Below are 72,089 nucleotides of genomic sequence, written 5' to 3'. Positions count from 1 at the left end.
ACTAGGAATGTCATTTTGTGCCATTTTTTAAACTTTTCTGAGTATTTCTTTTAAAAATGCATTCCTGGCTTCCCCCTTACACACATGTTAGATAAAGGGAGAGTAACACAGGTGGCTCCAGTCCAGCACGCTCAGAGGCTAAAAGTGACTGTGATTCCTGGGTTCTCTCCACTGGGATCGTCAGTGGTGAAGCGCACAGCAAATAGCCCTCCCCATGGGGCAGACCTGGCTCTATTAAAGGCTTCAAGCCACAGCAGTCACTCTCTCTGGAGAGGAAGAACGTGGAGGTGAAAGCGAGGCAAGAGCCACCTACTTGGTCCAGTTGCTCCACCCAAATTGCCAAAAGTCAGGCTCGATATCCCTTATTCTCAAATTAAATATGGCAGAGAGAACCTGTGGTTCATTTCTATTGTTTTCATTCCGTATTTACTGAAAGTCTGCTCTGTGCCCAGCTCGTGGGTAACTCACTGAATTTTGAACATTTCTGCTTTTTGACTGTGCCTGACTCTGGGTGCTTTGTAAGATTTTTGAGGAGTAGAACTGAGCCTTTCCGTGTTTGTAGCCTTGGCCTCCAGCCCAGGGCCTGGCAAAGAGTGTGCAATCAATCAATGTTGGTTGAATGGATGGATGGGTGAATGGGATAGAAATGGACGGACGGGTGGGTAGGTAGGTGGGTGGGTAGGTGGATGGATAGATGGGTTGATGGATGGATGGATGGATGAACAGACAGACCAATCAGTCAATAAATTTCCCCACTTTCAAGGTCCTATACATCAAGCTGCCCCCGTATTTCAACTGCTAAATAAATGCACGGTATTATCATTAAAGTCCAGACATTCATCTGTTTTGATGATAAGCGTGGTGGGAATAGACAGAAAAAGAGTTCCATGCTTCACTGATGCCACATGCGGCAAGCTCTTTGCCAAATGCACTATTTATCACCTGAAGACTACTCTTTCTGATATCTTATTCCATTTATAGATTCTGACTCTAGAGTGTAAGATTTTATTTTTTGAGTTAAAATGTGATAAGCGACCTTTCAGTTCCCAGAGTCTCTTCTCTGTAGGTCAGAAGTTATTGGCTGGAGTCCCGGCATCTCCCTGGAGTTTTGCATACTCCTGTCGACCAAACCTCCTTAACCGTCAGACCAAATGATGTCATATTCTTTATTGTGCATTTTTCTAACAGTTGACTTACGTCTACGTATGCACACATTATCTTTGATTTCCCACTATTTACAGAAATTGTAATCAGGTAAGCAAGTTTTAATTCTACATGGTGACTGCTTCATGGAGGGTTTTGATGATAAAGTTAATGAAAAATGTGTTGGTATTTGTTCAATGCACTGTCGGTGATGGTATGGTTTTGTGGCATATTATATAATATGTCATTTAATCACTGATGAAAAGATGTCTCTCTTAGAGACCCTGTATTTCTAACACAAAAATTATGAAAACAAATAATAAATACTATTTATTAAGCACGCACTACGTAGGGCTCTTACACATATTAGCTTAGTCATTTCACACTAGAGTCCTAGGAAATAGGGAATATTATTCTGATTATTCTGCTGGTGAAATACTTGAACCTCAAAAACTACGAAAGGTACTGCTCAAAGACATATAATTAGTGGTGAAATAAGACTTAAACCTAGATCAGCCTGTGTTCTTTCTACTCCACCACCTGGGTTAGATACTGTAGTTCTAAGAAAAACACATTTCTTTTGCTTATTACACAGGACATCGTGGAACTGCTCATGTACTAAAAACCATGTTCAGGGTTATTGTGGTTTGGTTATTAAAAAAAAAACCCACAAGATCAGATGTGTAGATTTCCTTTGACTTCAGTATAGTGTGACCTCAAAAAAAAAAAAGAAAACCGCTTAATCTTTCAAATACGGACTTCCACAATATGCATATTCATGCGTACTCTGAAATGGATTGGGTAGAATGAGTCTGGCTGATTACCTCCAGAGCGATAAGGCTTGTCCCAAATTACAAGGCTGGAGGGACAGTGGGAGAGGACATTGCAACCTTTGATAATCTTCGCCTATACATGAGTGCCCATACTGAGAATTCAGGACGCATTTACAGCACCTCCGCTTGGTTTTTGCTTTACGGAGTTTTTAAACACAGTAGCAAATAGGAGGTGACTGCCAGCTGGCTGAAATCTACAGTTAATCTGAAAGGTCAGAAAGCCCCCTTTGGGGCTTCCCTGGTGGCGCAGTGGTTGAGAGTCCTCCTGCCGATGCAGGGGACGAGGGTTCGTGCCCCGGTCCGGGAAGATCCCACATGTCGCGGAGCGGCTGGGCCCGTGAGGCATGGACGCTGAGCCTGCGCGCCCGGAGCCTGTGCTCCGCAACGGGAGAGTCCACAACAGTGAGAGGCCCGTGCACCGCAAAAAAAAAAAAAAAAAAGCAAGCCTCCTTTGTTTCACATGTGCCACCGCCACCCCACCTCATTCCGTTATAGGCTAGGCAGCAGTGGTGACCCTGCAGGGACCACGTCCACTCTTGTCCCCGGCATGTTGTGGTGACGCGGAGGTGCTGAGATGGCTTTGGGGCTCAGTCTAAGGTCAGCCTTTTCCGTGTTTCACTTCATGGCCCAATAGGCACCAAGTTTGTGGTTCACCCTCTATCTCTGGGAGTTCAAGGCCCGGGCAGACGGCCCAAGACTGAGAACAAAAGAACACCCGGCTGCCCAAGAGTTCAAGACACCGTAGCTAGCCACCTCTGCCCCAGCATTCCTGTGTCCCCCAAGCACTCCACACACAGACATACAAACCCTTCCCGTGCCCTTCTGCTCCTCCAATCACAGACCGCATTCCCTCAGTCCCACACTTCTTCAGCCATGTCAACAATTTCCATCTTTTTTTTTTGTATTTTTTAAATTAATTTTTATGGGAGTATAGTTGCTTTACAATGTTGTTAGTTTCTGCTGTACAGTAAAATGGATCAGCTGCTGAAGAGGAGGAGGGAGAAATTTTCATCTTAAGATACGGCAAGTAACTTCTTCCTTGATTAATTGCTCCTTCTCTCCCCTGCCCTGTAAGCTCGCTCTGAGGTAACTTCCTAATTCTCTTTGACAAGACAGTTTACTCTTGATGAGGATTAAAGGTTATGTTCAACCTGAACGGCACACAAGGAAATGAGGCAATAATTTCTCTGAGCTGGCTGAATGGTTCCTGTTTTTTGGTCTTTGAATTAGTACGATTCTGAGCTTTAAGTTGTTTCTGGCTTTCGTGAGTTAATTTCGTAATCCCAGGATAAAGTCCACGTCTTCCAATTTAAAGGGTTGACTGGTAGTGATTGTTTCCTAAATGACTGGCATTTTTCTCCGATGTAGACCTCAGTGTTAATACCGAGAATGATTTCAAGTCATCACACACTCTCACGAAGATCTCTCGGCTCCCCAAAGATCTCCTGCGCCCTCTTTATTCCTTTCCCAAAGTCTCTACAATAGAACAGTAGTTAACTCTGCCACCTGGGGCTATTTCAGTAGGCATCAAGTTGTCTGCTGCCCCTCCAGTCTCTTGCCTACACCTCCCGTATAGCACGCAGACATTTTTCTTTTTTTTTAATTTTTGGCTGCGTGGGGTCTTCATTGCTGCACGCGGGCTTTCTCTAGTTGCATCGAGAGGGGCGCTACTCTTTGTTGCGGTGCGCGGGCTTCTCATTGCAGTGGCTTCTCTTGTTGCGGAGCATGGGCTGTAGACGCGTGGGCTTCAGTAGTTGCGGCGTGTGGGCTCAGTAGTTGTGGCGCACAGGGTTAGTTGCTCCGCAGCATGTGGTATCTTCCCGGACCAGGGTTCGAACCCGTGTCCCCTGCATTGGCAGGCGGATTCTTAACCACTGTGCCACCAGGGAAGTCTGCACATAGACATTTCTTAATCCATCACTATTTTTAAATTATTTGTGCATTTAAGTCCATATGTTTATATCAGGGTTTCTGAACCTCAGCACTATTGAAATTTTGGGCCAGATCACTCTTTGTTGCGGGGCTATTTATACACAAAAGGATGGTTAACAACATCCCTGGCCAACCCACTAGATGCCAGTAGCACCCCCTCCAAAGTTACAACACCCAAAACTATCTCTATACATCGCCACATATCCTCCAGGAAGGCAAAATTTTCCCTGGTTGAGAAACACTTGGCTTTACGCTGTTCTAGATTACAAGTTCCTTTAGGATTGGAAACTAACCTAATTTGTACAGACTTCACAACAGGAAGGTGCTCAGAGAGGCTGTTTAATGATGATCACTATCACTAAAAATGTAACAAGAATTTTTGGCTCACATCTAAAGAAAACGGAACATTTAAACAGATAATCGAGTAAACAGTGGATGATTTGTCTTATTCAGTTTTCCGTTCAAATCTGTAAGATTAAAACAACAATTCTTAGCTCTCATGTATTAACCACACAGAGGAATTGAAAATCTGTAAGAAAAGGGTCCATCACCTCCTGATGAAACTGCTCCCACAAAATAAGGTAAGAGGCAGGAAAACTGAAATCCCCCATAGCAGTGAATGACTGCAACCCTCAGAGTGAAGAGTGTGACGCGGGATAAACATCTCTTTGCAATTACTGTCCTGCAAAGGCAGGGAATGAAGGTGACACCCGTTCCCTCGTGGGACACCCTCGGGGCGGGGGGAAGGCAAAAGATAGATACGAACTGATATATCATTGTAACAGCTGCTGTTAGTCATGCATTCAAGTGGCATGAAACTGCTGGATTCAGAAAAGAAAAGCTTCTCTCAACAGCCCTCTCTCTAGGCAAAAGAACAAAACCTCCTATCAGTTAATCTGATGAATTACATCAGTTATTTTTATTCTATTCATAAGAGACAAGGCATGTAGGTCCTGCTTGTTCTTACATGCATTAGTTAACAATTCCATTAAACAAATATTTATTGAAACCATGGACAAGACAATCTGATAGTCACCGGTCACTGCAGTGGAAATACCCAATGAGTAAAAAAATAAGGATCTGCCCTCAGAGTATTTACGATTTTGATTTCTATAACAATTTGCTGTATATTTGTATAATATCCCCATACATACTTCACTTTGTATACTTTAAAGCCTCAATACTATGAACTCTAGGAAAGGTTTAAAAAATCCGGTGGTGATTCAAAGGCCCGAGCAACCACAGATGATGGGCAATCAAGAAAAAGTTTATGGAGACGTGGGTTTTGAAATAAGGGTGGATGTTCAAAAGAATATTAATAGTGAAGTTTTGCTCCTGATTATAAAATTAATGAATCTTTTTGTTTTTTAAAAAAATACAGAAAACAAAGAAAACCCCAAGGAAAAAATGACCTTGCATAAGCAGTGGAAGTCTTGAGCAGAGGCGCAGGACCTGACATGGGGGGCTGGACAGCAGGACTTGTGGGGGAGCCTGATAAACTAGGGAGGAACGTGGGGTGGAGGCCTGAATGCCAGACCTAATTAGGAGGGTAATGGGGAGCCATTGATGGTGGAATGTTCTGGGCATGGCCTCCTTCCATCCTCACAACAATCCTGTGGGACGGCAGTGGCTCTGCTCAATTTTCAGATGCAGAGCAGGAGGATTTAAGCTGTGCAGTTAACTTGCACAAGTTCACGCAGCTAGTACGTGGCTGAGGTGGGCAACCCAAAACCCCACGCTCCTCATACCCAGGGGGAATTGAGTGGGACAAGACAGGACTGTGATTTAGAACATGAAGAGTCTATGTGGAGGCCTTTCCCGGTGGCGCAGTGGTTGAGAGTCCACCTGCCGATGCAGGGGACACGGGTTCCAGTCCTGGTCTGGGAGGATCCCACATGCCGCGGAGCAACTAGGCCTGTGAGCCACAACTACTGAGCCTGTGCGTCTGGAGCCTGTGCTCCGCAACAAGAGAGGCCGCGACAGTGAGGGGCCCGCGTACCACCATGAAGAGTGGCCCCCGCTTGCCGCAACTAGAGAAAGCCCTCACGCAGAAACGAAGACCCAACACAGCCAAAATAAATTAATTAATTAATAAACTCCTACCCCCAACATCTTCTTTAAAAAAAAAAAAAGAATCCTCCTGCCAATGCAGGGGACATGGGTTCGAGCCCTGGGCCAGGAAGATCCCACATGCTGCAGGGCAACTAAGCCCATGCGCCACAACTACTGAGCCTGTGCTCTAGAGCCCGCGAGCCACAGCTGCTGAGCCCGTGTGCAGCAACAAATACCCAAAGCAGCCAAAAATCGATAAATAATTTCTTTTTAAAAAAGAGTCTACATGGACATAGGGAACAGACTGGTGGTTGCTAAGGGGGTGGGGGTTGGAGGAGGGCTGGAGTGGGAGGTTGGGTTAGCGGGTGTAAGCTGTTACACATAGAATGGATAACAACAAGGTCCTACAGTGCAGCACAGGGACTATATTCAATATTCTATGATAAACCATAATGGAAAAGAATATGAAAAAAGAATGTATATATATAGACACAGCGGAAATTAACACAACACTGTAAATCCACTATACTTCAATTAAAAAAAAAAAGAACATCAAGAGTGTAGCTTCAGGACTTCCCTGGTGGCGCAGTGGTTAAGAATCCACCTGTCAATGCAGGGGACGCGGGTTCGAGCCCTTCTCTGGGAAGATCCCACGGAGCAACTAAGCCCGTGTGCCACAGCTACTGAGCCCACATGCCACAATTATGGAAGCCTGTGCACCTAGAGCCCATGTTCCACCACAAGAGAAGCCACCGCAATGAGAAGCCCGCGCACCGCAATGAAGAGCAGCCCCCACTCGCCGCCCCTAGAGAAAGCCCACGCACAGCAATGAAGACCCAACGCAGCCAAAAATAAATTTTTAAAACATTTAAAAAAAAAAAGAGAGAGAGAGTCTAGCTGCAGCAGGTGTGACTTTGACCCAACGGAGTGGATCAAAAGATTCTATAGGCTCAGGACAATGATCCAACTCACTTTATTGATAAAAGACCAACCTGCAGCCCAGAGACGGCCACACAGAGCAGGTATAGCTTCCCTTGCCCTAGGGAATGCAGCATGGCACGATTCTGCCAAGGTACCACCCGAATGAGTTCAGGATCACTTCAGGGGCTTTGAGCATCTGCCTTCGCACTTTTCATTAGGAGTCTGTGCCACTGACCCATTCCTACAGATGGTCTGGACCATCCACCTAGGAGCCAACCTGCTCACCTGGTGTGAGTGGAAGGAACCCCCAGCACATTCCTGAGACTCTAGGATGTATTCCCAGGATTCCCATGCCCCTGGTAGATCCAGGCCTCATGCCAAGAAAGGACAACATTTCAAAGGAAGATTCATGAGTGTGAATAGAGTTAATAGTGTCAGATGCTACAGAAGGGGCACAGTGCACAGGGCAACTGGTTCTAACTTTCATGGAGTTACCGGGAATCTCTGAGGAAGCACTTTTGAATGGTAGTGGCAGCAAAACTGGATTGCTCAGAATTACAGAGGGAGGGAACAATAACGAAATAAATACATTAGGTATGATCTACTCCTTCTAGAAATATGTTGACAAGAGGAGGAGAGAGATGAGAAGTGGTGGTGGGATGGGAAGGATTTGTTTAAGGCCAGATGAGACATGAACCTTTCTTTTTCAACAGCATTCAAACATGTTTCTGTGCCTTGTATTGTGCCAGGCACTGTCCTAGACCCCAGAGACACAGCCATGATTACAAGCAACAAAATTCCTGTCCTCAGCAACTTATGTTTGGAGGAGGGAATAGGAAGGGGGCAGGGTAGATAGACTCACCAAGTATAAAAATAAACACAATAAATATAAATAAGGTAATTTTATATAACGATGTGAAAATGTCAATGATATAGCAATGACACAAGAGATGGGTGTAATAAGATAGAAGTTGGCTGAGTCTGGGGGAAGGGGTAGTCAGACAGGTCTTCTCTAAGGAGGTGACATTTGAGTGAACACCTCAGTAGTGAGAAGGAACTGGCCATGCAGCTCAGGGGACAGAGAGTTCAGAGGCCCTGTGGCAGGTACCAGTTTAAGGGACAAAAGGGCCAGTGTGGTAAAACACAGGAAGCAGGGGAGGGGGAAAGAGGGGAGGCAGCAAACAGATCACCGTACACTTGAGGCCACAGAAGTGAATCTGGGTTTAATTCTAATTGCAGTGTGAAACCACTGGGAGGGTTGAAGCAGGAAGGCTAAGTGATCATGTATGTATTTTTAAAAGATGACCTTGGGTACAGAGTGGAAAATGAACTCTAGGGGGAGGAGTGGAAGTCACGGGCATCTGTGCAGGGGTCCAGATGGGAGATGTTGCCACCAAGGTAGCAGCAGTGGAGAAGGTGAGAAGCTGGTGTGTGCAGAGTTGATAGCATTTGCTGACGGACTGGCTGTGGGGAGAGCTGGACAGAGAGGAACTGAGGATGAGTCCTAGGACCTTGGCCCGAGAACCCTAGCTGAATGGTGGTGCTATTTCCTGAGATGGGAAGACTGAGGGAGGAGTTTGGGGGGAGTTGAGAGTACTGGACAAGTTAACTTTGAGATGCCAGATGAGATCTGAAGTAGACAGCTGGGAGAAGTCAGGCCAGCACTACAGATTGCAGTTATCAGCATATTGATTTAAGAAAAAAAAAAAGGTCAGATTAGTTCAACATAAAATTACCATATGACCCAGCAATTCCACTTGGGGTATAGACCCCAAAGAATTGAAAACAGGTGTTCAAACAAAACCTCGTACACAAATATTCATAGCAGCACTATTTAAAATAGCCAAATGGTAGAAAATGATGGACTCAAATGTCCATCAACAGAGGAACAGATAAACTAACTGTGGAATAACCACACCGTGGAATATTATTCAGCCATAAAAAGGAGTGAAGTACTGATATGTGCTACATGGATGAACCTTGAAAACATTGTGCTAAGTGAACGATTCCGTTTCTTTGGAACATCCAGAATAAGCAGATACACAGAGACATAAAGCAGATCTGTGGTTGCCAGGGGCTGGGGGGAGGGGGAAATGGGGAGTGACTGCTTGCTGGGTATGGAGTTTTCTTTTGGGGTGACGGAAATGTTCTGGAACTAGAGAGAGGTGGTGGTTGCACAACAATGTGAATGTACTAAACGCCACCAAATTGTATACTTTGAAATGGTAAAGTGTGTATTCGCGGTATTTTAGCACACTCAGAAAAACAAAACAAAACAGGCAATGGGATTGGACGAGACAATCTAAGGAGAGGGTTTCGATAGAGACGAGGATTCCCGAGTGAGCCCTGGAGCACACCAATATTTAGAAGCCAAGCAGGGGAGGATGGCCAATAACGAAGATTCAAAGGGAGCAAACTGTGATATAGGAGGAAAACTATGGGAGCTGCTGTCTAGAACCCAAAAGAGAAAATGTTTCCAGAGCGCATAGTGGCCATCTGTATCCAGGAATGCGCTTTGGGAAGAGGTTGCCAGATTCGCCTACACCGGAGTGGAGCCATTTTGCACCGTGATCAGCACGGCATCGATGTGCTCTTTTCCCCAGCCTTGCCAACACAGCGTGTTGTCAAAATGTTTGCCAATCTGGAAGGTGAGAATTGGATCTCGGGGTAGTTTTCACTTGCGAATCCCTTACTGAGAGTGAGGTTGAGCATTTTGCCAAATGTTCAAGGGCCATTTGTCTTTCTTTCTGGAGAGCTATCTGTTCAAGGTCTCTGCCCATTTTTCTGTTGAGCTGTGAGTCTTTTATTCTTGATTTCTAGGAGCTCTTTAAATATCACAGAGTTTGGTCCTTTATAGTATTCCCTTTCTTGAAACTCTCTTCTCTTCGTTTCCACAACAGTACTCTCTCCTAGGTCTTCTCTCGCCTCCCAGGATCTCGTCTCAGCGTTTTGGGACTTTTTCCTTCTGTGCGTGGGTTACTTTTCCCCTTGGTACCTTTTTAAAAATGGTAGCACCCCCCATATTCGGCAGCCTCCCTCCTCTGCATATCCTTCTAAGGCAGCCCTTCCCTTCTATCTCTTCCTCCATCAGAATTCTAATTACAACTGGATGCTGAAAACTCCCAAATATACATGGAACCAGATATTAAAATAGGACTTTTCTGATGCCCCCATCTGGGCTGAGACCCCAAAGCCGAGAGTAAGGATTGTAAGGCACCCATGCCTTCTAAAGAGAAGGGCTAGACCCTCCACGCAGACCCTGGGAGGGCGACCCAAACCACCACACAGGGACCACGCCTCAAGGTTAGGGTCTTCAGTGGAGGCTTGAGTGTTGCTCCTGGGTTTTCTGCAGAGTCGAGGGGGTACTGTGGCTCCTTCCCAACACCCTCAAACCAAGCAGGGGAATTTCAGAGAAACTTTCAGAGACTCTGGCCTGTGCCTTATGGAACTGGGGAGACACAGGATTCATACCTGACTCATGCCTGAAAAACTCTAAAGGTGAGAGGTTGGCTTCCTGCCTGGGCCCCAAGTGAGGAAAGGGAGGTTCCCGGGGACCAAGGTCAACTCTCACCAATGCTGTTCCTGATGGTGTGACACGCCCCCCCCCCCCGCCCCCAGTTAGTGGTCATTCTCTCCCTATTGGTCACAGAAAGTTGGAACAAGATCTTGAAGGCATTAAAAGGATGTAATTGTTGATTTGTGTGGGATGTTGGGAGGCAGACTTGACACGGTAACAGCAGAAGAGAAGAAAGTCCTAACAGGCAGAATTCAATAAGTCATGGAGGACCAGCCGTGAGCATTCATGGAAAACATCCTTACAAACGAAGTTTTTACAAAAGATAAGCACAGAAAAAAATTCATATGACATCGTGTAGCATTCACTTAAAATTTCTGATATCAATTGAATTTGGATCTTAGTTTCAAAATAATAAGCTGTTTCAAAATAGGAGAAAAATAAAATGTGGCTTATTTTAGAGATGTAAAGAGGGCTGCCTTTGGAGTCACACAGACCTGGGTTGGAAGCCCTGCTCTGCTATTAAGTAGTTGTGAAACTTTGTGCAAGTCACTCAACTTCTCCAAGCCTCAATTTACTCCTTTAGAGGGAAAAGTAATACCTGACAAGACTATTACAAGAAGTAAATGAGATATTATAAATGATACCCTTAACAAAGTATCTGGTGTTTAGTCATTGGTTTTGAGAGAGAATGTGACATCCATCACTAATCAGGGAAATGCAAATCAAACCCACAGTGAGCTATCACCTCACAACGGTTAGATGGCTATTATAAAAAAGACAAGAGATAATAAGGGTCCGCGAGGACGTGGAGACAAGGGAAGCCTTGTGCACTGTTGATGGGAATGTAAAATGGTGCAGCCACTATGGAAAACAGTATGCTGGTACCTCAAAAAATTAAAAATTGAACTACCATACGATCTAACAATCCCACTCCTGGGTACATATCTGAAGGAATTGAAATCTGTATCTCAAAGAGATATCTGCACACCCATGTTCTCTGCAGCACTATTCACATTAGCAAGATGGAAATAACCTAAATGTCCAAATGAATGAATAAGAAAATTATATACATATATAGACATATATGTCTCTCTCTCTCTCTCTCTCTCTCTCTCTCTCTATATATATATATATATATATGTACAATGGAACATTATTTAGCCATTAAAAAAGGAAACCCTGTCGTTTGCAGCAACATGAATAAATCTGGAGGCCATTATGCTAAGTGAAATAAGCCAGACAGAGAAAGACAAATACTGTATGGTGTCACTTACATGTGGAATCAAAACAAATAAACAAACAAAACTGATTTCACAGAAACAGAGAAGAGAACAGTGGTTGCCAGGGACTGGGGGGGGGAGACAGAAATGGGGTGATATAGGTGAGAGGGTACAAATTTTCAGTTGTGAGAATAATAAGTTCTGAGGATCTAATGTACAGCATGGTGATTATAGTTAATGATACGGTACTGCAGACTTGAAAGTTGCTGAGAGTAGATCTAGCATCTTTACCACCCCCACACACACAGAGTTAGCTATGCTAACTATTGGAGGTGATGGATATATTAATTATCTTGACCTTTGTGATCATTCTATCAAATCATCACATTGTACACTTTAAATATATACAATTATATTTGTCAATTATTCCTCAATGAAGTTAAAAAAAGAAAGAAAAGAAAGAAAGAAACTCTCCAAAGGTAAACTTCTTGAGGACTGGGTCCAAATCTTACATATAGACTTACTATTCTATATTCCATAGCAAGTGGATTTTTACAGCTGGATATTACTATTAATACTATGACAATAATGGTACTTCAATTAACAAAATTTTCAAGATTCTCTGTCAGTCAGAAGTGTTTGCAGAAGTTTTACATGGTCACAGATAACGTTTTCAAGAAAAATAAAAAGAAACAGGAAAAAGGACAAAAGAAAGAGAATGTGACACACATCTATGTTTCTATTACGCTGCACTGCAAAGAGTGCATATATCCTATGATTCTATTTCAAGTCTTTAATTTTCATCATTTGGTCTCGTGCTTTCTGGATGCTGCTAACTTTCATGGAAGCATTATGAAGTTTCCAAAGAAAGGTCTCTGTGATGGGTTCTGAAGGAAACTGAGAGGAAAATAAACCAAGCTGAAGTAAGGAAACACAGCTTGGGAGTTCAGAAAAACTATCTGCTCATCATACATCAAGTTAAAAATACAGTTGCACAAACAGATGACTAAATAATACTCAGACCCACAGGACTGAGCTTTTCTTTAAGTACTATCTTATATAAGCTTGTTCTACTGAACTAACCTCGCCATTAAACAAACTTAGATGTGACATTAAAAAAAATACAGTTTCATATACATCCACATCCATGCTGTTTACATAGCACACACGTAACAGATACACACGTAACAGATACGTCTGTCGGGAGGAGTTGGCATCATTGCCTATGGAATGCGGTACTATGTTACCAAGATCCTCAGAACTTCCCGCTTGGGCACCCAGTTCTCGCGAGGCTCTGGTAGCAGAGGCATTCGGGACAGCTGGGAGCCGTTCTTAATATCAAATGGCAAAGACAAGTTATCAGATTGAGTTCTTGGATCTTAATCAGCTGGGGTTTTGGGTTTTGTTCTTTTGGCATTAAGGTCAAGTTGATTTGGTCCGTGGCCATGCACAGGTTAAGCTATTATTAGCTTGATCATCAGTAGCAACAAAGGCCAATTAGATGTACAACTTAGGGCCACACAAAATCAGGCTGTTTGTGAACTTCAGATTCCATAATAAATCTAAACCGACATACTTAAGGAAGTTGATTCTTAGTCAAACCTCTGCTAGCCAGTATTGTAAGATCTGAATCATTCTCTCCATCAAAATCATTACTTCAAGGTGATAAAAATCCTGTTTCTCAATGGATTCCATATGAGCGAGTACCTGATTTATCTTGCCTCAAAGGCCAGCTTTGTTCTTCACTTATAAAGGTTTGTTTTATCTCTCCTACCCAGTTATTTGCTGTCTGTTACACTAATTCTAGCTCAGGAAAAGTAACAGGCATGTTGCAGCTATGGAGAGAAACTCTGAGTGTGTCTACACAATGTCAAAACAACCTGCTGAGAGTGGTCTACACAACAACCAAGTGGATTGGCTGGTTTTAATCCTTGAATTTGAATTACTAAAGTGAACTTGAATTATTCTACTCCATTTGCAAGAAAACAGTAGAGTTTCTTGGTTTGTAATGAGCTATAAATGAGCAGTGCCTCTACCCCTTCCTACCTTAAGCACATACCTAACAGGGTATGTGCCTTACCCTTCCCCGGCCCTCTCCCCACACCCCTCCATCTGAGACCCAGGCTACTTACTCAGCAAACTTGGGAACTGATCTGATCACCGTCAGCCTGTGGCATTCATGACTTTGTGACAGCCTGCGACTCTGCAACCAACTTGACTGCTCTCATCAGGGTCTGGGTACTATTTATTTGCAGAGCCATCTTTAGCATGAGATTTGAGAAGACATTATACTTGCCCTCTGTCCTAGAAGGCTTAACTAATATAGCATGTATGAGATACAGGTGATAGAAGTAATCAAGATAAAATGAGGTCATTAAGGTGGATCCTAATCTAATATGATGGTGTCTTTATAAAAAGGAGAAATTTGGACACAGAGACAGACAGGTATGGAGGGCCAGACAGCCATCTCCAAGCCCAGGAGAGAGGCTTGGAACAGATCCCTTGCTCATAGCCCTCAGAAGGAGCCAACTCTGCCAACACCTTGATTTTGGACTCGTAGCAAACTAATTCCCACCTCACTGATTTGGCACCACTGGAGGATAAAAACAGCCCACATCAATTCACTTTCTAGATAACCCATGCGTTCTAGAAAATAAGAAGTTCCCAAATTTTCATACCACCGTTTTTCAATAAAAATGTTTATAAAACGCACATTAAACTGAGGACGGTTGAACCTAATTTAAAACTTTCTTAGTGAGCCAGGACTATCGGTGACTGCGGAATGCAGAACACAGAAGACTATTGGTCTCTGCAGTAAATGGCATCACCTGTTTCCCTGTTTTCTTCTCTAATATGAAGTTCCCAGAAGCGCCCCTCCGCTCCCTGCACCATCCTCGTGCCTTCCCTCCAACTTGTTTCTCCTAATCTGTTATGAAAGAACAGAGACCGAACAAGATATTGAAACTGTTTTGGAAATAAAATTGTTCCAAGTGAGTCTGAAAGACTCTCCTAGGGTTTACACCGCATGGACTTGGGAAAACTTCTTTTGTCGCCTGCTTCTTTACTCTCTGTTCTCAGGAGGTGGGGTGGTCAGACCCCTTGTACTCAGGACAACTGAAGTGTCCTCCGTTGACACAAAACAAGTCACAAGAGAACCTTCTGGTCTCCTCGAGATCTTATGAATATACACCGTAAAAAGAAGCAGCTTGGATCAATTAGAGCTTGGGAAATAAGCCTCTCTATTAAGAGCCCAGTGGGGCTTTGTTTGGTAATTGTTGTTGTTTCATATATTTTGAATGTGGTTTATACCATAGGGTGGAATTCTCACAATGACCTTTCCATGATGTAAAATTAGTTTGAGAAATTCTAATTCCCCAAACAGAATGATAATCAGATTAAATGACCACAAAGGAATAAACTTGCCTTTGAAAGCAAAAGAGTACTTACCAAATTAGATTCTTTACTACATCCTCTCACTTGAAAAGAAAATGCAATTATTCAATTTCCACTGACTAGAGGTTGCCTCCTCTGCCACCCGTGATTTTGTGCAGAATGAGGATTTTTCTGCCATGATCTTTTTGCGGTGGTGGCAGTTGGGGGGGAAAATGGAAAAAAGAAAAGATAATGTTTATTAAGTACTTAACGATGAGCCAGGCACTATGCCAAATGCTGTGTGTGTCTTATCGAATCCTCCAAACGCCTCAGAGGTAGGTACGATTATTATTATTATTCCCACTTAACAGATGATGAAGCCGAGCCCTGAGATGTTCAAATAACTTGTTGTTGAGTCATCCAGCTACTAACCGGCAAAACCTGGATTGTAACCCAGGCAGTGTGACTTCAGAATCTGCATCCTTAATCCTGATGGTATACAGAGAGAGGCAAATGTCAAAACTAATCACTAAAATGAGTGTCATCTTACTAAAATGCCATAATTTGAAATTATGTACTAAAAAGCAACTAAAACAAAAACGCATAAGCCAGGGATATTCTCAAAATCTCCCATCAAGACTGGTTATGCTATAAGACACTGATTCTTTTTTGCGAGGTTAAGTATGGGTATTTAACTTGCTTAATAAATTACCTTTAGTCTAAGTCAACCCTCAGATAAGAACTTATGAACACTATACACATGAATGTGTACGTGTGGGAATTTTTTAAACCAAGATTATTATCCTCAAGAGACAGCTATGAAAATGCAAATAATCTCTATTAATTAATAATGGGGGAGATGTCAAAGTGCAGAGTAACTGGCAGCAGAAGCAAGGAAAGGTAAGGAGTGGGATGGAAATGGTGACAAGCGGGAGTAAAATCATCACTTTAGATATTTTCAGAATAAGAAAAAACAGTATTTTCAGGACCGTGTCAATACCATTTCAGTGCATTTTCCAGGCTTTTCAGAGAGCCTCAAAGTCCAAACCTGGTTTGGAAAAGTTATTAGGGTGAGGAAATGACCAAGCAAGCAGAGCTTGCTTTTTAATTTTCTGTTCCAAACTCCCAAACAGCTTCATTTTGACTTTTAAATAAAACCCCAAGGTTGTCACAGCTTTGGGGCCTTTGATTCTCAGTAAGAGTCTTTTGTGAAATTTTTTTCTAGTTACAGATTTAAAAACAAAACAAAAAACCAAATTACTTAATTGCTTTGCTTTTTGGGTTTTTTGTTTTTGTCTTCAGAGTTAGTATTCATGTGACACTTCTGGAAATTCACATTGAAATGTACTAACAAAGAGACTTTTATTTGTGTGGATAAATATGATTATTCTTCTAGATCTATTATATTTAAACCAATTGAAAAATACAAATAAACATTGCATGATAGAATCTCTTCACTCATTCAGAGCTATTTATTTAAAAAAATGACTCCGTGACTCGCTCCAGGCCCCAAAATATATCATGCAATTGAATTATGCTGACAAGCAGTTAAGAGGTGGGTCCAAATCTGTTAAGGATGCAGGCTCTGGTAATTAAAGATTAGCTCAATAGGCAGGAAAGTGAAGAACTCCCTTTCCCTTTCCTTGAAACCTTAAGCACGTCTCTCTCCTTATGCTTCAGTGTCTCCATACGAAAACAGGAAGGAAAAAACCCAACCATTTCTCCACCAGTGTGAAAAGTCACTTATATTTAGAAGAGGTCTGCAAAGAAGGTCACTGCCCCCTTAACATTTAATTAAGTGATAATGCTCTGGAAACAGAAAGCTATCATAGGATAAAGATTTCTAATGGGTTTTATTCAAGGAGCTGCAAAGCTGAGACACTGTGGAAAATATATGTCATGTCAAAGGTTTGATATTTAGTTTCAATGCAAGAAGCCTAACCACAGTGGTTATCAAAACCAAAGTAGCAGCAATAGTGTCCCACTAGTGTGGGACTCTGCCCTTCCAAGGCAAAGGACTCGCCACGCCTGTATTTATTGAGTGGGTCTGGATGAGCATTTATACAGTACGTAAGTTACCTACGAAAATATATATCCAAAACAAAGAAGTGGAAGAACATATGAAAGAAGATACCTGTTTGGTCTACTCAGAGTAGTGAGTGAAAAGAAGCAATGTAAATGATTTGGTCTGCCACCCAGAGGCAAGACAACTTGCTTCTTCCACTGGTTCCCTTTGGCAATTCCATTCAGTTGGATGGGCCAGACCCATCTTCCATAGGTGAATGGAAATAACAATGTCTTCTTTTATTTTAGAGGGTGCACATAAGCTTTTAAGTGGTTCCTCTATTCCACAGGAATTTGCAAAGTACCAACTACATGACCAAAATAAATGGGAGCTAAAACGTTTAAAAGGTATCATTTCTACCCGTTAGAAACTTAAAATAAGGGCTTGGGGGATTCTTGTTGCTACAGACTTCTCAGCTTTTTACAACATAATCGTTTTATCAGGAGCACAATAAGACTCTGTTAAAATAAAACCTAGAGTTTTCAATAATTAGTGCAGCTTGTTGTCATTACAAGCTCTAGACTTGGGCAGATTGAAGGACAGCTCTTAGCCAAGTACTTTTCATGTGTGCTGATAACACTCCCATTGCCGCCGGCACTTTAAGGTAAGATCTCAGCTGATGAACACTCAAGTTTTATTCATCATACACCTGAATAAGAACAGAACTTATGAAAGTTGGCTAAGTTTTATGTTGCACTACCTTCCATTTTTTTTAAAGTTACTAGTTATGGCACTAAATAGTTGAGAAAAAAAATCCTTTCTCTGCTGCTAATATTTCACCACTGAAATACTTTAAAGGAACTTATGTCAGAGAATCACATAAATGAACACTTTAAAAAAAAGAGTAGGGTACCTACTAAGGAAGGGCACAAAGATGGGGGAAAATCTTTTTTAAAATGTGATTGGCCAAAGGTAAAGGCATTTAAAAATCGTTCACTGTTATCCAGCCTCTGAGTCGTACTAATATCCAGCGTGAGAAAGAAAGGAGTCACCTGATAAAGTGAAGCTTATGTAAGTGAACTGACTCCTCTCGTACAAGCAAATCCTGACACATTTCATGGTTTGAAATGTCATAATGATTGGATGAGACCGCATTTGATGCGTTTCAAGCATACGGTGCTATATGAGATTTCAAGAAGCTGTCACATACATCATCTCATTTAATCCATGTGTAACCCTGCGAGGGAGCCAACGGTGAGTCCATTTTAAGGATGAAGCCACTGCTGAAGGTCAAACTCAAAAGTGACACCAGGACACAAACCTGGATCTTCCGCCTACCAGGTCTGAACACTTTTCAATATATCCAAATTTTGAAAAATATTATTACTGGCTCTTGCATTGTTCAAAGTACTCTTTAGACATACCAGGGAGAGGAGGAGAAGGCAAAGAGGGAGGAAGTGGGAAAGAGGAGAGCTTCTGAATTGCCCAAATAGTCCATGCTTTGCTATGATTACACCACTGTCTTCTGTGCTTCTTCTTATCACAGTGGATGCAATTGCTTGTCCCTGTGTAAACTGTGTCTTCAAAACCAGTATATGACCTTAAGCCAGCCACAGGTGCAAACTGTTCTTTGCTTAGTTTAGCGCTGAGTGACTGTTTTAGCAGTTACATTACTTTATGTGAAAAGTTGTATATCTTTCCTCAGAAACAGCCACTAGAGCTCTGATCAATGAATTCTGCCACCTATTATCAGCCTCAAGGCAAATTATGCTAACTTACTGATTTGATACTTTTCTTGGCGCTTTACTTAGAAATTTCCCCTGGACTTCCTCTGGCCAAACTTCCAGCAGCTGTCCAGTTAGGCTACTCACCATTATTTTAATCTCATTTGCCAACAAAGTCAACTGAAGAATGGAAAGGTCTCCATCAAGTTCATGGCTTACAACTATGGGTGGGTTGGACGCCCATCAGTCACTGCCGCACAGACTTTTAATTTGATCTAGAATTTGAAGCCAGATTCAAGTCATCAGCCATTCTCCCAGGGCAGAAATGCCTGGATATATAGTATCATAAAGGAAGGAAAAAGGTAATTCACCCTGAATATTTATGAAGCTTAGGTAGTATTTTTTATTATGTGGACTTTCATTGTACCTTTGGAAAAACTCTTACCTAAGTCTGCCCCACGTTATTTATTACTGAGTAGGTATGATATAAATTTATTTATCTCATGAGCCTACCTTGTATTTGTAAAGCTTATATTTTGAAATGCTTATATGAAAGTATTGACTAGGCTATAGGGACATGAATTATTACTCTAAACTTGAAGCATGAGGAAAGATCATAACTCCAAAAACACTCGATTATTTCTCATACTAGTAAATATGAGAATATCTTAATAAATTAAATATTAAATATTTATGAATCAAAGCTTAATGTTAATTAATGTTAGGTAATTTTAGTAAACATGGGAAATATAAAAATGTATAGGATGGTCCTGGCTCTCGATGGCCTTATAATCCATATGAGAAGAAAAGAGAAAAATTAAAAATTATAAAAATCATATCACAATATAAGAGATGTCAAAAGGCAACATATTGTTCCTTGACACATGAAATGCAATGAGCAAAGTAACTACTCTAGGTAGGGAAAGGAGAGATCATTTCCAGAAACAGTGGGTAGGGATGACTGTAAAGTAAAAAATGTATCAACCAGATCTTGAATTTGAACTCCATGAGACAGAGATGGAGGAGGGAATTCTTGGTGGAAGGATCACAATGAGAAAGAGTACAGATGCAAAAAAAGGAAAAAGGGGGCTTCCCTGGTGGCGCAGTGGTTGGGAGTCCGCCTGCCGATGCAGGGGACATGGGTTCGTGCCCTGGTCCGGGAAGATCCCACATGCCACGGAGCGGCTAGGCCCCTGAGCCATGGCCACTGAGCCTGCGTGTCCAGAGCTTGTGCTCCGCAACGGGAGAGGCCACAACAGTGAGAGGCCCACGTACAGCAAAAAAAAAAAAAAGGTAAAAGGGTATAGATCCAAAAACTAACTTACACAACTGCAAGTTAGGGTGACATGGAGAGTTCTAGTACGGGATAGTGCTGGAAAGGCTATTTGGAACTGGACTGTGGAGGGCTTTGAAGGCCATGTTGAGGAGTTGAGGTTTCTGAACAGAAAAGCATTTCGGTCAATGCAGCATTTTAGAAATATGAATTTGGCTATGGTATGCCAGATTAAATGGATCAGGAAGGACTAGAGGCCAGGAGCTCAAAAGGAACCCATAGCATGTTCAGGTGTGGGATAAAGGCAGTGGGACGGGAAAGGTAGAGGTGGGAGCAGGAAATACTGAGGAGGAAGCCCTCTCGTTTTCAATGTGCTGATTAGCATGTATTGTTGGAGCTTTCTGTTCCTTTCTAAAGGAACGGGGAAATGGAGGAGTTACTAATTTTGAACTTGCAACATCTCATACCTGTGTAAGTGGGTATATTTTCTTCTTAATCTTGTATCCTTAACTCAGGACAAAACAATGTTAGCTCAAAAATGTTTTTTTAAAAAAGTGTCATGAAGTGTAAGGATTAAAGGAAATCCGAGAACATTTTATTTTAAAAGAAAGTGAACTCTAGTTGAATACTCCAAACTTTTCCATCAGTACAACTGAAGGACGGCCCCAAGAATTCCAGGAATCCCTTTATGCCTGCAGCCCTACGTTGGAACTCCTATCAAAATAACCTGCTGGTTTTGGATATTTGTGATTTAATGTATTTATTATCCAGAAATTCAGGGAAACTTGATTTATCTTTGAATGAGCAGGGGGAAAAAGTTTCAGGAGAGTTTTTCAACAATTCAAATCTCACGCCCTGGTATTTTTGGTGTGTTTATACATACGTATACCAATACATGAATGTATACAAAATGTATACAAATACATACATATTTGCACATATGGTAATGCTATTGGCATCCAGGCTTCTGCACTGAATCTGTACAACCAAGTTCAGGCCTTATCGCTCACAGAAATGCAGTCCCTTTGCCCTTCAGGGGCCCTTAAGCTTGGCACACAATATTCCCAGTAACACCACTTGACAGAAAGATGGCGCCCAACAGAAAGCCTCCTTCCCACATTCCCTACACCTCACTGCACAGCCCAGCACTCAGAATCCTGCAGCGTCAAATCCAACTCTTTCCAACCCCTTGGCTATTTTGAGACTGTCCCTTGAGGGCGGGAACAGAAAAAAGTCGGAAGCGGAGACAGGTTTGCAGTGACTTGGGTACCTAGGGCTCTCTGGGAGCCTACACTGAACTCAGGGTGCAGGCCCCCCCCTCTTTCCAGCCCTCTCCTTTCCTTGCTCCCCCTTCTCAAGCTTCCCAAGTTGGCAGAACTAGGGCAGAACTAGGCTGACAAGTCCTAGGGCAGGGGTGAATAAACAAATAAATCAGCCACATCCACACCTACCCACCTTGTAGCACTGATTATCAAGTTCGGGCCTAAAGCAAATTTATGTTTGGATATAGAGAAAGTGGTTTAAACTGCTGGACTTTATAAACTGAATAAACATTGCTTTTAGCTCTTGACTTGGGTAGCTGTGGAAGTCAGTCTTTCTCTACAGGGTAAGAATATGAGTTTGTTCCTTTCAGACACTATGCTTTTTTTTTTTTTTTTTTTTGCGGTACGCGGGCCTCTCACTGTTGTGGCCTCTCCCGTTGCGGAGCACAGGCTCCGGACACGCAGGCTCAGCGGCCATGGCTCACGGGCCCAGCCGCTCCGCGGCATGTGGGATCTTCCCGGACCAGGGCACGAACCCGTGTCCCCTGCATCGGCAGGCGGACTCTCAACCACTGCGCCACCAGGGAAGCCCCCGCAGATGCTATGCTTTTTATTCCAATGCTAGAAAGATGTGTGAGCATTATATAACACTTTCATGCACTCTTACATGGGTAATTAGAAGCTGTTTACCCGTCCTTGTTCTCAAAGATTCGATTACGGTCTTTTTATTTTCAAGGCTGAGCCGAGGACCTTACTGTGGTGGAATCAGACAGGGGGCCTGAACACCTTCTGCTGCATTGTGTGCTCACGGTGCCCATCCTGTAGGTGGGTCCCCACATATAAGCACACCGACTGCAGGGCTGACTCACTAATTTTAAACCCATGCAGCTGCCAACTCAGGGGTCTCTGATATAACTTTAAATGCTATCGGATTTTAATCTTCTGGAGTATTTACATATTTTCTTCTCTCGTCCCTCCAAAACTAATCCTAGAGTTTTGAGAATCTGGGAACTTGGGCAAAGGAGAAAACAACTTGGGCAGACCAAGAAATCTGAAATCTCAGTTCACTATGTCGTCCAAAACTAATGTACCTTTCTGTTTGCACTGACCCAGCTCAAACTGCAAAATCACGTGAGTAATAAAACACAAAATCCTGGTGTTATAACTGAATGTGAAAAGTCTGAAATGTAATTAAACGTGCTCTGTCTTCGTGGCGGTGTCACTTATTCCACGTTAACATTTGTGTTTCCTTAAGCCTCTCTCTTCATAGTATCGACACACACTGTTGCATCATACTCACACATCCATCAGCTGGGACTGGGGAGTGTGTGTTTTTCCAACTGGTCCTCAGCATTAGCTGTCAGATGCACAAACCTTCCCTTCCTTTCTGCATCTGCTGTCCTGGAACAACAGAAGCTTCGTGCAAGAATAGCTCCCAGAGAGCGTTGCTGACAGATGCGCGGTTTGCTCGAGCAAGGCGCTTGCTGGAAAGTTTCCTCTAACCGCTAACACCCGCCTCCGATCCCCTGAGCTGGCAGGACGCAGGCTGGCTGGGTCCCCTCTTGACGGAGGAAGGCTTTTACACGCACTCTCCTAGGCTGCCCAACACGAGAAACAATCTTGCAGCCAGACTCCTCCAACCCCAGTGAACAGACCGTCCAAGGCGCTCTGGTGCTTCGAGAACACCGAGGTCCCCTCCCCGCTAAAGGAAGCGCGCGCTCTGCTCCGCAGGAATCCTGGGCACCGGAGGTAGACGGGTAGCGAGTTGAGCCCGAGCGCAGGAAGGAGCCAAACGCCGGAGGCAAACGGGGCGCAGGAGAGGAGAGACTGGGGTCCGCGGGAGGGGACAGGGTGGGAGCCGGGCGCCGTAGGGAGCCAAGGGGAACTGGGCGCTGGAACCAGCGGACTCAGGAAGGCGCGCGCGCGCAGGAACCCGCGGGCGCCGAGGAGACGCTCGCTTGGCCCTCTGCCTCACTCCTCGGAGCCGCGGAACCGCCGGTAGGAGGGGGGGCTGCGGGGGGTTGCTGCGGGGAACCAGACAGGGGCGTGCCTTCGCCCGGATTGGCTGCAGGAGCCTGACGCGAGGCCCCGGGGGTTGGCTCGGGGGAGTGGGACTGGGGTGGGTTGGGTGCTGGGTGCCGGGGCTGCGGGCTCCGCGCGCTCAGAAACATGCTGAGGTCCCGGCAGCTGTTCCAGCAGCGACAGCGGCTCCAGCAGCAGCGGCGGCGGCGGCGGCGGCGACAGCGCACGGCTCCGGCTGGGAAGGCGCCCGGCGCCCATGCCTCCGGCCCAGCGCTTCGGCTGTCCTGACCTGGCCGCGACCTCCCTCCGCGCGCCCCGCCGCCCGGGCCTCTGGGGGGTTCCCCAACCGCGGCCCAACTCCGCCACACCCCCTCCCCCGGCCTCCGCAGCTCGGCATGGGCGCGGGGGCGCTCGCCCTGGGCGCCTCCGAGCCCTGCAACCTGTCAACCGCCGCGCCGCTCCCCGACGGCGCGGCCACGGCGGCGCGGCTGCTAGTGCCCGCGCTGCCGCCCGCCTCGCTGCTGACCCCCGCCAGCGAGGGATCCGCGCCGCTGTCGCAGCAGTGGACGGCCGGCATGGGCCTGCTGATGGCGCTCATCGTGCTGCTCATCGTGGCGGGCAACGTGCTCGTGATCGTGTCCATCGCCAAGACGCCGCGGCTGCAGACGCTCACCAACCTCTTCATCATGTCCCTGGCCAGCGCTGACCTGGTCATGGGGCTGCTGGTGGTGCCGTTCGGGGCCACCATCGTGGTGTGGGGCCGCTGGGAGTACGGCTCCTTCTTCTGCGAGCTCTGGACCTCGGTGGACGTGCTGTGCGTGACGGCCAGCATCGAGACCCTGTGTGTCATCGCCCTGGACCGCTATCTCGCCATCACATCGCCCTTCCGCTACCAGAGCCTGCTGACCCGCGCGCGGGCGCGGGCCCTCGTGTGCACCGTGTGGGCCATCTCGGCCCTGGTGTCCTTCCTGCCCATCCTCATGCACTGGTGGCGGGCTGAGGGCGACGAGGCGCGCCGCTGCTACAACGACCCCAAGTGCTGCGATTTCGTCACCAACCGGGCCTACGCCATAGCCTCGTCCGTCGTCTCCTTCTACGTGCCCCTGTGCATCATGGCCTTCGTGTACTTGCGGGTGTTCCGCGAGGCCCAGAAGCAGGTGAAGAAGATCGACAGCTGCGAGCGCCGCTTCCTCAGCGGCCCCACGCGGCCGCCCTCGCCCTCGCCCGCGTCCTCGCCCGCGCCCCCGCTCCCGACCGCCGCCGCCTCCCCGGTGGCCAACGGGCGCGCCAGCAAGCGGCGCCCCTCGCGCCTCGTGGCCCTTCGCGAGCAGAAGGCGCTCAAGACGCTGGGCATCATCATGGGCGTGTTCACGCTCTGCTGGCTGCCCTTCTTCCTGGCCAACGTGGTGAAGGCTTTCCACCGCGACCTGGTGCCCGACAGCCTCTTCGTCTTCTTCAACTGGCTGGGCTACGCCAACTCGGCCTTCAACCCCATCATCTACTGCCGCAGCCCCGACTTCCGCAAGGCCTTCCAGCGCCTGCTGTGCTGCGCGCGCCGGGCCGCCCGCGGGAGCCACGCGGCCGCCGGGGACCCGCCGCGCGCCTCGGGCTGCCTGGCGGTGGCCCGGCCGTCGCCGTCGCCCGGGGCCGCCTCAGACGACGACGACGACGACGACGTCGGGACCTCGCCACCCGCGCGCCTGCTGGAGCCCTGGGCCGACTACAACGGTGGGGCGGCGGGCGACAGCGACTCGAGCCCGGACGAGCCGAGCCGCCCGGGCTGTGCCTCGGAATCCAAGGTGTAGGGCCGGGCGCCCTCCCCGCCTCCCCAGCCCGGGCGCAGGCTCTGCGCCCCGGGAGGAAAAGAACCCGGGCGTCCCTGAACGGCTTCCTGGGGGAAGAGGAGATCTGTGTTTACTCAAGACCGAAAGCAGGTGAATTCGAAGCCCGCAAACCTCGTCTGCATCGTCCAAGGCAAACAGAAAAGCCACAGATAGTGTTGCACAGAAAGGAAGGTTTGGGGAGGGGTGGGAGAGCGGCTTGCTGATTTTTGTTGGGTTCTTTTTTCTCTTTGTGGTCCGGCCTTCTTTTGTGGGTGCGTGTGATACGTCTTTAGATTTTTTTTTTTTTTCTCCCAGGTGGTTTTTTAACACTCTCTGCGATGACCGGGAAGGGAAGGGAGAAGCGTTAGGAGATAAGTCTCTGACTTGGCTTCTATCCCGTTCTCGGGAACAGGAGCGGTCAACCGGAGAAAGAGGAGAGGATGACAGTTGATGAGGACGTGTTTCCTTTGCCTTCCGTTGAAATTTCATTTGAATTGCTGAGTAATGATTTCTCCTGTTCTTAAAGCAGAGGGAAAGGATGGATGCAAAAATCGCGTTTCAGGAAATTTTAAGCTATTCTTGGAACAAGCCTCACCTTGCTTTCCTTTTGTAGGGCAAGCCGGCTGTCCCCGAGAGCCTCGGTGGTCAGGCCGAGGGGTTCCTACCTCACACTGTGCACATTGCACAGCAAGATAGAAAGACTTGTTTATATTAAACAGCTTATTTATGTATCAATATTAGTTGGAAGGACCAGGCGCTGAGCCTCTGTGACGTGTGACTCTGTCCATTGGAGACAGGACAGAAAAAGAAAAGAAGAGGAAACAGTTCAGATTACTGCACATGTGGGTAAAAACGAAAAACAGAACAAAAAGGCGTGATTCAAAGTGGCATTTTTGCACAGTATTAGGAACTGTAAAGTCCGCTGAAGGTGTTACTCGCACAAAAAGAAATTGAATATTTTTTAACGGGGGTGGGGTGAGGTAGGGGCAGATCTTAAAAACTAAAATAAAACTCAAACTCTGCTTCTGTTGTCTATTATGTTACTGAGCTAGTGATTTATTGGAAAAATACCTTTTTATACTCTTTTATCATGGTACTGTAACTGTATCCATATTATAAATATAATTATCTTAAGGATTTTTTTATTATTTTTTTATGTCCAAGGGCCCACGTGAATCTGCTGGTAATATTTAGCACTTGTGTGTAAATACTATTTCCTCTCTGTGTTTTGCCAAGTATTTATACTCTGGTGCAACTAACTACTATGTGAGGAATTGATCCATGTGCAATAAATACCAATAAAGCACAAAAAAGATTATGTACTGTGTGTCTGTAAGGGCTCAGTGATAATGGAAAAGACAGTTTGTTTTGTTCAAAATATAGGCTGGATTTCCCATAGAGCTCTTTTAATAGCTTTTCATGACTCAATAGCATAGCAAAATGCCTCTAGACCAAATAAGGCGTGCACCTACTGAGAGCTGCATGCTTGCCCTAAATTTTCACAGCCAGATTCAGAGTATTCTAGACTGCTTGTAGGTGTTTTCAAGATCCCATCTGCCGTACTTGCCTTAAGAAGTAATATTTGGGATTGTGCATCTTCTAAGAAAAAATGATTGAGTCAGGTAACTCAGCTGCAACTTTGCACAGAAATGCAGGAAAGAAGACTAAGTCGTGGAACCGGCATTGCCTACTTGGAATTCGGTAAGTGGCATCCACGGCTGGTTTTTGTTTTCCAACAGAAAATCAAAATCACAGTGTGTGCAGATTTCTCCAGTGGCTGTTTAGAAAGCAAAATGCTTTCATGGTTAAGCAAAAATTTATAAAAGAGCACTTAAGTAAATTTTTTTTTTCTCTTGTGTAATTAAGTAGACCATTTCAGCAGAAGTTCTGGGTGGACAGGTAACAGGTAAAAGTAAATGTGAAGTTTTCAAATTTCCTAACAAGATTATGACACCCCCCAATGGATAGGATAGTTTTCCTAAAGTTAGTTCCTAAGGAAAATATAGTGAAATTCTATCTTGGGATTAATTCTACATTCTCCAAAATAAGTTTAAGTATTTCTCTTTCTTTGTATTTTTAAACAAGCTTTTCATTTCATGATGGTACAGTAAAGAAACCAATGTGAAGAGTATAAAGTTTTGGCTTATACCGAGATTGAGCATGAACAAACTCTTCGCTACCAAGGAAAGTCAAGACCGATTATCCTTTTTTTTTTTTTTTTTTGGCAATGCGATATTCTAAAAACCAGGAAAGACCAGTCTTCTGAGAAAGATTAATGTTGCCGATGTTTTAGAGACCAGCAGAAGGTTGCATGAACAGTAGCAGTTTCAACAAAAGCTGCTGTGAAGTTTAACCCCTTTGTCCAGCAAAGAAAAAAGTGGAGAGGTGGGAGATAGCAAAAGTTATTTAAAAATACAGATACATACCTAAAGAAACTCATTTTGGAGAATGTAAAAATTCCAGGATGAAATCTCACTATCCTTTCCCCTAGGAACAAATACAGTCCATTTCTATCCTCCCTTCCCCCACCTGAATATGTAAGTTGCATTTTGTCAGGGGTTTTGTTCCTCTTCGTTTTTAAATCATACTAGAAAATTAACAGACTTAATGTCTACAGTTTCATCTGAAGAGCACTCAAGTACCAGGTAATGCTTCACTTTCCTATTTTGTCTAGCTAAGTCTTTACATTTAAATAAAAAGAAATTTTCCCAGACCCAAACTTACATATAGACCCATCAAACCTTAGGTCTCAAAATCATGAAAGTCCTATAAACTTTAATAACAAATATATATAATTTAACTGCTTAGTAGACAGGTCTGAACTCTTTAGTGAATTAGAGGAAACCACTATAATCTTGGGGCCAGTTTATATGTATTTGTAGGAAATAGAAAAAAAGAGTTTTCTGTGATCTCTTGAGTTCTCTAACTGAGGGTTACGGGGATTCAGAAACAGACCTTGTCAGTGATTCCTACTACCCAGGAAAACTGCTTTTCATTGTTTTGAAGAAGACATTGATCTATAATAGAAATGTAGGAATCTGAGCTGCCACTCCCAATAGCTACATCAGTGGGAGGAGAAAACTGCCAATCCTGTTTAATCTGGTGAGATAATGCACAGTAGAAGTGACAGGAGGAGGGCAGTGAGTATGCAGAAAATCAGCCTTACCCCGCGGGTTTGTGTGTAACAGTACCAAAGGCATAAGCCTTAAAATTAAAACAGTGAACATATGACCAAGAGTCACTTATTTGCTACATTTGAAATTATGTTTCAGTTGCACGCTGTAAAGTTCTCTATGTGTAACAAGATATTCCAGCATCCATAATTCTCCCTCCAGTGTAGGAATCTATAATTGGTATAGAAGATAGCTTCATCGCTTGGTGAACTTGGCAATGTAAAACTTTGTAAATAGAGCTCATTTTTTCTATCCAGGCTTTCTTTGGAACTGGAATTATTAATAACCTCTAAGTGGCTATTGTGAAACCTTTCCTTGTTAAGCACATTTTCCTAATTTCGCATTTTGTTGAGCGTGCTGACTTCCTCTGGCAATATGTAAAATTGCCAGACGGAAATTCTGCACTCGAAGTCTCAGGATGATATTAGCATTCAAGTTTTTAGCAAGAGCTTCTAAGCAAGGGTCAAAAGGAAAATTATTAAGTTTTACTGCCATTTGTGAAAGGCTTAAAAAAATTTTTTAACAAAGCAGGACCCATCAGTTCTCTGGAAGGAAAAAAATTTAAAACCTTAGCCGTAATTCAAATTAAACACATTGGCACAGATAATTTAGTTTTATTTGTACATTTCTGGCATTATGTGCTGAGAAATACTAATTCTTTTGACTCCCTGCCAATTTGCTACTAATCAAAATGGAGAAGATATGCACTGTTTGGATTATACCTAAAAATAGTTGTACTACAGTCACATCAGCAAATGGAATTAATTTCTCTTTCTTCTCCTTCACACACACCCTCCACATTATTTAAATTTCCATCTAGAATATTGCTTGTGAATCTCATAATTTGTGATTCAATGTGTCCCAGAGTGCACTGCTACATTGCAATTATTTTAAAGCAAATTCTAGGGGTGGCATAGGGAGGTGGGAGGGAGACGCAAGAGGGAGGAGATATGGCGATATATGTATATGTATAGCTGATTCACTTTGTTATACAAAAGAAACTAATACACCATTGTAAAGCAATTATACTCCAATAAAGATGTTAAAAAAAAGAAAAAAAAAGCAAATTCTATCAAACTACTTTCTGAGAAATACACCTCTCCTAAAATTCCAACTTTTACTCTGCTCTAATTTAAAGAGTCTCTACTAAATAGTCCATATATGTCATCAAAGAAGTATTAATACTAGAAATAGATACTTTGTGGATTAATTTACCTCCTGATAGTCTCTTTACCTTTTGTGGGAGATAGTTTCTGAATCAATAAGACTTGCTCATTTGATGGAGCAGTTAATAGGCTTCCAGATCCAATCACTCTAATGACAGACTGGAAAACAGCTGCCCAAAGGAGAAGCTGACACTATGCTGACAACATTAGAGCATGATCTTGGCAGTCATCTTAGCAGCACCCAAGAAAGCATGGAAAGTAACTGTCTACACCCTTTAAACCTTTGTCTTCACTTACATGTTGCCTTCACTCTGAGCACATCTCTACCTTCCTGGTACCTGAAGCCAGTTCTTGCCTTGGACATACCCTATACTCACCAGCCCTTCTCTTGAGCACATCTTCATTTCCTCTTGAATGAACTAGAACCATCTAGAACATCTAGATAAATTGTCTTCCTGGCAGCATTAACGTCTCATGAACAGTTTCCTAAAGCTCTGGTTTTCAACATCTCTCAATACTTAAGATTCTTGTTTTCTTCTCTCTCCATGTCCCCTGGCTCATAGCTATTAATTGATATTAGCAAGATCACATTGTTTTCTTCCTATTTATGACAGAACTTACCTATGATGCATTTTAAATGTCTTAAGTTTGGATTTCTTCCTGAGAATTTCAGTATTGCTCATAATTATGAGTAGAAAAACATTTTAAACTCTGTACTTTTCCTATAAAAAGTCTTCATGTTGAGTTTAATATTTGTGGTGTGGGGCTTTCTAACAGGCTTTATTTTCCTGTTTTTCTTTATTTTTCAGTTCTTAACTGTATGACCTTGTCCGTTTTTCAGCATCCTGATTGCAAAGGATAACATGAGCTGTTACACCTTCAACTATTTGTAAATTAGTTTTCCTAATCATTAGGCTAGCTGATTTGTGGGAATTGTGGGTAAATTTTTACTCTAGGAGAGCAGAAAACGTGTTCAAGCAGACAGTCCAAAGACTGGCTGCTCTGGCTCCTCTGTATTTGCTGCTGTGCCCAGTGAGCTTGGAGAGGTCAGGTGGTTTCCCTGCAACTCAGGTTCACTTCCCACAAATCCTGATCAGTAGCCTTTGTTTGTAAATCCCTCTGAGATGCTCTGATAGAAGGAGTTTATAGCTTTGCACAGTCTATCATTTCGAATACTTCCTCCTGACCTTCTTTTCCCTTTCCTTGCAACTCCACCCACAAAATCCCTGGTTTTTTTTTTTAAGTGAAAAGAACAACTAAGAATAGCAAATATATATATATATATATATATATATATATATATATATATATATATATAAAATACCCCATGCATCCCAAGAAACAGTTCTTCACTTATTATTATACTTAAAATTCCATACACCCAAAAAATTCCACAAAAACCACAACTGAATAAAATAGTCTGCTTCCCAAACATCAGATTTAAAAACCTGTTTGCTCTGTGCTAAGCAAAAGTGGTTGTTTAATGATTCTGAACCCACGGCCACTTGAGAAAAGTAAGTCAATTTGGAAGGTAACTCAACTCTACGATTTTGCATTGAGTTGTAAACACTAAAAGCAACTCTCTAGATTGTTCTCCTTTTCCTGGAATAGCAATTCAGAGATGAAAAGTGCTGAGAGCAATGGCAGTTCGAATTTTTGCTAACCTCTCTTTTGTGGCTTGCAGGGCATTGGGTTTCTTTGTTCCCAACTTAATGAACAGAGGCAAATCTACAGGAACTTCACTGACTTAAAATATCTATTATGTTAACTAAAGAAACTCACCTGTGATCTTGAGGTCCTAGTTAAAAATGCTTTTAAAGAGTAAACATTAATAGATGTTCCAATGACATTTTCTGCAGTGAGTTTTTTCTAAAACCATTAAAGTTAACAGTTTAGTAAGATGCTCTTTTTAAAGAATTCCTTGTGTTTAAATGATTCAGTGATCAGTCCTGAAATAATGTGTGGGTTTTTTTCCCTTAAAATAGGCATATCTTTATAAAACTGAGTCACCCAGAAAAACTCCAGAATTTTCGGCATGGGAAGGACCTAGATATGTCTAGTAAACAACACCCCTACTCTATATAAAACAGATAATCAACAAGGACCTACTGTATAGCACAGGGAACTCTACTCAATATTCTGTAATAACCTATATGAGAAAAGAATCTGAAAAAGAATGGTTTGTATACATATGTATAACTGAATCACTTTGCTGTACACCTGAAACTAACACAGCATTGTAAATCAACTCTACTCCAATATAAAATAAAAATTAAATTAAATTTAAAAAATAAATAAAGGAAATGGACAAAAACAAAAACACCACTATACTCAAGCAACGGTATAACTAGATCAGTACAGACCACCAAGACTGACGAGACGTAATCTGAGATGTAAAGACCTGACCCATCATTTAATTACCAGTCTTATCAGCAAATGTTTCGTTTGTAGCTAACCCAAATCCCTCTTACTGTTTTGACTCATGATTAATCTCAATGGAATCTGAAAACTAATGACTGAGCCACTATTTTCTGTATTAAAATCCTTCCAGTGATACATATGAAAGACAGTGCCCTCCCCCGCAGCTTTCTATGTGCTAAATCTTCTCCTCTTATAAACAACTTTCATTTCATTTCAAATCCTTTCATTCTTTCTGTTGTTCAAATGGGGGTCCCGTTACATCCCAGTTACAGGGATTTTTCCTGGCTGGAGACTGGAATGAAACACGGCACTGTGCAGTGTTCAGTGTGGCACGAGGCCTGGTGGCATCAACATGCCATCCTTCCTGTAACTGTGTTGCTAATGTTTTTAAACATCTCCGAGTCACAAAATTCCGAGGATCTGAAAAAATACTGTACCAAGTGACAAAGGTAACATGAAAATTGTAAGTCCTTACAGTACTGCAAAAAGCATTCTTGCAAGCACAGGACAATATAAATTTTACTCCAAACAGGCAACCCATAGAACTCCCTCTTCAAGCGGCAAATGTTTACAAGTCTCTTCAAACCTTTTGAGTGTTCATATACCTACACAGATAAATACTTTTTTTCACATTAGAGATGCTCAGAAGACACCTGGGGAGCTTAACTATTTGGAGGATTTCTGCGATTAGTTTTTGAGTTGTGATTCATATGTTTACCTGTTCCTGAAAGATTGAGGGTACGGTGTCCTGAGTGAGTGTGCTGTATGGGATACAGCCAGCTGAAAACACTGGGCCTGTCCCCAAGGCACCCACACTCTGGCTGGGGAGATCAGACATCCACAAGTGAAAAGTGACAAAGAATGAGGCAGGTGTGGCTGCATGCCAGACATGTGGCCAAAAGCAAGGGCTCTAGACCAGCTCTAAGAGAAATACAATGCAAGCTGTATATTTAATTTTACATGTTCTAGTAGCTACGTTTTTTTAAAGTAAAAAACAGGTGAAGCTAGTGTTATCATTTTAACATGGAATTGATGTAAAACTGTATGAAGGAGATGCTTTTTTTATACTAAATCTTTGAAATCTGATGTACATCTTACACTTACAGCCATCTCAATTGAGACCACATTTCAAGTGTTCAACAGACACATATGACTGGTGGCTACTGTCCTGACACTTCAGCTCTAGAGTTCAGAGGACATGGATAGATAGGAGTGGATGGATAGGGTGGCATAATCTAGAGGCTTGGTGATGTAGTAGATCTTGGATAAGGCGATAAACCTGTGTGAAAGGCCATTCCATGAGAAGTTGCTGGGGGAAGAAAACCGCATGAACAAAAGCATAGGGATATAGGTAGTTGAGATGAATTTTTAGACAATGAATAACCAGCTACAGACGGTTCATGTTGATGGAGTAATTAGAAGATGAAACTGGACAAGTAGTTCGGGAACAGATCAGAAGGTTAATGCAAAAGTGCTGAACTCTAACCTTCCCGGAAGCCTGGAGATTGACGATCAAGAGTGTTATGAGAAAAGCAGTGTTTTAGAAAGATTAACCTGGCATCAGAGGCATGACAGGTGGATATCACATCTTAATCTTCCAAATAATTGAGTTAAGTAAATTCAATGATCATATTTTATAAATCAAAAGACTAATATTTATATAATCTCACATAATAAATATGAGTTCATTATTAAACTGGCTTTCTGGTTCTCATATATCAACCCCAGGAGCCGATCCAGAGAAATGCAGCCCAGAGAAGCCGACCCAGGTTTCTGAGTGCATAACGCTGACAGCCTGGCCGATGACGGAAGGTTCTGCCCCCTTGGAGGTAAGGCATATGAGCTCAGGCGATTTGTTCAAGACCACAGGTAAGCAGTCTGGATCAAGTCTAGGTGCCTGACTCCTAAGTCCATCTCTTACTCCTGTTACCAAACTGCTTGTCTGTTCCCCACAAGACTGGAAGCTCCAACACACTGCCTGGCACAAGGTATGAACTCTAAATTTTCATTGACTGAATTCCACTGGAGCCAGAGAACCAAGTTCTCTGGCTTCTGCAACAATCCAAGCACAGAGTGATAACAGGCCTCACTAGAGCAGTGCACTGCAAGAAGATGTGATGTAACCCTCTATTTCCTTTGCAATTCAGATTTTCACTAGCAGACATAAATAATAGTTTCTCTAAGAAAGGTGCTAAGCCTCAAATTGCAACATATATGGGGCATTCTTTGCTAGTGTCACAGGAAACAATGAGATGATTTCCCAAAAATTTCTAAGAAATGGATTTATTTCTAGCAATGGCACCTAGATTGCTGGAATGTATTTTAGCAACATATATTCAATGAGTATACACTGTATGAAAATGTACATCATTATTCTTTAAAAATAGGCATTTCTCTAAAATTGTTAAGTCAGAACTACATGTTCTAGGCTCCAGGTTCAGTTATCAATGTGTAAAATACTTGATTTATTTGTCACTTATTGTATTCTATTTTCAATGGGGTTCTTTCTTTTGTAACTGGAAGATTTGTAGCCATTTTTCTTACTGGACTTTACAAGGGAAAAAGTCCCTTTCCCCACCCCCAAGTTTTCTCCCTAGACCCCCCCAACAGTTAACATAGCTAAGAGAATCAGATTCTGTTTCACTAACTTAGAGATGTCTGGCAAGAGATTAAATAGCTGTGTCTCACTTTGTGCAGGTCACCAACTTGTTAACTCGTCATACTATAAAGGGGTAGCTGGGAGGGGGACCAAACTGTGGGGATCCAAGGGTATGTGCAACGTACAACATCATATATATACACACGTGGCAGCGCAAGCGCTGCAGCTAAAGGTTAAAACCAGTTCTAAGGGGTCGTCTCAGGGTTATTCATACAATCAAGGAGGAGACAAAGAGGTCAGGTTGTTGTAGGTTCACACATGATACTTTGGGGGAAAGCCTTTTCTTTTTTCTCCCCCCTCAACATTTAACTAAAAACATTTTTTAAAACTACAGCTTGCTGCTGACCCAGCGTTTTCTCTTGTTTCCATGTGAGACATTATTATTACAGTATGTTCACAGTGTCAGGTGTACAGTACATGAAACGGTCTACTCTACTGCACACGCCTCTCCAGTGAACAGGGTTTGTCCACAACTGCGAACTTCTCGGTTCCTGCAAGATTGGGAATGTACAACAATAAACCATACACAGGTCAGCAGTCACCATTTTTGTCCTTCAGGGTTTTTTTGGTTTGCTTTTTTTTTAACCATTAAAAACATTATGGGGCTTCCCTGGTGGCGCAGTGGTTGAGAGTCTGCACACGGGTTCGTGTCCCGGTCCAGGAAGATCCCGCATGCCGCGGAGCGGCTTGGCCCGTGAGCCATGGCTGCTGAGCCTGCGCGTCCAGAGCCTGTGCTTCACAATGGGAGAAGCCACAACAGTGAGAGGCCCGCGTACCGCAAAAAAACAAAAAAAACAAACAAACAAAAACATTATGAAATGTGGCATCCCCTTGATGCCAGGACTGGGAAAGCCATTTTTATTTGTATTTTTTTCCCCCAAACTCACTGTAAACGACAGTAACTTTGGTTAAAATAAAAGAAGTCTTCTATGTAGGCAGAGCTTTGTCTTTTCAAATAGGGCAGGGTCCTGAGGGGAGTAAAGTGAGGACAGGGAATAGAAAGATCGGGAGGAAGAAGGGGCGAGAAGGAGGAGGAAAGAGAACTAGGAGAGACTTTTTTTCCAAGGGAGAAGCTGGACAGCACAGGGTAAACTGGATTCTGAGGTGGTTTTGCATCAGTAAAGGGCAACAGTTTCTAAGTTCTCCACGCGCGCGCACGCGCACACAGGGAGGGAGGCGTCCCACGGCTGTCATGACTGACCAATCAAAAAGAGAACATCGCAAATGACTTGTGAAACCAGTGAGTTCATCGACGGTGATACCGAGATGTCCAACAGCCGTGAGTCATACAGCGTGAACTCCGAGTGGTTCTCGTCCACCTTGGCCAGGGCCAGCAGCGCACGGGCAGTCTGCCGCATCACGTCCACACTAGCTGGCTCAAAGGGCGGGTTCTGCGTGTGGAGCAGGCTGGCCTGGCTCTGCTGGAACCGTGTGGCAGCAAGGCTGTCCTCCAGGAAGCCCAGGAGGTCGCCGATGCTGCCTTTCTGCACTGCAGTGGCACGGGCTGCCAGGCTGTCACCCTGTGCCAGGTTGGCTAGCAGTACCACAGCCATCTCCCGGCACACCGGGTTCTCTGGGTCACTGAGGAAGCGCACCATGGTGCTGTACAACTTCTCCAGGCGGCTGAAGGGGGGTGTGGCCAGGATCAGGTCCACATTGCTGTCCTGGATGCCGAGTTTGCTGAGGGTTTCCAAGACCAGTCTCTGGGGGGAAAGGATGGCGTTGGGGCCCAGGGTGGAGAAGGGGTCCTGGGCTTCAGCTGAAGGGCAGACTGCCCAGTGTAGGAGTCCATCCAGGACAGGCAGGCAAATGCCCTCGGGGTATGGGGAGAGGTCCAGCTGCCCCGAACTGCTGGCGAGCGTGACCAAGGTGTTTTCCCGAAGCATCTCCAAGCGGTCCCACCACCACTCCACTTGGTTGCAGCTCACCCCTTGGTCCTGCTTCCCCTCCTTCTCGTAAGTCAGTGGCGCCTGCTTCCGTTCCGGGTGCTTGTGGTGCAGAAGGACCAGCTTGCCCAGGGTGAACAGCAGCCCCGGGTGCTTGGACATCTCAAAGTCGAAGCCTGGCACAAATGACGGACTTCGGATGGTATTGGAGACACAGACGCAGCGTTTGGCTAGGGAATCCTGCCAGCCCAGAAGGGTACACAGTAGGGTGTCATCTTTACTGTGGGGTTCATCCTCTAGGATCTTGATGTTCCGATGGCTCTGTGCTGGGCTGATGCCAAATGGAAACTTGCTGTTTTCCTTGGTGGCCTCTACACTCTTGGCTCCCTCCTCGGTCAATGTGCTAGACCGGGTGGACAACATGTCATCTATAGTGGCTGTGATCCGTTTTTCTGGAGGGCCATCAGTCGGGGGGCCCTCCTGCTCTGTTGTCCCTGGGGTACCCTCTACTGCTGTGACATACTTCCGAGTGACTGGTGGGCAGGGTACATGAGGCCGGGAAGGCAGCAGCTCTGTTTTGCTCTCAAAGTGGGTCTGGATATGCTCAGTGGTGACCCCCCCCCCCACAAATCCGCCAGTGCAGCAAGCCACTGTCAAACTCCTGCACGCGCCCAAGCTTATCTGAGCAGCCCACCGTAGACGGGTCGTTCTTTTGCGCAAGCTTTACTGGAAGCCTGTCAAACTCACTAATCAGCTTCTCCTCACTATTCTCTGAGGTGGCTTTGTCCTTGTCCGCAAAGGCCATCTCCTCATCATTTTCAATTACTTCCTCCTCTTCGTCCTCCTCTAGTTTAGGACCTAGAAGGTCTTCCTCCTTCTCCCCCTGCACAGGAGCTGGACTAGACGCTTTGCTGAATCTCCCAGGGTCCAGTAGTGTTCTCTGTCCTGGGTCACCCACCTCATACTCCTTTAAAATGCCAAAGATCTCAATCAGGCAACGTGGGAAATATTCCACAAGGAGCTCTAGCAACCCTGGGACCTGACTGAGGTTGAAAGTCATGATGCTGTTGTTATCATACAGCAGGATGTTAATAGTGTCTAATGCCCACGTGCTCTCTGCCAGCAGCCCGGACTTGAGGGACATCATTACCCGCCACGCCTCCAGGGTTCCGATGTCTTTCGTCGTGAGCCGCCTCCTCTGCTTCAACACAGGCTGTGTGGCTTCAACAGAGCCAGGTGGGAAGGTGATGTCCCGCCGAATCACAGGGGGCTGCACAGGGGCACGTGCTATGCGTGAGTCAGGTACTGGGGGACCTGGCTTCTGCATCTTCATCCCAGAGCGCAGGAATGGAGACTTGCTAGGAGAGGTGCGGTTCTCCATTGGCCGGGACAGGGGAGCAGGGCTGGATACCTGAGGAATGTGATTCTGCATGCTTGGTGGGGGCTGGTAGTTGGACGGAGGGGGCCTTGTCATGGGGGGCACGGGGGCAGAAGGACCATATGGGGGCTGGCGTGTGCCACGGGAAGGCCATGGGCCTTCATGGTTGGCTCTCTGATCCGTGTGCAGCATTTCATGTTTGGTTCACGCCCTGATAGGCAGCGCCTTGCAGGGCAGAGCCCGTGCTCTGCCTGCTGGCGTAATTGTGAATGAGTGCTTTTTAAAGTTCATTTCTCAAAGGTCAGAAGTAACTTATTGTGTGTCAGTCCGGTTTGGAGAGATGAGAAAGGTGCTTTGTTCTTCTTTTAAACGTGACCGCACAGACACATACACACAGAATTACAAAAGCTTCTCAGCAAAAATATAGGGTCTAGGTCCACAAACTCTTACCTGAGAGCCTGTGGGGGAAGATATGTTTTAGAATTCAGGATTTGGGGGATTCTAGGAACATAATACGGTACATATTACAGAACATCTTAAGCAGGGTCCCAGGTCAGCATTCCGTAATCAAACATTAATGTCTCTGCAGCGAAATGTATGATCGTTCATACTGAGTAGATAAATAATGACTATAAAAAGCCTCATGCCAGTTCAGGTCAGATCTTACTGCCAAATGAGTTCAATTCAGGTCGCATTTACTCTCAAGTGAGTTATGGAAAAAAAACTCTATCTTCAGAGCTTTCTAGATTTGGGAATTGAGAGTGAGAAATTGTGGATGTGTATTACGAAATATTCCTTCATAGAATGTCATCTACTCTTTAGGGAAGGCAATGAAACATATTTAAACCTACCAAATATGTTAAATCAATTAATTTTCAAATAATATTATTCAATAGATACTTGTCCAATGAGGAATAAACACAGTTATTTAAACAGTGACAATTACAGGGAGATTTGATATAATAGGCTACATCCTGTTAGCGGACATTAAGAATGGCCGAAGGCTTGGGGACTTCCCTGGTGGTCCAGCGGTTAAGACTCCGCACTCCCATTGCTGGGGGCTTGGGTTTGATCCCCAGTCAGGGAACTAGATCCCACATGCATGGCGCAACTAAGACCCAGCATAGCCAAATAAATAAATAAATGCATATTTAAGAAAAATAAAAGAATGTCCAAAGGCTCGATAGTGATTGGTGGGCGACTTATTTGCAAACAATCAACAAGAGCCAATATGTTATACAGCCAACCCACTGCTTGTTAGTGGCAACATATCAGCTATGAAAATATCCTTGATTAATTCAAGGCTGATTTCAAAGAATCACAGGATTGGAATCACTTTAAAATCACTGTAGTCCAACCACCCCTTAGAGCAAAGAATCTTCTTATCCTTAGGTCACCAACCCCTTAAAGTTACAAAAGGAAAAAAGAAAAGGGAAAAAACGTTATGATCTTCACCCCAGAAAGATGCACATGCATGATAAGTGTCACAATCATTTCCAAGGGATCTACCGACCCCGAGTTCAGAATTCCTGCCTAGATGCTTGCCATATTTGAAAAGAAAGCTAATGTTTTATAATTTCACAGCAATCTTACTACCCTGGAGAGCTTCTATATTTTAAGTTGCTCATAAATTGACTGTGGTCATATGTTTCAATGGCTTCTGTGACATTTATCTCAACTTATGATTTTCTATGCAATATTTGTACGATAATTTTTTTTTTTTTTTTTTTTTTTTTTTTTTTTGCGGTACGCGGGCCTCTCACTGCTGTGGCCTCTCCCGTTGCGGAGCACAGGCTCTGGACGCACAGGCTCAGCGGCCACGACTCACGGGCCCAGCCGCTCCGCGGCACGTGGGATCCTCCCGGACCGGGGCACGAACCCGTGTCCCCTGCATCGGCAGGCGGACTCTCAACCACTGCGCCACCAGGGAAGCCCAAGATAAATATTTTTGAACTCACTGTGACCCTTTGTTTTAACCATAAAGGTTGAAAAGAGGAAACATAATGACATTTTTTGGCTTTTCTTTTTGTATTTTTACATCCCATATCACACATAACTCAGACGGGGGAAAGAAAGAAAAAGAAATCCTCGATATACCGCTTTTAGCCTCCTGGTCTGTCACGGAGCCCAGACCTGCCGCAGCTGGCACGGGAGGACACGCCTTTCCCTACCATCATGCCCCGAAGCGTGTTAGCCATAGGCCCTGACTCCGGAAGCAGCGTTCAGGTATTTTCTTATCAGGCAGCGCGGCGGCGCCTCAGCGGAAGAGCGGGCTTCCAGGCCGCAGCGATCAAACCCCGCCCCCCACCTCACGTAGTTGGAGGTTTCCAGAAGCGCCAGCATCACCGCGCCGCGCAATTCTCGGTGGTCCGAGCGCGTGTTTGCTGCCTCGTATTTCCACTATTTACCAGTCATGATAAGCGCCAGCCGAGCCGCAGTAGCCCGTCTTGTCGGCGCCGCAGCCTCTCGGGGCCCCTCCAGCCGCCCGCCACCAGGATGGCTGGAATGGCTTTAGTCATGAAACTTTTAGGATTGTTTCAAGGCGGGACTATGCATCAGAAGCGATCAAGGGAGCAGCTGTTGGTACTGATTTGGGTACCACCAACTCCTGTGTGGCAGTTATGGAAGGTTAACAAAGCAAAGGTGCTAGAGAATGCTGAAGGGGCCAGAACCACCCCTTCAGTTGTAGCCTTTACAGTGGATGGTGAGCGACTTGTTGGCGTGCCGGCCAAGCGACAGGCTGTCACCAACCCAAACAACACGTTCTATGCTACCAAGCGTCTCATTGGCCGGCGATATGATGACCCAGAAGTTCAAAAAGACATTAAAAATGTTCCTTTTAAAATTGTCCATGCCTCCAAAGGCGATGCCTGGGTTGAAGCTCATGGAAAACTCTAGTCCCCGAGTCAGATTGGAGCATTTGTGTTGATGAAGATGAAAGAGACTGCAGAAAATTACTTGGGGCATACAGCAAAAGATGCTGTGATCACTGTCCCAGCGTATTTCAGTGACTCTCAGAGACAGGCCACTAAGGATGCTGGCCAGATATCTGGACTAAATGTGCTTCGGGTAATTAATGAACCCACAGCAGCTGTTCTTGCCTACGGTCTAGACAAATCAGAAGACAAAATCATTGTCGTAGATGATTTAGGTGATGGAACTTTTGATATCTCCATGCTGGAAATTCAGAAAGGAGTATTTGAGGTGAAATCCACCAATGGAGACACGTTTTTAGGTGGTGAAGACTTCGACCAGGCCTTGCTGCGTCACATTGTGAAGGAGTTCAAAAGAGAGACAGGGGTTGATTTGACCAAAGACAACATGGCGCTTCAAAGGGTTCGGGAAGCCGCTGAGAAGGCCAAGTGTGAACTCTCTTCATCTGTGCAGACTGACATCAATTTGCCACACCTTACGATGGATGCTTCTGGGCCCAAGCATTTGAATATGAAGCTGACCGGGGTTCAGTTTGAGGGGATTGTTACTGATCTAATCAGAAGGACCATAGCTCCATGCCAAAAAGCCATGCAAGATGCAGAAGCCAGCAAAAGTGACATAGGAGAAGTGATTCTGGTTGGTGGCATGACTAGGATGCCCAAGGTTCAGCAGACTGTGCAGGATCTCTTTGGTCAAGCCCCAAGTAAAGCTGTCAGTCCTGATGAGGCTGTGGCCATTGGAGCTGCCATTCAGGGAGGTGTGCTGGCTGGTGATGTCACAGATGTGCTACTCTTGGATGTCACTCCCCTGTCTCTGGGTATTGAGACTCTGGGAGGTGTCTTCACCAAGCTTATTAACAGGAACACCACTATTCCAACCAAGAAGAGCCAGGTGTTTTCTACAGCTGCTGATGGACAGACTCAAGTGGAGATTAAAGTGTGTCAGGGTGAGAGAGAGATGGCTGGAGACAACAGATTTCTTGGACAGTTTACTTTGATTGGGATTCCCCCAGCCCCTCGTGGAGTCCCTCCGATTGAAGTTACATTTGACATTGATGCCAATGGGATTGTACATGTTTCTGCCAAAGATAAGGGTACAGGACGCGAGCAGCAGAGTGTGATCCAGTCTTCCGGTGGGTTAAGCAAAGATGATATTGAAAATATGGTTAAAAATGCAGAGAAGTATGTTGAGGAAGACCGGCGAAAGAAGGAACGAGTTGAAGCAGTTAATATGGCTGAAGGAATCATTCATGACACAGAAACCAAGATGGAAGAATTCAAGGACCAATTGCCTGCTGATGAGTGCCACAAGCTAAAAGAAGAGATTTCCAAAATGAGGGAGCTCCTCGCTCGAAAAGACAGTGAAACAGGAGAAAACATAAGGCAGGCAGCATCTTCCCTTCAGCAAGCATCATTGAAGCTCTTCGAAATGGCATACAAAAAGATGGCATCTGAGCGGGAAGGCAGTAAACTTTGGAGTCGAAAGGACAACATATTATGATGCTTGGGAGTGAAGGGATTTCCTGAGCTGAAATGGGCAAAACTTCAGTCTTCTACTGTGTTTTTGCAGTACTCTCTATATAATTTCCTGAATGTGTAAATTTCGTGACCATTAGCTAATGATCATTTAACAAGTGATAATTCCCAACAGTACAAAGTTCACAGTGTTCTGTCCCTAGCCTGTCATTCCTTTTCAGCTGCATGTAAAATGGGGGGAAAGATGATTTATCGATCATTCTAAAGATTTAACATTGTTTTGTGCTGAAGTAGCTGTATTTTCAAAGGGGTGAAACCATCTCGCACACTGAAGACAGGTCTGGAATGAGACCATAGGGGGATGAGATCCTTCTAGTTACCTAAGTACTGCTGTACCAGCCTGTGTGTATATGGAGTTCTTCAACTGAGGCCTTGCAAGGCAAACCAGCTGTGCCATGTTGGGAGGTAGGGCAGGGGAAGCTGAATCAATGGAAAACTAAGCTAGCTATTTATGTGAGGTCCAGCTTCTGAAACGCAAGTCTCCCAAACTTTCTGAAGGCATACTTTCCTAGCTACCCTTTGGCCTGTGTCTGGCACCTGTATCCCTGATGACTGTTCTTTTCGATCCATTCTGGATTTTTAAAAAAATAAATAGGAAAAGCAGGAAAAAAAAAAAATCCTCTAAGGAAAAAACATAAAATTTCCTGCTAATAATTTATCAAGCACCAATTTTCAATTTGACATTAACTGGAATAGGAAATGATGGAGTAACTTTTCTAAGTGTGGAGCTGTCACGGGAGAAAAGACTTATATTAGTCTCTGGCATCAAATCATGATTAGATTTGTCAGTATTAGGCACACCATTGCCTTTCTTTGACATTTTTAGGCATCTGATAGGAGAGGATTCTGCGTGTGCTGCAGTAGAAACTTCCTTCTATGCACTTAGCCGAACGGTTCAAGAGCATCCTTCTCAATCTAAGCATCTCAAAGAGACTGACTCACCAACACCAGCCCCTTGGCACACCCGAAGAAGGAGTACCTGAACTCCACAATCACATCAAAAAGACTGATTTCTCTTTGCGTAAGAAATTAAGAGAGCAATGGTTCCTGATAGGCATGGACAGAAAAAGTGTCCTGCAGCCTCTTTCCAGTTAGTCTGGTGAAATTGAACATAAACTGTCCTAAGGGCAAGCTGGAGCCCAGCTGAAATCTCACCCTGTTTCTAGGCATCTTCCAATAGCTTGCTGCACTGTCCTCATGTCCATACAAGGACTATGCCAGGAAAAGACCAGGCAGGTCAACAAAATCACGGCCAAGTCAGATGATGGGCTCCTTGCCCTTCCTGCATGTAGTCTCATCATCAGACTCAGCCCAGGTCCCAGGGAAAGTGATGGAGAGCAATCCTTAGGTCAAGTGGCCAAGGGATGTGAACGGTTTCCCTTCCCATTGTTGCCCTTGAGGACCACTTCTTTGCCTCTCCCTGTAGGAGAAAAACTCTCAGTCATAATAATTCATGTGTTTGGCTTGTTCCTTTGCTACCATTCAGTGTCAAAGATATACCATGAATATTACAAAAGACAAAATCTGATGGGATCTTGAAAGCTTTATGCTAAGTGCGAATCAGACACAAAAGCCATATGTTACATTATTCCATTTACATGAAATGTCCAGAATAGGCCAATCTATAAAGACAGCATGTGGATAAATGGTCACCAGAGGCCGGGGTAGGGGGTCATGGAGAATGTTTAATGGGTGCACCATTCCCTTTGGGTGATGAAAATGTTCTGGAATTGGAGAGGAATGATGATTGCCCCTTTTTACATGTACTAAATGCCACTGAATTGTGAGCTTTCAAATGGTTAGAATGGTGAATTTTACGGTATTTGTTTTTTACCACAATAAAAAGAAATGTGATAGGGTCCTTTTCTACTAGGCTTGCATTTTTATTTCTGTAGACAAAAACATATAAGACGAAAATTGGAGAAAATATTTCAACAGAAGACAGAAGAGGAGAAAATTTATTCTAGCTTTGAAAATAGTTCAGTTTGTTTTTATCAAAGTTGAAAGCAAGCAAGGGAGCATCTCAGTCTTCATGAGCCAACGCAATTCTCTCATCTTACAGCTAAGAAGTGAAGGCTTTTGGGGTAACCTGGTCTGGAGAGCAGACAACCAGATTTGAATCTGGTTCTGCCAGATTCTGGCCTACCACTAGTCTACATTACTGCCTGTGTGACTTGAATGCATTTACTCAGTCTCTCTGAACCTCAGTTTCCACATCAATAAAATGGGCCTGGAAGTCCGCAAAAGGTCACCAGACCACTTTTTGATAACAGCAAAGCTAAATTTATCAGAACTTGGTGCAGTAAGGGAGAATGCCGTCTTGACAAAGTCTTAATTTCTCAGAAGAGAAAGTCAAAATGGATATTTATAGGGTTTTAGGATCTGGTCTCAAGTGACTTACAGCAGGTCTTTCAAGGTGGAGCTGACTGAGATTGGGCAGATTTCGTAGCATCATAGGATCAGTGGAAACAACAGGGCGAGGGGCTTGAAGCAAGTCTTCACTAACTAACTGTTGTTTGAATAGCCAGCTGTTTACCTGTTGCTCTGGATAAACTGATCTGCAGGAATTTCCTGAGGCAAACTGTGCAGTTATTATTGGCTTACAATCTTATCGTTTCTGAGGGAAGAGTTCCTGGAACAAACAAGCAAGCCATGTTGACATGGGTAGTCTCAGCTCCAGGCCCTAAGAGTTCTGTCACGTGTGATGTAGGGGGCCTCAGAGGTGCTATGGTTACATGTCAAGCACATAACCATTGCCTACACCCAACAAATCCTTTATTTTCTCCCAAAATCTCACCAGCATTCCCACTAAACACTTGCTCCTAGATGGTGAATCTCAGCCAGAACTAGAACCAAGTCTTCTGCCTTGCTTTCTAGAACCCTTTCCATGATTGGGTTGGGTTCCACCTCTCCTGGCATAGGCAAATGAATTCAGCCACAGTAAAAAGCCCCAAGTATTTCTGCCACACTGAATGAAGAAGCAGCAGAGCAGAATGGTTGTGATGCCAACAGACCTGGGTCTTAGGTTTTCTGTCACCAGATCTGACCCTAGGCCAATTATTTGCCCCTCAAGCCTCACTTCCTCACCTATAAAACAAGGATGGCCATGCTTAGCACTCAGTACATACTCACCTAATCTTTTAAATTAATAAATCCATGCTCCCAAATTCTAATTTCAATTCCTTTTCTCAGGCTTGACAAAGATGAATTTTTGTTTTGTTTTGCACTTGTTCCTTATCTTCAGAGAGGACCTGGGTGTGGCTCTCGGGATGCTGAGAAAGCAGCCTTTCCAATGGCATCCGGAGCTTTCCTGCTCAGAGGAAGGACATAAAATCCCCTGGGACGTGAGGGACCCACAGAGTTTAAGCCCAAAAGGTTCACATTATTTAAATAGGCAGCCCCAAAGTCTGATAATCTGAACCTCATCAAGCCTAACTTCTCTGTCTGACTACTTGCTTTTTCTCCTATCCTATGACTTCCAACATCCTTCATGGGCAGAGCCGTTGACAGTTTTAGCTACTCCCCTTCAACCTGATTTACTGCCTAGGGCTCAAGTACAACAGTTTTTGTTTCAGTATTTATTTATATAAACTAGCAGTTTGTCTGACCTGTAGAATTACCCACATCTATATGGCAGGTTAAATCTATGACAGGAGAGTATTGCAAATAATTCCTATTCTGGACACTTCCAATGGAAGCATCAGAAAAAAAGACCCCCAAACTAGGTATAGGGACCTGCATGGGTTCTAATACCCTCTGCTCCCAGTAAGTTTGGGGGAATAATTTTTATACGTCTTTACCACAATGTTGAATTTGAAAAAGGCTGCTGGTTGAACAGGGTAACAGCTAAGATCTTTTCCTAGCTCCAATGAGCTGTTAACTACCTACTTTTAACCAAGGGTGTTTTCCTGAAAGTTCACGCTCTCCTAGAAGGCAAACCCAGTAACTTTCTAATGGGTTTTTCAAGAGATCAAATTTTATGGGTTAATTAATATTTTTCTGTCCAGAAACATTTTTTGCACTCCAACTAGAAGCCAGGTACCATCTTGGGTAATGGAAACACACAGTTACCAATCCTGGCCCCCAAGGAGCTCACAGCCTGATGGAGGAAGCAGCCAATGCAAGTCCCTAATTGAATTATGCAAGGTTTACCATGAGACCCCCAAAAAGGGAACAGATTCTAAAACAGGCTTGGATAATTAGGAAGAGCATCTCCTACAAAGTATCAAGTGAGCTGGAACTTGGTTGATTTTGTAGTTTTTGCCAAGATGAAAAGGGCGTTCCAAGCAGAGGAGAGAACTTTCCAAAGGCAGGGAGGCAAGAAAGAATAGGCTGGATTCCGAAGACAGCAAGAACATTTGCATGGCTGGAGCGTACGCCTGCCAAGGCTACTGCAGTGGGAAACGACTCCCGATAAACAGGAAAAGGCTAGACCAGGAAGGAGTTTATAGATCTTACCAGGAATTTTGGAGTTCATTCTGAAGGGCGAAGAGAGTCATGGAAGGTTTTAAGTAAATGAATTCTCAAGTCAGATTTGAGTTCCATTGCACGTACTTGACAAGAACAGGGAGGGTGGACAGGTGAGTAGAACTGGAAAAGGGGAGATGCCTTAAGTGAGTCAAGACGATGCGAGAAGGCCGTAAATCACAGAAAGGAAGGCAAGACCAGTAGCATGTCTTGTTGGGGTTGGGGTGGGGGAAGTTCAAGGAAACAGAGTCAGATGTGTGGTTGGAGGTTCTTGAGTTTGACGTGGACACGCAGGGTGAGAAGTCTACCAAGCAGCTGAGAAAAGAGATTTGGGTTTCAGGGTACGGCATGATGCAGAGATGTAGGAATGGTTGGTACACCACTGGAAAGAAGTTCAAAGTGAAAACTTTCTAATACTACTAACAAAAATACAACAAAACAAGTAAGAAAATAATGGTAGGTAAGGGACAAATAATGTCTACAGTTTTCCTTAGACTTATTTCTTATATCTTCACAGATAAACATTTCTTTTTTATAGCCAATTCCAACATTATATAATAATAGGTAAGAAAAATATAGGTTCTAGAATTTTTATATATACATATGCATGCAAATGTGTGTTTTGCATTTGTGTGTGTGTGTGTGTGTGTGTGTGTGTGTGTGTGTGTGTGTGTGTGTCCTTCCTCATTCTGGGAAAAGATGGTGCATCAGCTTCAAGCCAGGTGAGTTGCCCAAGAATAGCTAGGAAAAAGTTATATTTGCTTCTTTATATTTTAGTTTGCTGTCCAATGTATGCAAGACTTTCCCCTCCATCACTGAAAGAATGTGTTTGGCCCTGAGGACTTGGTATCAGGCAGACAACATATTTCTTACTTTAGAAGTGGCACTGTTAGAATAAAGAGCCTGAGAACCGGAACTGTTGCCAGAAATAGCCGGGTCAATTCACCCACTTCCAAGAAGGTCACCGAGCTTCAGAACAGGGTGAAGGCAGATTGAAGCAGAGTCCTGGCATTGCCACCGCTGCATCAGTCGGTTGCAGAATTTATGGCTCTTAGTTCCCTTGATTGAGAGCACTGGTGTTGACCGGGCATTTTCTGTTCCTCCCTCTTATACGGTTTTTCCAGCTGTGTCAAAATAATCGCTGTTATCAGGTGACCTTCCCTAAGAAGTCAGTCTCCCTTCTGTTTTAACAGCTACCTGTTGAGAATCTTATTTTTTTATTTTTATTTTTTTGTGGTACGCGGGCCTCTCACTGTTGTGGCCTCTCCCGTTGCGGAGCACAGGCTCCGGACGCACAGGCCCAGCGGCCATGACTCACGGTCCCAGCTGCTCCGAGGCATGTGGGATCTTCCCGGACCGGGGCACGAACCCATGTCCCCTGCATCGGCAGGCGGACTCTCAACCACTGCGCCACCAGGGAAGCCCGAGAATCTTATTTTTATTGAACAATTATAACCCAAGAGCTGTCATCTGTCAGGTTTTAAATGTTTGTTAAAAATAGGAGTCCCAGACATGTAGTCATTAGACAACAGAAAATCATAAACAGTAGGAAAAGCCAGTGACAGCAAGAGACGTTAGTTATGTGAATTCATTACTACACCTCAGTTGGGGAAGAGAGGGCCACAGTCAGAGGCAAATCATAAGGAAATGGAGGGTTATGGCCCTTAACAGAAGCAGTTCTACTGGCGCACAAGAAACTACATCCCTGTGGACATCCCGTTCATATTAATAACTATAGCTATGCATTGGGGGAGAGGGGTCTGTCTTAGAGTAGGAATTGGAAAAATAGGGTAATAGCTCAGGAACAACGCATAACTTGGGAAAATGCTTTGAAATGATAGCTAATTTTTTTTTAGTGTTTCTTATTTTACTTAGCACTACACTACATGCTCTTATGGATCACATCGCTCGATCTGAGAGGACACTGTGAGACAAGTCCTGTACCAGCACATTTTACTGATGAAGAAACTGAGGCTTGGTGGGGCGAATGACCTGCTTAAGATTCCAGAGCTGGGAAGTGGCTGTCAGAGCACTGGGGACCCAAGCGCTTTCCTCCAGAGCCCGCCCTCTCTTCCTCACATGATTGTTCTACCTAGGACACCAAAATGCCCTTTTATGGATACTGAAATGGGCACTCCGCCTCCCCAGCCACCTCCCACTGGGCTCTCTGATTCAAGCCATGATTTGTCTGGTGGGTGGCAGCTTGGGTTTCAGGCAAGAGAGTGACTCTCCAAACCCCAGCTTGAGTTGGGGAGCCCAGGTTGGGGTTTATTCCATGGCCTCATCCTCCCTAACTCCACATGGTACCACGATGTCCTGGGTAATCGCAGATACTCAAGACGTCCAAAGGTGCAAGGTCCAAGGACACATCTGCGTTTGTTGATTAAAGATCACGTTTTTTTAACATTAGTATCTTCTTTTGTTTCACCCAATTTCCTTTTTCAGGCCATGGCTTTTTTCTGTTCCCGTGCACGATGGAATACGTGCTTTTCTTTCCGAGCGTACCCTACCGAACTCACGTTCATGGTCTTACCCCCCGCAGTATTTTTCCACCATTTCCCCTGATTTATGAAAATTCAAACTTCCACATCCACAGAGTCCTAGGATGGAGGAGACTATTGAATTCAATTGAGCAGAAGACCTTTAAATAGCTGTCCCTAGTACATTGCATTACACGTCATTAACAGCCACTGCGGGGGCAGGGCGGGTTATGGAGGGCAATAAAGTCCTGGCTAATTGACAATCACTTAGAAATTAATACAAAGCATCTCGGAAATGCACATTGTTAAATGTTTATTGAAGCCTATCTATCTGCCTGGGCTGAATACTAACATACAAAAACATTTCCAAAGAACTCACCTTCTGATTGCACTCAAAAGAATAATTAGAGGAAAATGTGATGAGTCATCAAGTGTTAAAGTGTGCAGAAGGTGATTCAATTGATCAAAGTCTATTGTATAATCACATTTCAGATACACATCTACAATATAAAGCGAGCTACCATTTTCTTGGTTAAAAATCAGACAAAAGTCCGTAATTTTCTATGGGAAGCTATGACGTCAGGCTAAAGACATCAGTCAGCATTTTCTTCCTGGCATTTAGGTTTTCCTCTTATTTGAACCTCATTTTAATATCCTTGAATTATTCAATAAGAAACGCAGTCACTATAGGCACAACAGGGCTTTTTGTTGCAAATCAAAATGATTTTCTCATTACCTACTTGCCCCTTAGATGTCCTTTTGAAAATGTATTCTCTAGGGCAATACTTTTCTTACGATTTTACTTTTGGAATCCAAATAACGATGACCCCCTCCCCTTCCATCCCCTGAAATTCATCTGCTGGGAACCCTGATGCCACAGAAAGGATTCTCAAAGCTCTGCTAGAGAAAATACTTGATAAACTTTACAGCCAACATCAGACTTTGAAGAAGAGAAGACAAGCACAGCTGGGAGAGGACCGTACACAGAGGCCTTCTAAATTCCTTTTTCAGTTTGTAGTGCTGCAGATAAGTTTTTCCATGAAGCAGTCCAACCCCTGTTGCTGCAAGACCTGTTTTTTTTTTTTTTTAAATAAGTCCGTAAACGAACTGGAACTTCTGTCAAGTCTGGTGACTCTGTATAAATGGGCGCAAATATAACTTGATGTGTTAATTTCTTTCTAGAAAACAATTTATGTTCATAGAATCGTGGGATCCCAGAGTTGAAAGGACCTTAACAGTCATCCAGTCTAAACACCAATCTCATGTTGGAATTGTTCACCTCTAAAGTCTGTTTTCCAGAGCAGCTGAGCTGAAGTCCCTGAGTCAGATGTTTTGCACGTCCCTGTCCCATAAGGGCAGCTGAATATGAACATCATCTCACTGGTGATTATTTCCCTGGGTGGTGTGGATAGATTCTAAGGAACGGGTTTAACATGGATTGCTAATAGGTTGAACTAGAAATAGATTTTTTGGCTCACCCCTATGGCTAAGGCATTCCTCTGTATTTCTATTTTTCTTTTCTCTATAGGAATGTCTATACTTCTGAAAATTCCAGCATGTTTGTCGTTTTATTATAAATCTCCCCTAAATATATGCAGGTTTGAAGAATCCTTCTACCAGTCCCCCATGAAACAGGATGAGTAGTTTCCAAACTGAAGGCCTAGAAAACCGACCAGAACAGAATAAATACATGAACTGGCAGAGGTGCAACAGGATGAAAAGCCAATGGCAGTAGCTGAGAGAGTGTCCTAGAGACACATGCTCAGAAAACAAGGGCAGCTAAATCAAGTGGATCGTGGGGATAACCGTTTGGTATAGGGTCTTGCCAGACAGGAAGCTCTCACCTACCCAGTGGCCAAGAGAATTAAGAGAGTCCTGGCTTCAGCTATAGACAGGAGCAGGAGAAAGAAAGCTGATGTTCGAATAAAGGCCTGATTAGCAAGTTCAACTGAATAGATTAGTTGACTAAATGGGGTAGAATCTTATTTTTAATTACCTTGATGTGTTTAGCCTATATTCCCAAACCTTATATGGTAGTGCAATAAAAAATTTTTTTTTACTACGAACTGTTATGTTGATTATGCCAACAAACACATGGATAGGGGATTCCAGGAAGGGGAAAGGGGTACAAGAGCAACGAAAGGGAAAACTAGGTCCATGGAGGTGCAACCAACAGAAAGTGCTGTTACTGACAGCAACCCTGGAGGGTTCTTTTTGGGGGAGTCAGACTCATTCTCATCCAAGAATGAAACAGAAGGACCTTATACAAAGGGTCAGATGTGACTTTTCCATCATTGGAGTTTATGTTTGCTTCTCTCCCAAAAACAGTTGCTTCATTTATGGTTGGCAAATCCATAAGAGAGTTCAACTGAACTCAACTGGGCTTTTTCCATTTCCTTAAAATGTAACGTTTTATTAACAGGAGGATAAAGAAAAATGGAAAAGTAAAGATAATTGGCAACAGATATCTATGTGGCACTAGCTACTGGAATGTATTAATAACACTGGGCCGTGTTTCAGGAGCTTTTAAATAAATAAATAAATAAAATAAAGTTGAAGCCCCTTGCTTTCCAGCCCAGCACCATTCCTCCCTCTCCCTCCCCAGAGGCAACTTCTATTATGAATCTAATAAGCATCTTTTCCCGAGATTTTGTGCCTAAACCATGCATAGATACATCTTAGAATACTGTCTTGTTACTTTTTAAATGTTATAGGCATTATATTATTGGTATTAATCTACAACCTGCTATTTTCCAGCCAATCTGTTTTGAGATCCAGCATTCTACATCTTACAGAGTCCCAGTGACCACTAGTTTAGAGAACTATTTTTTTTAAAAAAAGAAAAGAAAAAAGAATGATTCCCATAGACAAGTGTTCCTATTAGATAATGAAAGATTAAAGTGATGATTATTATGGACAAAAGACATTAAAAGCACTTAATTGAACCTCCAAGTGTATCATGAGGGTCTCTGATCTATCAAATTAAAAAGCACAACATTTTTAAAAATTACAATGAGTGCTAATCAAACTAGATACTCTTTAAATTTCATGGAGCTATTTTATTCAAATGAAAGTGCTTTGAAGATGAAAAGTGCATGTTTTTCCTCCCAGAATTAAATCATTTCATCCCTTGTCCCACAAAGTTTATTAAAGTGGGAAAAAGTAAATACGTTCTTCCCTTTTTATGAAGTTTCAGTTTACTTATGTTAGGGCTAGCTTCCATTTTCTATCCTTATTTCTTGTCACAGTTTGTAATTTCCCTACACTGATAGATATTCTTTCTCTACCCCTTAAATTATGCAGAGTAGTGGTCTGGAGGGAGGGCTCATGAACCTTATTTTTCTTGCGGTTTTCTCTCATTGCTTCATTGCAAGGCAATATTTTTTAAAAGACTTCATGCTAGCGAATGGCAGTTGACACACAGAGCTTAACAACTTTTTTGGAGTCTGAAGGTCTGTGATGTAAATACCCAAGTTTGTTTTTAAAAGGTTTTCATAATCCATTGTATAAATACTTACATAATTTCCAAAACATGTTCTTTGAAGCCAAAATCCTTCCAGCATTATTATCTGTTAGTAACTAGTAAATGTGGGATCTGCGAGCTTGAATTCCAGTGTGTCACTTTATCATTTTTAAATTTCGTGAGAGTTGGAACTCAGAGGACAGACTTACCCCTTCTTGCTTCAAGAAAACATCTTCAGTGTGTCATCCACTTTGGAGGGAAGAAGACTCCTGAGTTTTGATAAACTTGACCTCTGCGGAATTATACCAGAGGGAACTGAAATAGAATAAATATTTGTAGGCATTTAAACTCATCCTTCTAGGTAACATTCTGCAATTCCTTCTATGATCCACTTTTTATTTTGCCCGCAAACTTCTGACCAAGGCCATGGGCGTTTCAGTGGAAGTCAGCAAAGACAACACTCTGCCTGTTGGAAATCCAAAGGGTAACGTCCTATGTATGAGAGGTTTCACGTGGGCTTAATCTACCCTGGCTTGGGGTAGAGCGGCTTAGAGAGAGAGGGAGAGGCCTGATCACAGCTTCTGCTGAGTTTTACTGATCTTTGGCTTTCTGGGGAAAACACCTTGCTGGGCTATAGAGCACAGGCCTACAAGACTTGTAGTTGCCCAGCCATGAGACCAAAGAAAGAACCCACAGAAAGCGACAGAGATCAATCATTTATCGGACAGGGGATCTTACACAGAGCGTCCTGGAGCGACACCCCACCATGCGCAGCAGACAACGGGCAGGACACGGCAGCAGTCTTTACCGCAGTGAGGGGGTCGACGGGCAGGACACGGCAGCAGTCTTTACCGCAGTGAGGGGGACGACGGGCAGGACACGGCAGCAGTCTTTACCGCAGTGAGGGGGTCGACGGGCAGGACACGGCAGCAGTCTTTACCGCAGTGAGGGGGTGGGGGGAGGAGGAGGCTCCCATTTATAGGGGAATTGACGTCAGGTGGGCTCATCAGTTACCGGGACTAATTAAGCTCTATAATTAAGAGCATTGGATAGTCATGTGAGTGAAGCAGGGACTGGTGGAGCAGGGGGTGGACAGAGAGCAAGAGAACAGCCATCTTGAGTGGCCTGACCATACACACCTGAACACAACCTTGTGGGTGTTTCCAGTCTCTGATGCCCACCTGTGGCTGAAACCAAAGAACCAGGATAGCAGAGACCCTTTGGACCAAGCCCTCTGCTAGGCCTTGACTGGACCTTTTACCTGGCGCTCTATAAGTTTCACCCAAGAAGAATCCTTTTGGATTTTTTTTTTTTTTTTTTTTTTTTTTTAATCGGTACACGGGCCTCTCACTGTTGCAGCCTCTCCCGTTGCGGAGCACAGGCTCTGGACGCGCAGGCTCAGCGGCCATGGCTCACGGGCCCAGCCGCTCTGCGGCATGTGGGATCCTCCCGGACCGGGGCACGGACCCATGTCCCCTGCATTGGCAAACGGACTCTCAACCACTGCGCCACCAGGGAAGCCCTTTTTTGGATTTTTTGCTTCAACAACCTAGGTCACTGGTTTGTATCTTCTAGACTTTCCAGTACGACAGAAGTCTTGACCTTTGTGGACTTTCATTTTTTACTGTATTGAAATTATTTTTTAGTACATTATCTTTTATTATAGTTTCTCTTATTGCAGTTTGTTTTACTGATATTTTCTTTGCATTTTAATCTTTAAGAAAATAAATGGAGAACAGTAAGGATAAGGGGAAGAGTTTCAAACATGGGGGGCCAGACGCCAATTATCCCCACAGTGAGCTCTGCCTCACTCAGCCCTTCCCTGCCTGTCAGTTCATCTCTCATTTCAGCTCCAGATGGTCCCCTTGACCTTGAAGACAGCTTGCTGGGAGAACTTTTTAGTCTTACACCTAAAATCATTATTCCTGGCAGCTCAGCGTGGGTACAGGAGAAAATATTCTGTCTGGGGAACTGTAACCCCAGCCCTAAATTTAGCTTAGCCGGGCTGGAAACATACACTCTTATCTCAAGATGAGTACATTTACCAATTAAGATACTTGATTTCTCATGTGCATAACTTTCTCACACTGAGGTAATTAAGAGGAATGCTGGATATTCTCCTTCTGTCCCTCTAGATCCACTTTCCACTGCTTCTCGCAGCCAAATCTGGCCTTTTAAAAAACCCCAGTGTAAGCAGAAGTATATCCTTAAACCGGAAAAGAACCAGGCCGTCCATTGCTTTGATACCATCATCATCATCGTCATCGTCATCGTGAAACACTCACTAGACACTTGCTCAGGACCCCCTCTAACAACATGTGGACACAGGACGTGCATATATCTGCACAGAAGGGAAAAATAAAGAGGTTTAAGGAAATGATATGGGAAGTGTCTGCTCAACCATGCAGGCAGTAAATACTGCAGGAGTTCAGGAAAGGGAGAGAAGACACAGCCTATGATAGTTTAAAAAATGATCTCAGTAAAGAGGTGGGACTTGGGAAATACAGTATTGAGATTATGAGAGAGAAGGGCATTCTTTTCTTCCAAGGAGAAATGTGTGAACAAAGACATAGAACAAAACCAGAAAGGAGCCAGACCTGCCTGAGGCCAGTTAATGGGCCAGAGCTTGGTACGGTAGGTTTGTTTTACCTGTAGGCTCTTTCCTGTGTGTGCCACGTACTGTCCAGGCCATTTGGTGTGCCTGGGGAATGTGACAGCACAATGTCTGGGCCTTTGCTATGGAAGCAACATTTTGCTGTTTGTGTTCTACTTAGTTTACTAAGAACAGTATGAGTTTTCAGCTTAGAAAAGATTGAGAACTGTATTTGTTTTAGCTTACTTAATTCTCTTAACCCTGGCACACTTTTTCATGCTTTAAAATTAATACATAGAGTAGAATGTATGAATTACATGGAGGAAGTTGATAGTCCTCCATGTAATTTTTAGCAGACAGTCCTGCGAGTTTTGACAAACACATGCAGCCAGGTAACCACAATGACAATCAAGATATCAAAGAGTTCCATCACCCAAAAAAATTTCCCTGGGCCCTTTGTAGGCGACCCTCTCCCTCACCTCCAGCTTCTGGTGACCACGATCTATTTTCTGTCCCTACAGTTTTGCCTTTCCCAGGATGTCTATAAATGGAATCACACATTCTGTAGCTTCTTTCATTTAACATAATGTATTTGTGATTCACCCATGTTGTTGTATATATCAGTAGTTTGTTATTTTTTTGTTGCTGTGTAGTATTCCACTGTATAGATGTTCCAAAGTGCTTATCCATACAGAAGTTGAAGGACATTCAAGTTGTTTCTATTTTTTTGACAATTACAAATAAAGCTGCTATCAACATTTACATACAGGTTTTTGTGTGAATGTAAGTTTTCACTTTACTTGCATAAATACTTCAGAGTGGGACCTCTGGCTCACATAATAAGTGTATGTTTAGGTTTTTTTCTTGTTGTCATTAAGCAAAGCCTCATAGGAACATTGAGTGTGTAGGTAAAAAAATCTGAAAAGTACAGGTTCACAAACTTATGTTCCTTTGACCTTTTCACATATATTTGTATATAATTTAACATTGTTTGGGGGGGAAATGGCTAAAGAGCTCTTTTGCTCTTGCCAGTAAAGTTACACAATAAGTGATAACAACAGCTCAGCATTTACTTCTCAATGTTTCTCTTCAGGTCTTCTCTAGGTTTTTAGTTTTATTCGTTTTTAGCATATTTAGTTTTATAAGGAATGGCCAAACTGTTTTCCAGAGTGGTTGCACTATTTTGCATTCCCACTGGCAGTGTATAAGACTTCCAGTTTTCCTGCACCCCTGCCAGTACTTGGTATTGTCTTTTTTGTTAAACATAGCCATTCTTATAGGTGTGGGGTGATACCTCACGGTAGCTTTAGTTTGCATTTCCCTAATGACTAATGATGCTAAGCTGGAAAGGTTTTAATTCTACCACAACTATAAGTAACCACACCACTAGGCAGTGGTTCTCAACTGGGGGCAATTTTGTCACCCAGGGGACATTTGGCAACGTCTGGAGACGTTTTCAGTTGTCCCAACGGGGGAGTGCTAGTAGCATTTACTGGGTAGAGGCCAGGCATGCTGCTAGACATCCTTCAATGCACAAGACAGTACCCACAACGAAGAGTCATCCATCCCCAAATGTCAACGGTGCCAAGGCTGAGAAACTGCACTAGAGTGTTGTCAGAAAGATTCAAACACGGGCCACCCTGAAGATTAGGGGAGCTCTTCATGCTATATTACATTTACACTAACAAAAATGGACTTAGGAAACAATTTCCATTAAATCTTAAACCCTTTTTTTTCAGTCTGCCCTAGGGTTCATAGCTTCATGCTCTCAGCTTGATACTTCCCATGATAAGTTCTCTCTCAAGTTTAGACGCACACTCTTGCTAACTTACGTATTTGGCCTTCTTCTGACCTAAATAAATGTCAAATCATTGAGGTTTTCCTTTGCGTCTGAGTTCCTTTTAATGGTGAGACTCTGTATTATCAAACTTTAGCTCAGAGTAAGTTACGTTTGCATCATAAATCCTTGAAAATTGTAACAATGTATTGCCAAAAGGCAAGCCACTTACTCTCTCAGCATCTCAGTTCCTCTTCTATAAAATAAGAGAATCAGAGCGGCAGCTGACTGCCAAGGCCTCTTTAAGGCTCTCCTGTGCTTTGATCCCTATCGAGACTGTTGGGTGCTCCTGACATTCAGCAGCACAATGAAATCATCCATGTACCATTTCTTGGCACCAAAGGTGTACATATCTATTTAGGAACCCTTGTCTCCAGTCACCCCCCAAAATTTTTTAAAATAATTAACAGGTAAACAAGACCATATGATTTGCCTAGCAAGAGTTTAACTTCCTTTGATGACTCGTTATAGATTCCAGTCATTTTTAGATTTGGGTTTTTATTTCAGGTCAGCAGTAGAGCCACTTCCAGTCCATGTTTGTTTGTGTGCCCTGAAGTTTATCTCAGAATGGGTGTGTAGGAAGAACAGGGAGGTGAGAATTCCCTGGCGGTCCAGTGGTTAGAACTGAGCGCTCTCACTGCCTGGGCTCTGGGTTCGATCCCCGGTCAGGGAACGAAGATCGTGCAAGCCACGCAAGGTGTGCAGAGCAGCCAAAAAAAATTTTTTTAATAAAAGAAAAAAAAGAAAGAGCAGGGAGGCAGAAAGGCAAGAGATCACCTACCTGCTGTAGCCAAATACTGCTCTGAAATTTTTATCTCATTTTTCTTCCCATGAATGCAGAGCAATAACTTCATTCAACAAGCACATGTGTGTGTCTACTCTGTTCTCCGCACTGTGCCAGAGACTTAGGTAGACACCAAAGAAGATCAAGATATGGCACATTTACTTCCAGAATGACACAGGGAAGGACTAGACCATCACCCTCAAATCATGAGCCAGCCATACAAAGCCAGGACTGTGAACTTCTCGGGGGTTTGTGCCCCTAGAACTGACACCTGCATGTAATAGGCCCTAAGGAAACTTTTTTTTTTTTTTTTTTGCGGTACGCGGGCCTCTCACTGTTGTGGCCTCTCTCGTTGCGGAGCACAGGCTCCGGACGCGCAGGCTCAGCGGCCATGGCTCACGGGCCCAGCCGCTCCGCGGCATGTGGGATCTTCCCGGACTGGGGCACGAACCCGTGTCCCCCTGCATCGGCAGGCGGACTCTCAACCACTGCGCCACCAGGGAAGCCCCCTAAGGAAACATTTTATTGATGAAGTCATAGAGCATCGAGCAGTGCTCCTCACATTATCTGCGGTAGAGGGATCTTTCCTAAAGTTTCCAATCCATTGGTGGCCAATGCATTGGTAGAACACAATAAAAGTGTGTGTAGGTGTCATAGCAATGCCAAATTGTTGTATACATTTCTAGAAGCTTCATCCTAAGTTCTGTGGTTATCTCATTGTGGAGTAGTAAAATAACAAACAAAAAACGAAAACACCCACAGATCAGCACTGGTCCATGGACCACACTTTGTCAATAAGAGAAAAATTAAAAAGAGGATACTGGGGCTTCCCTGGTGGCGCAGTGGTTGAGAGTCCGCCTGCCGATGCAGGGGACACGGGCTCGTGCCCCGGTCCGGGAAGATCCCACATGCCGCGGAGCGGCTGGGCCCGTGAGCCATGGCCGCTCAGCCTGCGCATCTGGAGCCTGTGCTCCGCGGCGGGAGAGGCCGCAGCCGTAAGAGGCCCGCGTACCGGAAAAAAAAAAAAAAAAAAAGGATACTTTGTGCCTAAAATGATAAGAGTGCATGAACCCACAATTCACTCTGATTTCACCCACCAAGTCTGGGGCTTGATGCAAGTAAGAAATTGAAACCATCAGAAAGACCTCAAACCCCACCTGGACTTGACTGTTTCCCAAATCCTCCTTCTCCCAAATCTGTTTTCCGTTCAAGCATTGGATGGGGGAAGAAACCAAGACGGAAAAGGAAGAAAGACAGATGTGAGACTGGAATGGCTGCTCCCCATCCAGAGTGGTTGACAGAGGGTGCTCCCAGCGGCCCTCCCAGGCTCTCCTCTTCAGCTCATTAGGTCACCTTGGGCTTCCCACACCTCCCTGGTGAGTCCCTGGGCAGCACCCATCACGTAACATCATGGTCAGGCCCCGCTCTGAAGACATTCCAGCCACTGACCTACAACCTAATGGTTCTCTCATTAGTGTTTCTAGCTCACTGAAGCGTCCAGTCACGGCAATCAAAGACTCTTCTCCTCCCCTTCTTTCCCACCCACGCCCCCTGCCAGCCACAGTCACTGTAAGGTGGCCGTGGCTTTCCTTCCCTCTCAGTCTGTCCAACTGCAAGCCAGCGACCCTGAGAGGAGTCTCCGTCTCCGAATGCCCCAGGCATTCAGCTCCCTGTGGAAAGCATTTTATTTTAAGAACCAGAGCGAAGTGTCATGACCATAACTCTTCACTAACTCAGGATGAAACTTCATCCCCAAAGTGCCTGCTGGAAAAAGGACAGGGAGAAGAATTCAGTATTCTTAGCTTGATGGCCAGCCAGGTCTGGATTAGGCCATCTCTGCTGAACTGCTGAGAAAAAATGACGTGCTAAAATTCCTCTGTCTGCCTCAATACTTTTGTGGATGGTACTGAATATTTTGCAGGATGTGGTAACAGAGAAACATTCTGCTAAGTGAGCCATTGTTGAAACCGTGCTCTTGAAAGAATAGGAAAAAGAGATACTCGCAGAATTTTCAGGTCCCTGATGCAGTGTTTAGAGTCATCGTACCAGCATTGCATTTTTTTTTTTAATTCCTCAGGAGGACAGGAAATTAATTTGACCCAGAAACCAAGTTGTCAGGTCGTATAGAGGAACCAAACTTCGTGCTTCCTGGCACTTTGACATAAAACTGAGTAAACAATATTAAAGTTGAATGATATTATTTTGAGAAACAGTGACTGGAATTGCCTCTCAGCTGTTCTTTCCACCTCAGTCTCTTCCGCCTTCAATCTTCCCTGCATATTACATTAATCTTCCAAAATACTCCTCTCATTTCCCTCCCTTAGTCATGAATCTACAATGGCAGCCAATAATGTATCTCAGAGTCACTACCTTGTAGAGCAGAAGGAATCTCAGCCATTTCATCTGGACACCTTATTTGCAAAGTGGTGAAGTGAGGGTCCAGAAAAGGTGACTGACTCATGGTTGCTCAGCTAGTAATGGACAGAAATAAGAAGCTAGAGCTCCAAATCCAAGGCATGGTTGTATTTTTTCTTTTTCTTTTTCTTTTTTTTGCCTTAATTCCTCTGATAAACTTTCAAAGCACAGTTCGACCCCACATTCTAATAGAACATCATTTCTTGGCCCCGAGTCCCCAGCTCCACCTCACCACTGTGCACAGCCCTTCCCCTTTGTTTCTGCCAGACCTTCAGCCAGAAGGTCCCATCCCTCCTTCCCTGTACCCATTCCACCAAATTTCTCCATGACACCCAGCCCGAGGACCCTACTGCTCCTTTCCTGGTTCCTCTCCTACTCATTGGCTATACATCGTGTTTGAGCATTCAGTCACATACTGTCTTGTTCATTCAGTGTTTCTTGGGTTTCTTCTTCATTAGCATCATAGAGTCATAGGAAATTAGAGGTGGAAGGTATCTACAATCATCCAGTTTGACCCCAACCTGTACCCCATTGCTGTCTAGCTCTCCCAAACCACTGCCTAGAGGGGGAAAATTAATACCTGACCCAACCTGCCCATTCCTAGTTAACCTAGTTAACCCTAGTTAACCCCATTCCTAGATAACCCTATTTGTCAGAAAGTCCTTCCTTTTGCCAAGACAAAAATCTCCCACCAATCTCCACCAAAATTGACCTTACAGCTGTTCCCCGGGATGACCCAAAATAAATGGAATCCCTCTGCCATATAGCTTCTTTTTAGATATTTAAAGACAATTTTCATGCATCTTCCCTTTCCTTGGCCACCTCCCTTCCCCAGGAGTCTCACTTCCAGTCCAAACAATTTATTCATCCTATTCTGCCCGTGACATGGCTTTGACAGCGCTGTTCACAGTGCTCTTAAATTATGATTAGAAAATATTTGAACACAACACCACAAAATCCAACATCAGAAAATAGTCTGCTAATGGCCCAATCACCTCCCTTCTAAAACCACACATTTGCCATTGTGTCCTGCAACCTCACTAGCTTTCTGAATGCTGTATCACACTGCGGACCCACGATGAGCTTGTTAAAAACAAGATTTATCATCAGGGCACATCTTCCCTCTCTAGTCCAAGTGCAATTAGATTTGCAGATTTTTGCAGAACGTTGCGTTTATTCTCCTTAAAATAATTCCTTTCTTCTGTCATTAATTCATTATTGAATTCCTTGGCACCTGTGAGAAGCAAAAAAGAATCAGACATTGGTCCTTCATCAAAAAGTGCTTATAGTAGGTAAGATTATACACCCACAAATAATTTATTCTGAGGTAGACAGACATGAATGTGCTTTTTCATGAATTTCAGTTATGGAACCATGGAAGTTCAGAGAAGAAGAAATCGCTCCCATCCAGGGAGAGAGAAGATAGAAGACATGGTGGAGAAGAGGCTGGTTTGAATACATTGCAGTGATAGGAAGGCAGTTCTCTGTGATGGGAATGGGATCGACCGAGATACAGAGGCAAGAGATCAAGGACTCAAAACAAGCTCAGAAGTGAAGAGTAGAAATCATGAGTTTCACTGGCACCTGATTCCAGACCAGTCTCATAGGGTGCTTCCTTGCTTTCCTCCATTTGATATTTGCACACCCCTTCCTCCACGGTAAGGACTCCAGATCCCCCGATATTGGCACATTTACTCATTTGCTCAATTCTATGACACTTGTTGCCACACCCATGTCACTTCACAAAACAAACCTTTTGAAAAGAGTTCAAGATCTATTGGCAGGTTTTGCTCCTCCCGGACTGAGGGTCCACAGTCACTATGTTCAGAATCACCCGGATTTGTTCTCCCCTCTCCCACGCCTATTCAGCATGGTTGTGTTATTCCTTTGCAATACATTGGGGCTCATGTGTTTCTGTTTGCATTCTGTTTGCATTCAGTTTGGGTGTTTTTCCTCTTACCTTTCTTGATTCGACTTTATTTTTCTAATATGTAGAACACTCATGTGCTTGACCAGAAACTTTACTTTTCTTTGGTAGCTTACTACACCTAGCAAACTGGATCATTCAAAATGGGCAGTTGTTTTCTGATTGATTCATTACTGAATAAGTAAAAGGTTGGAAATTGTGTGTAACAATCAGAGATACCCATTATTAAGGAGGTTTTCAGCTGAACATCCAAAGGTGCTGTAAGCTCAAGTCTTTGATGTCCAATCACAGCAAAGTCTGATGTGCCCCCAAAGTCTCAAGCTAACCAAGGACATAAACCCAGATGGCAGCCCTAGGATGCCCCAAAGGAACGTACTCCATCTGGGATGCCATTCAATGGTAACTTGGGCAAAAACTGTCCTGGGGTTTGTCCCTGAGGTCGTAGTGGTTATTGAAAGATTTTTAGAAGTAGCACCTGCACAGTAAACTTCCTCACGTGACTGCTGCTTCTTCTGCTGTGGGCAAGGCAGGAAAGAAGAAAAGGTTAACCTTCCTCAGAGGTTAAGACAGGTCTGTGCACGCATTGCATTTCTTTGGGTGCAAATAGGGCAACCATATTTGAGAAAGCTGAATTGCAGCCAGGTTGGCCTCTCCATAGAGAAGAGATAAGAAAGACATGATTCAGTAAATAAATCATTCTGATAAAAAGGGCTCTAGTTAACATAGAGTCTGCTTGTTTCATTTTTCAATTATACTTATCAATCATTAGGAACGTAATCATTAACAAATTATTTAAATAATTGGCCATGCAGACACGGGGCCAAAAGACAAACTACTTGTTTGGGAGGACCAAAGACTCCACTTTGAAATTACAAAGCCATGTTTCTCCTCATGAAATTCAGTTGCAGTGCCACGCAGTAAGCATGATTTTCCTCCTTTCCTCTCCTTGGGAAGGGAGGAAAGCACTGCGAGTTCGTCGGTGGCATCTAGGCATGTGCTCTGCTGAGTGCCTCATACCAGCACTGCCTGCTGTGTTCCCAAGGAAGGACTCAGCTCAGTAGCCCGGGGGGAATCCTGTGCCATGGACCCTTTACCCAGGCTTCTCCCCAAAGCCCTCAGACTATCTTATTGGAGGGGAGAATGCAGGTAGGGAACAGGTAAACTTCTCTCCTTCGATTGTTGAAAACACATTTCTAACCTCCTAATACAATTAGAGGAAAAACAGAACTCATCAATATCATCTATTTTTACCTAAACCTGGTATATAAGACAAGATCTCTAATCTAGAGGTAAACTGGAGTCACCAGGAGATGCGAGGCCCAACCCTCACTATTCTATACTATTTTTCATTCTCTCATTCTGTACCCCCTTAAATAAAAGCTGTAGGAGGATTCATTTATTGATCATATAGTATGTGTAGAGCAAGGTACTAGGTGCAAACGTAAGGAGACATTTGACAGGTATATCAGTTAAATATTAATGCATAACAAACCACCCACAACTTAGAGGCTTAAAACAACAACCGTTCTATTTATTCTGTGGGTCAGCAGTTTGGGCTGGTCTTGCCTAGAGGCCCTCGTGCAGTTGAAGTCATCTATCTGGCAACTTACCTGGGGCTGGGTGGTCTAATATGGCCTCACACACATGTCTGGTGGTTGGTGTTGGCTGTCAACTGGGTCACGTGTCTCTAACAGGCAGGCAACGTTCTGATAAGGCAAACCTCCATACAAACTTTTTAAGCATCCCATACCATGTTTGCAGATATCCCATTGGCCAAAGCAAGTCATCTGGCCAAAGCCAGAGTCACTGTGGGAGGAGTCTCCCAAGGGTGTGGAGGTGGAATTCACTAAGGACAACTGCCATGATAATCTACCACACTTGGTCTTGTAAGGACATGGGCTGTGCGCGTTGACATCAAAACCCCAGTCAAGGCTTCTTGGGCTTCTCAAGGCTCCAGGCTATCTCCTACTTCCTGGTTAACGTACCGTTCACGTCAGGCTTTGGTGCACTCAGGAATCTACATGACTTAGAGACCTCGCCTCCTAGGCTTTGAGCCTGCCACCACGTCCATCCTGGCCAGCCATTCCTCTTTGTTTTATTTTGTTTTGTTTTAACTAGCTTAAATATGTAGTAAAACAAAATATGTACCTGGTAAAATAAACTAAATAGTACATAAGAATAAAAATGAAAAGTGGGAGTCCTTCAACCCTATCTCCATGATCTATTCTTCTCGATTGTTCTTCTGAAGGCATTCCAGCACTATCTGACTCCCATTTCCCACTCAGGACTTCAAAGCCACAGGAATTTTCTGGGTCTGCCAAAGGGGGCAGGAATTGAGTGGGTTTCCCAGCCTCCGCAGAGGATATGCAATCTCCCGGTCAATTTCTCCCGATTGGCTGTTAAGTTCACCTTTGTTAACTTCAGAGCTGTTGAGCTAGGGGTCACCTCCACTACCCTGGAGCTTATTCTCCAGGGTCTGGTGACAAGCCTTGGATGCTGGTGTGTCACAGAGTCCAGCTCTCTGTGGGTACGTCTTCATCTCACATTCCAACGACCAATTGATTTTACCCATCAAATAAAGCAGATAACCCCTTGCACTGGCATAGCGTACGCACACTCTAAAGAGCTAAACATTGCACCTTATAGCAGGCAGACAAGCAACAGAGCACCGAGATCACACACAGGCGAGAGGCAGCGAGAACAGGCAGGCAGACTCAGCCCCAGCCTTGGTGAGAAGACTACACTTAAAACACAGAAGAAAACTGTGAACAAAAGCATCGGCGAAACGAGACTAGTAATGACAACCCTGGTTCTCAGGCCAGCACGGGACCTGCAGAAGAGGCTCAGCAGTGCCTGGACACAGGCAGAAGAGGAACCCAGACCAGAGAGATATAAGCACTGTTTTCTCAGCCACCCCTTCCCAGGGTTTTTACCAAACCCCCATGCCCAGGGAATTAATACACTAATCATCTACATCAGAAGAGCAGGTTACATATGTCCATGAAATGCTTATGCACAATATAAATTATTCTTCAGTTAATTGCAGTAAACTGCAATTCTCATTTAATAACAGTGGTTTCTAGTTGTTCTTATCAGATCTTTATTATTGTCTACCTAAAGTTCGCGATTAGAGAAATCTTGTAGGTTAGAGGAGAATGCGTGGGCTGTGCACACACTGTCTAAATATTGCTGTCAAGATGCTGGTGGCCAGAGTGGGCAGGGCCCAGACAAGCCTCACTCTTCACTGAATCTTGCTTTTATAAGGCTTACCTCTGCCTGTTCTCGGGATACGTCATATTTCCTCGTAAGATCTGTATTCACTCTTTCTAAGATCATTCTCTCTGGTCCCCTCTTTTCAGAGTATCATTCCCCCCCCTTTTGCTTCCATTCCACCTTCTTCTATTCCCCAATCATTTTTTGAAATAACATTTATTGCTTTTAAACTTGCCCCATAATCTCTTTTTTATTTTTCCTCTGGGTTCTGGGAGACTTTCCTAACCTTATCTTCTCCTGTCCTGGTTTACATTTCTACGGTACCCAGTGCCTCCACTGGGGTTTGTAATACGGCAAAATCACAGTTTTCATCTCCAGGCTGCCTCTTCTGCTCTCAGATATCTCCTCCTCGAATTTGCTTTGAATGTTTTCCCAGCAGCCATGTCCTCTTGGATCTTACTGAGAACGCAAATTAGTTTTTTTTTTTTTTTTGCACTGAGTTGATTTCATAGTTTATTTTGCATATTTGCTTGATTCCTGGGATGGGTTCCCTTCTTTAGAAGTGTGGGGTCCCACTGTGTTTCATGCATTCTGTCTGAGTTGAGCCTTCCACAGAGAGAGGAGGGTTGGGAGCTGAGGTGCAATCATTCCAAATGATTGGGTCACCTGTTTGAATTTTTTACGCAAGTGAAGAGATTGACTCTAGTTTCACCTTGCTAGGTCGAAGGTCCAGCAGCTTCGTCAGAGAGCATGGAGGGGGCTGGGAGAGAAGAAGGAAGAAAGGCAGCTCCATAGGTCCTTGGGCAGTGGGTTTCACCTACAAGCCAGAGACCCCTGCTCACGTTCACAGCGACATACACGCTCTGTCTGATGCAGCTGTGCTCTGAGCCAGCAGCACCGCGTTCCCTGACTCTGCCTGAGACCGCTGTCCATTCCAAGAGCTGGAGCTGGACTTGACTGCTCCCCAAAGATTCTAAAGGGCTGGCTGAAGCTTGGTGTTTCTCTCCCTCCCTTCCCTGCCCCCACTGTCCCACACACACTCTCCAGCCCTCACCCTCAAATTTGGTGGATATTGGTGAGGGTCTAAGCCTCTTCCACTTCCCAGGTAGGTAGTCCCTTTACATGTGTATTTAATAAGATAGTAGAATCGTATTTACTGAATTCCTCTTAAGGAGAGTGTGGTATTTGGAAGAAATAACTTGACCAGCTACTTGGTAGAGGGGATGAGACTCCAAAGGCATATTTTTACTACTAAAGATGATTGCTGAATTGCAGACCATGAGACAGGGAGAGGAATTTGTTTTGCTCCTGAGAAGCAACAGAGAGAGAGAGAGAAAGAGAGAGGGAGAGAGAGGAAAAGGAGAAAAGGAAGTCACAGAGATGGCAGAAACCCATGCACTGCGCGAGGCCACCAGCCCCATGACCTGCACACCTTCAGTTAAGGTAGAGTTTCTCAATGTCACCATTACTGACATTGGAGGCTTGATAATTCTTTGTCATGGGGGCGTTCCTATGCCCTGTAGCATCCCTGGCCTCTACCCAGTAGATGCCACTAGCACACATCCTCCAGAGGTGACAGCCAGAGATGTCTCTGGACACTACCAAAATTGCCCCCAGTGGAGAACAACTGAGTTAAGACAACTAAACTCATGAAGTGCCTGGGCTGAGTGAATTCTTTGTGGAAAGTGTTGAAGGGTTTGAGTTCCTGGCCAGGCTGATAGAGGGCCAAGCAGGGGCTGCATGAGGAACAGAGAGGCCAGAGGCAGAAGGGATCGTGAGAATATAAGCCCCAGGAATTCACAGATATGGTGGGTCGGGCTTTGAAGTTTTACGAGCTGTGGTCTCTGGGGGCAGGGAGTTTGCCTGATGTCTGCATTACAGAGTCAGTCCCAGATTAGATCACACCTTCCTTGAATCAGGTCGGGTCTAAGCTGTAGATGACAGAAATCCCTCCCTGTTCCTGTCACGTGTCAGTCAGTCACCCTTAGTTTCCAGCTCTAAGACAGGCTGTTCCACTTTCTTTAGTGGGAATCTGGAAGCCAGCTAGAGGTCATCTCACCCAGAAGCTGTCCTGTTAACGGAGTCTCCACACCAGTTTTAAGTCTCCTGCATCACGCAGAAGCACCAGTGGGCAAGTTTATCTTGATACAAATGATGAGTGTCTCTCACAGGAAGGCATGTATCTATGACAGGTACAGCCTAAAACCTCAGGACAGTTTTTTTCAAGCTCAAGTGGAGCAATATTTTTGGTGAGTTCCTTCAGGATAGATATGTTCTGAAAACTGGTGTGGCCAACTGCTTGCTTTTTTTTTTTTTTTTAAATTTTTTGTCTAGGCTGATCGACACTTCACCATTTCCCATGAGCCCCTGCTTCCTTCTTCCATCTGAGCACTTGGACTAGTTTATTCTGTATGGTGCCCACCGGCTTTTCATCTGCAAACACCAAGATCCTTAGAAGTTTCTAAAATGCTTTCCTTCTCTCTACCAGATTCCTATTCTCTACCAGATTCCTAAACACGGAATGGTGGTTTGCCTGTTAATTCAAATCAAATCAGCAAACACATGTTGAGGAGTTGGAAGAGAATGATCTCATGGAAACATGGAAACCATGACACTACCATTTATTGAGCAATTATTATGTGCCCTCTGATACTTTAGGGAATTAATCTAACAGCAAAATCCCATTTCAAAGATTAAGAAACTGAGGTTCTACTGCATAGCACAGGAAACTCTACTCCATACTCTGTAATAACCTAAATGGGAGAAGAGTTTGAAAAAGAATAGTTACATGTATATGTATAACTTATCACTCTGCTATACACCTGAAATTAACACAACATTGTTAATCAACTATACTCCAATATAAAATTAAAAATTTTTCAATTAAAATTAAGAAATTAAAACTTAAAAAAATGTTTTAAGTTTAAGAAACTGAGGTTCACAGAGGTTAAATAACTTGCCTGTTGTCACAGTACTAGCAACTCAACAAGCTGACTGAAAACCCTTTCTCTTTACAATATTGTAAAATGACGTAAAAGAGGAGACTAATCAGATATAATTTTGTGGGTTTTGGCCACAGTTAGCATAAATTTATGGAAGGAGAGTTTGCTTTTTTAAAAATGGGGTTATTTCTACAATACTTGATGAGTTAAAAATTTTCCAAAGGGATCACCTTGTGCTTCCTTTGCATAGCAAATATAATATTTAATGTGATAATATTGAAAAGCTATTTCATAAATAACATAGCTAATTAGTAATGTCCAGCTACTTAAAGTTATAAATCAAACTGTTAACCTATTAACTAAAATAGATTATAGCTTTCTATCTTGACAAATAGGACTTAATAAAACAAATAAAATATACATGTGAATTTACATTATTAATATGACTAAAATATATAAATTTAAAAAATAAAATAATTAAGTTAAAAAACGGGGCTGTTATTTTCAAAATTCAAGTTTTCAGACAGATTCCTAAAGGCGGAATTTAGGGTCAAAGGTAATAAACATATTCTCGAGGCTCATGGTACCTATTGCCTAAGTCCCTTATTTTAAAATCTTTGCTATTTTGATAGGTGAAAATATGCTATCTTTTAATTTTATTGTGCATTCTTTCTTTATCTCTAAGATTCAACATTCTTTCATGTTTATTGGGTGTCTGCACTTCTGCTCATATCCTTTTTGTCTATTTTTCTGGTGCAGTTTTTTTCTTAGTATTTTGTAAGCTTTACTTGTAAAATAAGGATATTAACTCTTTATCACAGTGTTAAAATACTTTTGCCAGTTTGTCATTTGCATTTTTGGGTGCTTATTGTTTCTTTAGACACTTAAGAACTTCTTTTATTTTGTTGGAAAATCTCATTCTTTTTCATAATAATTAATTGTATTGATGTGGCCCTTAGAAAGTGCTCAATTTTGATATTTTCTTCTGATTTTAAAAGGCTTCATGTTTTACTTTTACGCTAATCCACTGTAATGTATTTTAATCTATCGGGTGAGGCTGTAATTTTCATCTTTTACAAATAACTAAATTTTCCATCATTTTTTGAATAATCCAAATCTTTCTCCGTTGGTTCCTTTATGAACTACTAAGTATTAAAATGTTTGGGGTCTCTCTTAGGTTGACTGTTCTGCCTGTCTAGCCACTTATCAATTCTTATGCCTAGAGCATAGTGTTTCAAAGTAGCTTTCAGATCTCCTTTAATATTTAAGGCTCCTCCTCTCCTCATTATGCTTTCCCAAAACTTTCTTAACTCTGCTGGTATGTTTATTTTTCCAAACGAAGTTTAATCACCATGTGATTTTTTTTTAATAAATTTATTTATTTATTTATTTTTGGCTGTGTTGGGTCTTCGTTGCTGCACGCAGGCTTTCTCTAGTTTCAGCGAGTGGGGGTTACTCTTGGTTGCAGTGCGTGGGCTTCTCATTGTGGTGGTTTCTCTTGTTGCGGAGCACGGGCTCTAGGCACGCGGGCTTCAGTAGTTGTAGCACACGGGCTCAGTAATTGTGGCTCGCAGGCTCTAGAGCGCAGGCTCAGTAGTTGTGGCGCATGGGCTTAGTTGCTCCGCAGCATGTGGGATCTTCCCGGACCAGGGCTCGAACCGTGTCCCCTGCGTTGCCAGGCGGACTCTTAACCACTGCACCACCAGGGAAGCCCACTATGTCATTTTTTTAAAGAGCAGCAACATGTTGTTGTTTCCATGGAGGTTGGCTGGGTTAGTTATGTGCAGCTCTCGCAGCCTTGCTGTCTTTGCCGAGAACCCCTTCCCCATCCCCCACCCCACCTCGTCACCTGGGTAACTCTGGCCACTGGTTTAACTGCCCAATTGTTCATCTGTCTGTCTCATGTCACACTTCCCCTGTCTCCACCCCCACTAAACTGTGAGCCGCTTAGCAGCAGAGGCAGAATCTTGCTCTCTTCCTCTGCCCAGCAGTCCAGCTTCCGGCAAAAGGTGTTACATAAAAGGAAAGCTCGAAATAAGACCCGGGTAGAGGTGAATGTGTGAGGTGAGCTTCAGCCTCGATCTTGAGGAGGCCTCAGGATGCTCAGCTGGGTCTTCCTGATCTCAGAACCCCCTCCAGGCCCCTTCCTGATCTCCAGTCTCTTCAAAAGACTTCTCTGAAATCTATGCCTCACTCCAACCTTCTGCAGAACTGCTGTCACACAACCCACGTCGGAGGGATATTATGAGATGATTTCAGCTCAGGACCTAAGTCAGAGACTTCTGGAGCTGAATTTTAATGTTGGCAGCACAAAGTGTGAATAAACATTACCATGCTTTATTGCTCTAAATCTGTTGCTAAATTCCTTGCTTCTCTACGAGTCAGAAGCCCAATAAACAACTTCTGCAATGTTCCAATAACTACCTTGACTGTCGTTTCGGATATTCTGAATGATTCATAGAGTCTTCCTGCTGATTCCAACCACAGAAGTACTTTCTGTCTAAAGCCATTAAACCTGAAAATCCATAACTCTCAGGTTCATTGGAACAGTTGGGAAAATAAGAGGTGCTGAAAGTGATACCTGGAGCTGAAAGTGGCCACAAGACTTTGAAAGCAGCACCTTTCTACTTGATGAACGGGAACACAGGTGACGGTTGTATACCTGTTTTCATCCTTATGTAGCTTCCAATTTCAAAGATGTAGGGAAGGTCTTGCTTTTGAAATGGAATGACTGTCTCATTGGGAACACTTTGGGCTAGAAATAGAAGGGGAGCCATGTTCCTCTCTAATTCCATCCTCAACCAAAGATGCTTCATTTGTCCTGGGTCAACAATCATCACCCCTTCTAAATCTGCACCCACACCCTGTGTTAGAAAATAAGTGGAAGGACAGTCCCTGATATGTATGTAGGCATGCTAAGTTTTCAAATCTGTACTAAGATTTTATGAACAGAGTACTCCATGCTCTGGCCCTATATATAGGCAGAGGAGCAGGGTACTGCCTGAGTGGTAGGATTGAGAACGCTGCTTACATTTATCACCCAAGCCCACACGCCCACACCCAACTGTCACAGAGCCTGAAATTCCTACCATTAGAGTTGCTACTTTTGGTTGAGGCAGAGGGCTTCAAGAAAACCCTTGTTCAAATATACATATACCAGGCAAGACTTGTTCCACAACACTCAGTTGCACGGAGCATCTCATTTCTTTATTTTTCTATTGCAAATAAAACAGGGCCGGATGGCTTATAAAGAGTAGGAATAGGGAATTGGAAATAGTGACGTAACAGCAGCGAAACCTTGCAGATACCTCCTTCACCGAGTGACAAGGGCTGACCTGATCAGTGATGTCATGTGGGTGTCATGCACGTACCCTCTGATGTGACGTGATGTGATGAGAAGGGCAAGTCCCCAGGTCCCATAGCTCCAGTCTAATATGAGAAAAATATCTGACAAACCCAATGTGGGAGACATTCTACAGGATAGCTGGCCAGCCCTCCTTAAGACTGTCAAGGTCATGAAAAACAGAAGACTGAGAAACTGTCACACATCAGAGGAGACTGAGGAGACGTGGTGATTAAGTACAACACGGTACCTTGGATTAGACCCTAGAACAGAAAGAGGACATTAGTGGAAAAACTAGTTACATCAAAATAAAGTTGGGGTTTAGTTAATATAGAGTACCAATGATGGTTCTGACTTTTGACAACATACCATGG

General features: G+C 43.9%; 2 protein-coding genes across 2 annotated transcripts; both read left to right on the top strand.

The window, feature by feature from the left end:
- Window positions 1-23,647: 23,647 nt before the first annotated feature.
- On the top strand, window positions 23,648-25,956 carry ADRB1 (adrenoceptor beta 1). The gene has a single exon (XM_079900288.1). It carries the CDS (start codon window positions 23,672-23,674, stop codon window positions 25,079-25,081), a length of 1,410 nt encoding a protein of 469 aa, XP_079756414.1. The 5' UTR covers window positions 23,648-23,671; the 3' UTR covers window positions 25,082-25,956.
- Window positions 25,957-40,195: 14,239 nt separating this feature from the next.
- LOC307175502 (stress-70 protein, mitochondrial-like) lies at window positions 40,196-42,305 on the top strand (the record flags this gene model as incomplete). Its single annotated transcript, XM_079900609.1, is given in 4 exon segments — window positions 40,196-40,261; window positions 40,263-40,412; window positions 40,414-40,677; window positions 40,681-42,305. Coding segments are annotated over 4 exon segments (2,016 nt in total). The 3' UTR covers window positions 42,217-42,305.
- Between the last annotated feature and the right edge of the window lie 29,784 nt (window positions 42,306-72,089).

Source organism: Stenella coeruleoalba (assembly GCF_951394435.1).
Source record: "Stenella coeruleoalba genome assembly, chromosome: 16".
In the NCBI taxonomy this organism is placed as follows: domain Eukaryota; kingdom Metazoa; phylum Chordata; class Mammalia; order Artiodactyla; family Delphinidae; genus Stenella; species Stenella coeruleoalba.
Note: the sequence above shows the minus strand (reverse complement) of the source record. Positions and strands in the feature narration are given on the sequence as shown.

What these genes read in the sequence shown, in the direction of transcription:
- ADRB1 (XM_079900288.1), top strand. Translation starts at nt 23,672, where the DNA reads ATGGGCGCGGGGGCGCTCGCCCTGGGCGCCTCCGAGCCCTGCAACCTG.